This window comes from Mytilus californianus, unplaced genomic scaffold (assembly GCF_021869535.1).
Source record: "Mytilus californianus isolate M0D057914Y unplaced genomic scaffold, xbMytCali1.0.p SCAF_6, whole genome shotgun sequence".
Taxonomy (NCBI): Eukaryota; Metazoa; Mollusca; class Bivalvia; order Mytilida; family Mytilidae; genus Mytilus; species Mytilus californianus.
The window spans coordinates 69,296,396-69,368,484 of NW_026262712.1; the positions used below are offsets into that span (position 1 = coordinate 69,296,396).

Below are 72,089 nucleotides of genomic sequence, written 5' to 3' on the forward strand. Positions count from 1 at the left end.
GTGATTTCAAACGAGGATCAATGACACATGTGAAAATTTCAGTTCCACCATTTTATTCCGTTTATCAGCAGCAATTTACCACCTACCCCACCGTATGCCAAATACATGTCTTCATATATACACACAGCAGAGTTCAGTTGTGTGTTTTAAACGCAAACAATACTGCTATAGAGTTACGAGAAAGAACAATCGATCGATATAGACACAACACAAATGTATGGTCACCATCAATGAATTCGTTGATCGAAACAGTGTGTGGCTGCGTGTCGACTTTCGAGTGACATGCTTTTCGTCGTCTTATCTATAAATTTTCCAAATGTGTCTGATAACCTATGTTATAATTCAGTTTTGGTCTAAATAGCAAGTATCACGACGGATAATGCATGCAACGCACGAGAAATTCAGCATGTCGATGCGACTGGTCATTTTTATGTTTTAATTCGTATATTTACTTGATTTGTATATTAAGGATATATTTGCGAGAATATCTCATACCAGCAAAATATTTCTCTATTTATTTACCTAACTTTGAGACTATAGACTTATAGTCTAGGAATATTTATAGTCAACTACGTCAAATGAAGAACACATGTAATCCGCCCAGTGCTTTTCCCATTAACAATAACATTAAAAATAAATTGAATTATACAATAATCAATAAGAACAATCATCTCAAAATTTCATTCAGATGAAAAGGAAGATACCATCATGAAACGTTAATCCTGTGTGACCACGTATGACATACACTTGATCAGACTCTCCTTCACCGTAGTTTCATTTGAACATTGTTCATGCAATTGTTTTCCATATCTAGAAAGATTAAACAAATAGCGAACGAGACAAACAGTAAATGAAACCGGTTCAATCTATTGGTTTCGTGTTGTGACACATACTATATTTAAACCTTTTCATTATTATTTAAACATGAATGCACTGACATTTACATTGTAGGCTACTTGATCAAACTTGGATTACACTCTAAAACAAATCTCGAAAAAACCCTTACATATGAAATTAAAATTATTCTCAAAATGTCATCTTCAATGCAAGAATATGGGTAAAGTGTCTTTGAGGATATATAGATTCCATGTATGCATTATCTTTGACATTTTATTTGTATGTGTATGAAAATAATAAAATAACAAACAAACAAAAAACGATCACAAAGGAACATTCAGAACAGATATTCCCTGATAAAATGGCAAAATCAACAAAAGCCCAAACACATTAAAAAAATGGAAAACAACTGTCATATTCTGACTTGACAATGGCTTTATTCTATATTTTGTAATGCTAGCATTAGAAGGTTACATCAAACTTTTATAACACAAAAAATATATTTTCTTATAGTATCTTTTTATCACTAGTACTAACCAACCTTATATAACCTTGTATATTAAGTTTATGTATCTATTTCATGTCATGAAATATAGCAAGTCTGTTTGTTAATATTTTTTATTATATCGATACTACGAAAATAACGAGGTTCAATTTGTTAGTTGGCATGATGTAAACACGACGAATCATAAAATTCAACATTCTATATAAATATCATAGAACAATGGTGTTGATAGAAAATGACACCATTCCAGGCCTTTTTGTTTTCCACATAATTGATATTACCAATAATTAACCAATAATTATAAAGTTTCGGTTTGAATCAATACCAATAGTTTATGTCATATATAGTTTCCGGTTGAGGTTCATGTAGTAAGAAATCAGGACTGGTTAACAGCGAAAGATCTTAAAAGCAGAGAACACTGTACACCTTATAATCAGCATGACTTTATTATATGATGATATGAATATTTAAAATCCAGGCCAAACATAAGGCGTAGGAACTTTAATTCAGTCACGAACCCGCGGGTGTGTCGTATTTCATTCTAATTAAACCGGTCAAATCACTCCAGTACGATTTCCAGGTTGACACTATACCTACTGTGGTAATTATTGGCCAAACATTTTTACTGCATTTTGAACTTTGATTATGATTTTAATGTAAGTCCTGAGTTGAGGTGTTGCAAAATTAGAAACCAAGAGTTTTGACGTCACGATAAAGGTCTTTTCGAAAAACAATAAAAGTATTTCGATCATATTGTGTATAGTTTGTGGACCATCAAATATAGAGCGCATTTAAGAACAAAAAACAATTATTTACCGGAATGTGTGTCTATCTGACGAACACTCTATAAAATCATGTTTGCAGTACTTGGTTACGATCAATATTATATTTTCAAATAATAAATATATTGTGATAATATGCATATTTTGTTCTCTTTTGTAAACAAAAATGGCATTTTAATACCTTTAGATTATACAATCTCTATAAATATAAACGATATTACACTTTAAATATGCTCATACTTAACGATTAAAGTTTTGAGTAAAACTCACTTAGTTTGGCAATATTTCATATGTGTATCACATATTGTTTTAACATTTCTTCAAAATGAAAATAATTTCAATTACATGTACTACAATTTGATTGTATGTGTTTTGTTTGTATATTTATGAGCAAATTGCAACCTAGAGGATTAAAAAGACAACTGCATTTTTTTGTTTATTTCAGATTGAAAATGCACTGAAGATGGCAACCATAGCAGTAAGCTTTTATTTTATTGTGTGTGTGTGTGTGTGTGTGTGTGTGTGTAACTTAAATTTTGACTAGATGGCATATGCATCATGCATGTTAAAGCTGGGGTTAATAAACGGCCAGTTAAGAAGTCAAATCAATCTGTGATTAATTTTCGCTTTAGATAAGCAGATTCAGTAGTAATAAAATTATGTTAGAAACTTTTCTGGTGATATGGACTGGGGGCACGCGCCCACTATGCCCCCGGTAAATCCGCCATTGCATAGACAAACACCAAATATCTTTACCTGTTTTAGAAATTTTAACTTTGTGTTTTAAAGTCATAGATTTTGGGAATAAAATAAAATAGTAAGTCTCATATAAACTTTCAAGGTTTTGCAGTAAAAAATCGTATTCGTTGCCCAGTTTCTTGTCCCGTTTATTTGTTGGTTATACGATTTAAAAAAAAAAAAATTTGACTTCTTATTCATTTTCGAATTTCTGACCATTATAGCGAAACAAGTAAAGTATTTACAAGTTCGTGAAACTTTTTAGTATGATAGTCCCAGATGAAGGCATATACATGCATAGCTATTTTCTTTTAAAAGAAAAAAATTATGTAATTCATTTTGTTTTTGTTTGATGTAAAGCTTTATTTAGATCCTAGGTTCATATGATAATATGGTGTCAAACAGTTGTAGGACAATATAAAGTGGCAGACTTACTTGTTATGGTCGCGATGTTAAGACTCTATAAATGTGTAGTATGTCAAGTCAGAGGAGGGACGACACTCTGCACGCAGATTTCACTCGGTCGCAGCATGGAAGTATTATACTTCCATGCTGCGACCGAGAGAAATCTATTATACTTCCATCCTGCGACCGAGAGAAATCTGCGTGCAGAGTGTCGTCCCTCAATATATTACTTCCATGGTCGCTGTAATATGTGTCATTTGTAACTAGCCTGTCATGCTTTGAACATAGATGTGAACATCACCTGAACACTCAAAATTTGTTGTTTGAAATTATAAACATTAGCAGTAATACACTGTTGTAATTATTATACAATATTCCTACATGATAAACAAATTTGGTAATTGTCATTTTTTGCGGGTAATATAATAATTTGTCCCTGTATTTAACTGCTAAATCCGGTGGACTTACCTGTATTTCATACGACATGTAGTGTACATAAATCAAATCGAATACTCGTTTTTTTTTATTCTTTGATTTGAAATTCAGTTTTTATTCGGGACAAAATTTTATTTGATACGAAATTATCAATATTGGAATTTATGCATTTATCAGTACAAAAAACTCACAAAAAACGTTTTATCGGCTTTCTATGCAGCAACGAATATAGACTTAATCTTTTATGGTAATATTCTTTACAAAGCACAAAAATGTCAGTATTCACCTCAAAAGCTAACAAAACCTTTCAACAGACTTATTAAGAAGGGATATAGTTACGATACTGTTGTCAGGTCATTAAAGATTGCATATTTTGGCTTTAATATTGATTCACTTATAGGGTCTTTGCATCGGAATTAAACATATTTATTCTAAAACCAGTTGTTGGCATGACACGGGTTATGTTCTTCTCATATATTTTATGATGGTATAATACTAAACCCCTAACAGGAGGGATTGTGCCTGATATTCATATGATGAAGACATAATCTTTCAATCAGTTTAATTGAGGTCTGGAGCTGGCATGTCAGTAACTGCTAGTGGTCTGTTGTTATTTATGTATTATTGTCATTTTGTTTATTTTCTTTTGTTTCCTATTCGGTCATCGGACTCGGACTTCTCTTAAACACTGAGTTTTACTGTGCGTACTGTTGTTTTTTCTACATTGGCTAGAGGTATAGAGAGAGGGTTGAGATCTCAAAAAACATGTTTAACCCCGCCGCATTTTTGCGCCTGTCCCAAGTCAGGAGCCTCTGGCCTTTGTTAGTCTTGTTTCATTTTTAATTTTAGTTTCTTGTGTATAATTTGGAGTTTAGTATGACGTCCATTATCACTAAACTAGTATACATATTTGTTTAGGGGCCAGCTGAAGGACGCCTCCGGGTGCGGGGGTTTCTCGCTGCGTTGAAGGTGGATCTTAATCATTATTTAAAATTGCCAAACGCGGGAGCTTAAATCGTACCACGTGATCTGAAAAGTTTGCACGCCTGACCTAGGATGTCTTCCTTCCTCTAATACCAACTATACAAATACAAGAAATACCAGATCTGCGACTTTTCGTATTTATATTTTCTCTTATTACTCTCATTTTATTTTTATGCATAATTGCAATATTGAGAATGGTTTATTCCCCAACAAGCTAACTAAACAAATGAATCAACCCTCTAGCTGATCAGGCGTTAATATAACTACTATCAGTCTATACGGAGTGAAGTATCTTTATTTCTTCAAATAGGTTTTTTTGGGATCATTGTACGTCCAGTGGCATATATTACATGCATGTCGGAACAGGAAAATTGACAATAGGTACTGTTAGAACCATGTTCACATTATTATACATTATAGCCAACAATTGTGATGATGACGAATTTCTTAAACTGTTCGAGAACAATCTAATTGAAATATAAATGTGTGATTTTACTATGTCCATATCTTTGACGAACCAACGCAAATTAGATATCGACCTGTATTGAAATCAGATTGGTTCTGGATGTTTCTCTCTTATATTCAATATACATGTATGTATTTTAAATTGCGACTATCTATATAAATTTGTTATCATTTCGATAGATAGTGATATTGTTCGCTGAAAACGAGTCACAGCAGTCATGATTAGATTAACTATGCTGGAAACGTCGCGAATGGCAATTTAAAAATGAAACAAATAGGAATAATTTTAGGGTCACCATTCCGTATTATATAAGCGGCCTCGGTGGCCAAGTAATCCAAGTAGTCGGATTATTGTGTCACTAGCCTGTAGAATTCTGCACTTAGCAGAAGCCCTCGACTCCAATCTTAATTGATTAGGATTGTCAGTTTTCCTACCGAAGGTCTGCGGATTTTTTCCGAGCATTCCGGCTTCCTCCCCCAATAACATAACCGTCACAATAGTGCTGAAAGTGGCGTTAAACACCATCAATCAATCAGTATTATCTTACCAATGTATTGAGATTTTTTTGTAACAAACGAAAAGTTTTCTGTTTTTATTAAACACCGCTGGGCTTCCACTTGAAATTTCCACGGGAATTTATGGTCTTTACTTTAGTCTTGTGTTGTCATCCGTATCAATAAAATCGCAAATTTGAAGTGAGATTCAAAAACGTCTTGGATAAGTGAGATATGTATCTATGCCAGAACAGTAGTATCAAATATACAATTTTAATATTGCACACAATTTTGTATACGTATTTTTAAAATAACGAAAAGGCTTCTTAAGCATATGCGTGCCTAAGTTGTATGATATTGTTGGAATATATTTCTATTTTGAAAATCGTATGCATGTGATCTGTGTTAAATCTGGTGATGAATCAGTGGTCAACGATGGTGACAGTGATTTTCCGTGTGAATTGGATTTGCAAATTTGAATTAATATATTTGTTAATTCCTGTTCTCTAAGATGCCGTATTTTGTAAGTACACCACCTTTATTCTTAGTACATGCAATTAGCATCTGTCAGATGACATGTTACCATTACGTTGTTTTAATGTGTCCGAATCACTTGCAAAGGATGAAAAGATGAATTACGGACTAGATCTGATTTGGCAATCTTCTTTTTGAGACCTTTATGTTTAAAGCGATTTCATGTATGGACTACTAGCCAAAATAATTGCATGCATTTTTCTTTATTATATGTCTTTTTTTCGACACGAAAAGCTTATTTCAATATAACATGGATTTGTATTTGTAGCTTAAAAAGTCCTTTAAAATACATTAAATTTGAGAATTTTTATAATACACAAAATGTACATACTACACAGATACCGACATTTGTTCATATCAATTTTTTTCAAATACGGAATTTAACCGCACATCTCTGCCGCACATCATAAAAAAATCTAAATAATGTAAATGTTAGTTATCCTTGCAAGTAGTTCGGACACGGTTGAATTTACACGTCTACATTCTCCTTATTTGAACGATTTGTATTACATAAATTTTATTAAAGAACCTGTATTGATTTACATAGTCTTGTAATATCATGTCGTTTATAGACAATTTATTTAGTGCATAATGACTTTTAATGAATAATTTCTCTTTCTCAAATCTGTCACGGCAATGCTGTTTACCTTACGAAGGACTTGTATAGTAAGATATTACTATACAAATCCTTTACCGTGGCTTTACAGAGTTTTGTCGATACGTTCAGCTTTTCACATGTGTAGCTGAAATACAATAAATTCACACATATATCACATTGGTACCCTGCTTTAACTAGGTTGTATTCGCGGTACACGTGCGTTAACATTACCTGGTGGGGTTGAGTAAGTGTCCCCAAACTTCGATAGCCTGAGAGGAGAGGACTGGATCGTAACTCTTGCCTAACGAAGATGAAAAAGAAAGAAAGAAAGAAAGAAAGAAAGAAAGAAAGAAAGAAAGAAAATAAAATAAAGAAAGAAATAATTACAGTAAATAAATAAATAAATAAATTTATTTCAACAAATTGCTGTTGAAGGCATATAAAAAAAACTTCCGAACTGTACATGTGTTTGTAAAATTTTGTATCGAAGGACATAACTTTGGATATAACTATGAATAGAAAGAAATAATGGATTTCCAAAAGACGAGATATAAAAATATACTGCTTACTCCGGAATTTTGGGTTTTTACTTATTACAGCTATTCTCCAATCTTTTAAATGACTACTCAAAATTGCGGTTTTGCAATATCTTCATGTTTAGGGTTAACTCTGTCATTTGTAGTCAGCTTTTTGTTTGATGTTTGTTTATTATCTATATTAACCACACTTGCATTAAAATGCATTAGATATTTAAAAAAAAATATTATAGATTCTTTATCTACATATTCTTTAAGAACTTAAATAATTCTCATTAATCTTTTTTTTATCGCATTGTTTGTATTATATTATAAAAATTATTGATGTTGTAATGTTTATGCCCTTTTGTGCCCATCATTGGAAATAAAATCTTCTTCTTCTGTAGTGTTCAGAAAGAAGCCATTATAATATTGTTCGAACCTTGAACTACACACACTAAGCTATGATACTATGATAGATGTAATTGTAAAGTAGTCATGTAATTGCCAATCTTCTTTCATACGTTATGGATCATTAGGTTTATTAGCTGTTGACCCGATTGATTATTGCACGTGTCATTGATCTCACTCTTTAAAAACAGAACATACTAAATTACGACAATTTATATCTTTAAATACAGGTTTCAGCAAATAATAGTACACTTTTATTCGCCAATATACAATTAATAAATAATTAAAATAAACTAACATTAATTTGAAAAATAAAACCAACGACATTTATAGACGAATAATTTGTTAAGTCCTCAACAAAACAACGACAGAAATAAATAATCAACAGATGATTTTCTTGATTAATTTATTCGGAAGTTACGCTTTTAATTCTAGCAATTATTTCTCAATTTAAAATGTATCATCAATCAGAAGAGGCGTAACTCGTAGTATCATACTAGCAAACTGGACGGATCTAAACACAGTCAGACAAATTTGAAAGGAAATTTTTAGGTTTGGTCTGATTTCGTCTGAAACCGTCTTAACAGACTGAAACGGACGCAAGCATAATCTGTCTTGTTTATCTTGACATGACTGAACGGACTCAACACGGTATATCGTGACAGCGTCTGAAAGTCTAAAAAAATCTTGACGTTTTTCTCTAGCGGTAAATCCAGTCGATTAAGACTTGATCAGACCAAAATGACCGTTTCAGACTGAAATCTTGCAACTAGTGCAAGTATGGGCTGTAATGCGATAGAAAATAAGATTATTTGGTCATTTCATCATTTGATAGGGTTAAAGGTAAAATTACTGGCACGAAAAGAACACGAAATCGTGAAACATGTACATGTAACACTGTATTCCAATACAGTGTTAATCAATAAGATCAGAAGCTTATAAAGGTGGGGGGAAATGGGGGGGGGGGGGGGGGAAGGGGGCTTATGTAGCGTCATATATGATAAATGCATATACTATTTATTAGTATTTCTCCAAATGTTGGCTTGCTATGAGACCCCTTTTTCAAAATAACTGACCCGCAAATGAAAAATTTCAAAAATCCTACATGCGGATGTGATACATCTGACTTGTTTTAAAAGTGTTACAAAAAATGTTGCATTATAAAATTCATCCCACGTAATGTTCCTTGATTGTAGCATAAATAATTAAACTTTACATTATTTCTTTAAAAAGTTAAACAGTGCGTCAAAAATGATTTTTAGTATTTCAGTCTAATGAACGGTAGAAAGGATTGTTTCTGCCTTAAACCTATAAGGAATATGGACAAATATTAGAAGGTAAAACCAAAATTGGCTACAACACACGATAAATTTAATATTACTTAAATGTTCAAATGAATTATAGTCTGCATTTTAATCAAGCAAAATAGTGACCTTACATAGGTTATTATTTTATTCCTTAAAGCAAATTTAATTGAAACTTGGTATCGTCCGGGTTGGATCGTCAAAAGACTAACCTATCGTGCTGAAAGAAAAACTCCATATAGATTTAAAACTAAAATTATAATGTTAAAGCAATCGTGAAGAATTTATTTTTTCGAAGTTTTTGTTTACTATATTTTTGTTGAGTACCTTTACGTGTTGATAACACCTGCATTAATGGGGAAAAAACGAATGACAAAACGTCGAATAAAGAAATGAAAAAACTTGTTTCGTGTGATCCCAAATATAATTGCCGTGCGTTCATCATCCCTTCGAGTTATTGAAAAGTATACAATATACTGTACATCATAGTTTGAATGCAACATTTGTGCAAGAAAAGGATAAACACCATTCATGCCATGAGCATTGTTTGTACAAATGAAAAAAAGTATTTGAAATGTGAATTGAAATAACTGAGCTGAATCATAATTATTTGGGTGAACTATGTATAAGAATTAATCGAAAAGATAGCCTTTTTGTGCTGAAGCGGCGTAACATAAATCCCATTCATTCAATAAGACAAGCATTAAACTCTTGATTTTGGACCCAAAAAAAAAGCCCGCAAAAATTCAACATTCCCATGCTAGCAAATGAAAAAAAATTTGACTGGACTGAAAACGCATGACTTTAAGTTGGGCGAGCAGCATGCTTTGGTTCATTGACATTGCATTAAAAATGGCTAGCACATTCTCGTAAATGAATGTCTTTTCAACATGCTGACGTTTACAGCCATTGGTTGTATCAAAATGTGGATATGTGATGAATATAATTTCTTAATTCTTTTTCAGAATTCAAACTTTTTGAAATATTCGAGATATTTTCCCAATCATCTTGAGTATGCTAGCCAAATACCTAGAGATTTCCCGGTAAGTTGTAGTCATAAATATATACATGTATCATATAAAAGTTGAAACTGTAAAAAGAGTTCTGGAACATTATTCAATTTGTCACAAAGTACTATACCCCCACAACTGCATATTTCTTCAAACGTACCCAGACAAGATGATAAATCAAAAAAAAATTTCCATTATATTCATCCACGTCGTCGTCGATTCATTGTAATCTCTGAATTTTTATTATTATCATTATCATTTTATTATCATCATCCTCTTCTCTCTCCTCATTCTCTTCTTCTTCTTGTCATTATTATTATTATTATTGTTATTATTATTATTATTATTATTATTATTATTTCCTGAAAACTATGGAACTATGGATGATGAGTTTGGTTTATTTTTAAGGATAAAAGAAGGCAAAAGAAGCCAAAGATAATAAAAGTTGATTCAAAACTGGTATGTATCTACTGTGTTATATGAAAACCTCTCTTTCTCGTCTCTTGTTAATACGGTAGTTTTATTTCTTTTGCGGATATTATATTTTGCGGATTGAGGAAAACAACGTCTGCGTATTCGTAATCGACAGTTAGATATTTATATTTGTTTTTAATTATTCTATACATTTATAATGTTCTTAGATATAGGAAGATGTGGTATGAGTGCCAATGAGACAACTCTCCATCCAAGTAACAATTTATAAAAGTAAACCATTATAGGTCAAGGTACGGCCTTCAACACGGAGCATTGGCTCACACCCAACAGCAAGCTATAAAGGGCCCCAAAAATTACTAGTGTACAACCATTCAAACGGGAAAACCAACGGTCTAATCTATATAAAAACGAGAAACGAGAAACACGTATGAACTACATAAACAGACGACAACTACTGTACATCAGATTCCTTGCATACATTTGTACTTATAAGTAAAAATAAAATAGCACTTACATGACTTGATACAACGATACCTAACTGCATACAAGAATGTGAGAATCAGAAACACTGTAAAATTACGTTAACATTGTTAAACATTGTTATAAAAGCCCGATATTTGTTTGAAAACTGAAAATAATACTGTACATTTGAAATGAGTTCGTGTTCAGCATCTACAGCAATATTTGCAGTTGGTTATTATATTTTGATATAGTAACATATCGTGGGAACATCGGGTACAAATATATGAATCGTAGACAAAACAAGACACAAGTGAAAACGTTAGGATATACAAATAACCAGTTGCAAGCCGCAGTGATTTATAGCATCAAAAGACGTCTCTGTTGTGGATTTTGAATATGAGGTGTGATTGGTTCTTTATGATACTAGATAAGACTGGTCAATCAATATAGTGTAGCTGGAAAAGACTGGCACGACCAGTTAAAAGTTCCAGACTTATAATATATAACAAGAGAGAGATTGGATAATGGAAGAACAGTCATAAATGTGAATTCTTTTTCATAACTCTGCGATCATATATTTGTATGTCATGTTTTCAAATGAAATACATTGTAATCAGAGAAATATAAAATAAAAAGGGGAGTTTGTGAATCTTGTATGTTGGTGCAGGATTTTCTCACTGTGTTGAAGACCCATTAGTGGCCTTGGGCTGTTTTCTGCTCTTTAGTCGAATTGTTGTCTCTTTGAAACGTTCCTAATTTCGATTCTCAATTTTAAATATAAATGTAAACGTCATCTCCCTTAAAATGAAGAATAAAATTTTAACAGAAAACCGTAATGTCTTTATTGAAAAAATAAAGTTATCAAACAGTAAAATCACCATTTAATCTAATTGAACAGCTATACTATGTTACAATCAAGACATCAATTAATGCACACATCGATCCTTAACAACTAAAACATGTTTTAACTCGCCCATACATTTGTTTTGTTTTAAATGTTAGAGAATTATATTGTGTTTATATGAATGATAGATTATTTGATGTTTTTATCTATTTAGAATAAGGTACTCTGTTTAGAGAATCTAGAGCATATAGATATCCCTCCAAAAGGCATTTCTAAAGAACCTGTAAGTAATGTCTAATGTGAATAATAACTCATATTTTAGCATCGGGATGTAGTTTTCGAAAACATACATCAAACAGTATTACGGGAACATTTCTTTAATTTAGGATCGGATACTGAATAATATCAATGCATAACACAGTCGATTAGGTTTGTATTGAAATGGCAATCAAATATAAAACAATTAATTGAGTATTTGTTAATTTCAACTGGAATAAAGAACCAAAACAAAAATATGGGCATTTAGATTGATAGGGACTAATTTGACAATTTGAATGTTCAAAAAGTAAAAGAACAAACCAAAATAAAAGACCTATGACTGACAATAAGGATTTCACAGCGATAGGTCTGATAACAGTTAATAAATAATTATGCACAATTTAATTTGACTAGTTAAGCGTGCAACAATATACGATATTCCCGGGCTTGTATTTCCGATCATGATTTCGTTGATAGAGGGTTACTGCTCACAAGGAAGCTATTAAACAAAGAGTTTAAAATGGTGAAGTTAAAATCATCCCTTAGTAAATTTTACGGACGCCATCATGAGTTGGTTGACTGTTATGGAATATCCGTTTCATATTTGATAGCGGATATGTTCATTATGTCGTTCCTACAATCCCGTTCCCTTTTCACGAATGTGCAGGGTTGGCAAAAACCCGGGTTTTATGAGTATTGCCCAGCCAAGTGGGAAATACCGGGAAAATCCAGGTTTTACTGGGTTTTTTTCGGGTAATAATGGGCAATTCTGGGTAATAAGAAATACTGGCCTGAATCTTTAAGATAATTGATTAGTGATCAATTACAAATGCAGTATACAATAGATATTATTATAAGACATAATAATTTTAATTTATAAGTTCATTTGTTTGAAACTTATCATAAAGTGTACAAATTTTCGAAAGTGTTGGTCCAGCAGCTAAAGAAATACAAGCTTTTCTCATTGACTAAGGCTGTATAGTGGTTTATAGATGCTTGCATCCACCTCATTTGGAATTTGATGGATAGTTGTCTCATTGGCAATGATACTACATCACCTTATTTTTCAATGAACACACATACAAATTTGAAAAGTTTTCACAATAAGCGTGATAAGGTTTATAGATAATCTTCCTACAACTTTATCAAATGTCTTAATTGATAGATCTGACTACTAACATGAAGTCAAATAATTTAATTTATTATTTTTTTTAATATATATTATATTTAGAGAATTTATTAATTATATATGTAAGGAAAATCACTATTCAACCATTTTTGTGCATTGCTAGAAAGTGTTTACACAATTTCAGCTTACTTACATGTACATCACTAATTAATAAGTAAATATTCAGATTATAACACAGATTTGTTTATACATGTATTACAATATTCAACCTTTTCATCTCTTATAAGTGTGGATGACATGTCCCCTTAGGGTGTTTATTCAGCAATTTGAATTTAAAGCAATTAAATTTTCAATTAACTAAAACACTTCACAAAAATGCATTTTTTAAAAAACTTTTGATTCATTCAAACAAAGCTTGGAAATAAACAACGTATCCAAAAGATGAACATAATTGTATTCGTATATAGAATTCTTATAGAAAAGGAAGACATTAAATTTTTCATTCCCAAAAAATGACTCAATGTTTATCGTATCAATTGTATATAGTTAGCAATAATACTATGAAACTACAATATATATTTACTATTGTGTGTAGAAATAAGCTTTAAAAATCATATTGCCCAATATTAACCATTTATGGGAGTATTGCCCATCCCGGGAAAAACCCGGGAATTCCCACACTTTCATTGTTTTAGTTGGAACAAATCAAATGAAACGGCGACATAGGGGCGAACCTTTATTTTCAGTTTAGATTTATTTCAATGTTTTTTTTTTGTCTTTCATTTTGAAAACTGTAATAGTAACAGCGAATCTTTAATTGCAACAATGACTCACTTTTCAAGATAAAATTGTCCGAATAACAATTATTTCCCTTAAATGGAAATGCTTATCAATTGTTTTGTTGTCTCTTAAACTATAAAAAGTAAAAAAAATAAAAACAAAAATACCGAACTCCGAGGAAAATTAAAAATGGAAAGTCAATAGATAGAAATTCCAAACCGCAAATGTGATCAGCAGCACGTATGGAGTACATACACTTTTATTTAATTTGCAGACTAACAGAAAACGGAAAATGGTATGAAATTGTATGCTATTACAAGAACAAAATATGAAGGTGACACTATTTTATCGATGTTCAAATCTCGTACATAGATTAAGAAGATATAAATCAAGCTCAAACAGTTAGAGAATCGCTTGAACTCCAAAAGGGACGAGACTGGTTGACTTAACAAGGTAATCGTCTCCTGCTGAGCATGCATCGCTCATCTCTCTTTCTCACTCAAAATATGTCACAATCAGGAATAAAACACAATTAAGAAAAATGGCAGATGAGACGACTATACTGATATCTTATAATCTAAGATCGCGAAATCATATTGATGCATTAGTAAGTTGAGACACCGCTACACCATATCTGTCAACCAGTTCATGATGGTACTCTTAAAAATTGTAACGTGTTGTTTTCTGTCGTTTTTCTTCGTTAATCTGTTGCAGCAATTTCTGTGTAAGGATCACACTCCCGTTTTTTTAAACCGCATATTGTGAACACGCAGGAACATAACGTAATAATAAAGATATATAAACAGCATACGAACACAGATTGATATTTAATTTGTCTTGGACTACTACAAGCAATTGAGCATGAACTTCTTGTTATTGGAGTGTTTTTAGTAGTTCCAATTTATCCTAAATTCATTTATGACTAAGGCAATTATCACAAAACTTTTCAACTCTAAATAAAAAAAAGTTTCATATCTATTTATATCTTTTTTCTTTTTTTATACTGATGTTATATCTGAATAACGTCTTATTTCTTACCTTTTACGGAATTATAAATGCCTGAAATGACAAAAAAAAATCAATTTTGTGAGATTTTAGCAAATTACAAATATCAATTTACAGCAATTTATGAAAAGAACTTTCGTAAATATGCATCAGAAGTAAAGGCAAGTACTTTCTTTCAGATACAAAGAGACTTGTAAAATTTGAACAGTTTTTGTCAAAATTCAAAATTGTCACTGACAGCGATGCATAGCTTAGTAAAACATTTCAATAGATGAACCTATTGAAAATTGATACAAAATACTTAAATCATATCATTCGAAACTGTAATTTTCAAAACTCAGGAGGTTACGGTATTTTCGACCCTATGATTGAACATTATGCAGAGGACACTTTTATTACATCTCTATTTCATTTTGATTAAACAAATATGAGAACGAGCTTTGATAAACTAAGATTGTATCCCCTAACAAATCCGGTCATCCTGTTGAATAGAAATTTCTTAAAATTGTAATGTATGAATATGGAATTTCTGTACTAACGAACACATTTCTATTTAACCAGTATATGAAACTTAACAATCGTTCTCTCATTGCTCGGGTATACATTGATGAAAATAAGAAAACAAATATAGTACCTGTATTGTGTTAATTTGATATTTATATAATAACTGTTACCTTTTGAGTTATTATTTTTGTCTTGAAAAAACAACTTTGCACATTCAAGACAAATGTTCCGTTCGTTTGTATAATATTGTGTTGCTTTAATAATATGTACATAGTGATGATATTATGTATGGGACTTGAATCAAGAGGGATTCTATACTTTCAAAGCGATAGACATCAATAATAATGTAATGTTACATTAAAATTTTCGTCCAAAATTCCTGCATGTTTTATAGCATCCAATAGCTACAACATCTGCCAGTCAAACAGACGATGCCATACAAACATATGATAAAATCGTGCATGAAATTGCAACTCAGACTGAGGATGAAGAAGTTCCAGATAGCCCAAAGGTAACCGTAACTATAATACACATAGCTGTCGAATGAGATAGATTATTAAAATTAAAATGAATTATAAATTTTACGGACGCCATCACGAGTTGGTTGACCGTTATGGAATATCCGTTTCACAGATGATATCGGATATGTTCCTTATGTCGTAACTAAAATCCCGTTCCCTTTTCACGAATGTGACCTACCGTATTAGACTATTTATCCCTATTTGTGACATTGTACCTATTGTTTTTGTTTGTTTTGTTCACACATCGTTGTCAATATAATGGAATTTGATGCGACTGTCATACAAGTGAGAGGTTTAGCTAGCTTTAAAAGCAGGTTCAATATACTATTTTCTACATAAGAAAATGCCTGTACCAAGTCAGGAATATGACAGTTGTTATCCATTCGTTTGATTTATTTGAACTTTTGATTTTGCCATTTGATTGGGGACTTTCCTTTTTGAATTATCCTCGGAGTTCCGTATTTTCGTGATTTTTTTTTTTTTTTTTTTTATTTATATATCATTTCAAAAATACAAAAACGTAAATTCATCGCCAAGAAAGTAAAAATGAAAGCGATAAATGAGTGAAGAGACAAAGAGAAGATTTATTGAACACTTTACATACGGTTTCAAAATCTTAACATCCCCGTTTTTCATTATGTCTGTTAATCACTTTTGTGCTCAGAATCTGTACAATCTTGAGATTTTGAAGTAAATAGGTTAAGTATAAAGTAGCCACAGGTTTTACGTCTTTGCTGTACATGTACAATCAAATGGATTTCTACGTGTAGGTAAACTGCTGTTTCCTCCTTTTTATCGTAGTATTGCAATAACAATTTGACCTTTGCAGCGCTCGGATGTTCATCAATGGTCTTATTTTGGTAAAATAAAGTAAAAATAATCAACAGACACCATATAGTATATGAAACAGTGTTCTACAGGCCACAAACATAAAAGAAGAAAAAGTAGATTCTTTAAGGAAAACGATAAGTAAGACTCTGTTATCTATTTCTGGTATGAATAGACAATTCTCGTATCACACTGCACGGAGTGTGAAAGGAAAATATGATACGAAAGTCTGCGTTAATTTGATTGGCTTATCCAGTATCACAAGACAATATTACGGCATTTCAATTGGCTATTCGTTAGGTCATTGATGACTTTCAAAAGTTAAGACGATGTACATTTCGTCCATGGCAACATACATATGTGATTTCTTCAATAATATACAAAACACTTACACATTTCACCTGACAATCTTCTTTTTGTAATTTTATTACGTTCTGAAGCATACAAAACGTCTTATAATGTCTGATATTAAAGTTTGACATCAAAAAAGTATATATGACGTCACACAGGAATGTGCAAAAGACTAGATCAATATTTCGCGAAATTTTTAATTTTCTCATTGAGAGTGTTGACCATAAGATAAATAGATTTAACAACTTGTGAAAATTGGATATTTCTTGATATCAACTCTCGTTATTTAATTTAAATAGTAATAATAAACCCACCGAAGGCTCGTTTATTATTATATTGAAATTAAATAACTCGAGTTGTTATAAAGTGATATCCCATTCTCACTATTAAACCTATAAATATCATTACTATCATTGTCGTCATGATATTGTTTTTAGTAAAAAAAGACATATTTAGTGTTAACAAACGTTAAGACATCAACCAAATATCAATAACCATAAAAAACATAAAAACCATATCTTTGTATAGGTCTTAGAAATCAATAAAATACAGATTATTTGAATCGTTTCTAAAGTCTATCGAAGCTTAAACTTGTTCTTTCATTTTTTAGAAAGTTATGGAGGAACCTCAACAGATATCTACATTTGAGGTAAATATTTGTTTTTCATATTTATTTGCAATATCTTTTCATTGTATATTTCATTATTGTGATGCATACATTTCAGGTATACTAATTTATGAATATTTGCTTCAAAATGTTATAAAAACGTGTGCCTGTCTATTCATTCAGAATTGGTTTCTGAATAATGTTATTTACACATTGCTAAGTAATAAACACAAATTTACCTTCTTACTGATATAGTGATGTGCAGAGGTCATACCAATGTCTATATGTTTTAATCAAAAATTGTTTTAATAAGCTTTTATATGCAAGTAATTTATATTCATATATCAAATTAGATGCTAATTAAATAAACAAAGACATGTGGATTGGTTAACTTTGACACAAATATCCATCGAAGACCCAATGACAGTTGCAATCTACTGTTACCCCTGTCATCTCACAGGAAAACCAACTCATAACTGTAAATAAACATACAACGAAAACATTGATTGTTGTGTGTATACACGTTTCCTTGGATCTGTTCCTTTGTGTTTTTTTTTCAAAATAAAATGTTTCCACTTTGAAAAAGCATCAAAAAGGGATAAAAAAGACATCAATTTGAAATCTATATAGCTGAGATATACAGAAAAAAATACCGAAAAGGAAAAGAGACAGTATACAAAAGATCAAATTTATGATATTCGAGCAATCGAAAAATTGTTCAGATGCGACGAGTACCAATTTTACACAGAAGCAGCTGATTTTTCCTGTGCACGGGGTTTTTTCCCGGTTTTAATGATGTGTTATTTCTCAGACTGTTGTATCGTCTTCTACACTTATTTGTGTTTTAATTATTTTTATAACTTGATGATTTTAGCTTATGAAACCACAACAATCCTCGACAGGAGATGGACGAGATGGACAGGTATTGAATCATTATTTAATGACAGAAAAATCTTCATGTGCTTGATCACTTTAATTTTGGAAATTGATCTTGAAATAAAGATGCAATAGTTGTTATGCTGTTGATGATTTTGTAAGTTTGTATTTAACTTATGCATTTGAATATCCCTTTTAGTATTGTTCGCCTCTCTTAAGTAGTTATTATGCATATTATTGTAATTATGAATGGTACTGATATATTATATTCTCGTAACGATAATAGGTTTTCTCTCAAATATTTTACGGGGATATTATGTGAAGTAATATCTGGAGTTTTAATAACCGAAAGACATAACATATGTTTCCTAAAATAAAATTGAGTATGGAAGTATGCAACAGGTTCTAGAACTATTGGGTTATGGTCACTGATTAGAATGTTATGATGACTATTCATGTATATACGTACATGTGTATGTATATATGGTCTTGTATTGTTATTACTATTTTCATTATATTATTAGAATAGTATAAAAATATTGTTATACCATAGTATGTTTGTTCATTTCACATGCTTGATAATGATTATTAATATTGCGTGCTTGATAATGTACTACTACAGAAAGAGGTATGTGTTTGCCTTTTAATCCGCAAAGAAAAAAAAAGAGTAGTACAGAAAATGATTAAAAAAGAAAGAATTAATAAGAGAAAACCAACGGCATGATTTATGCTACAACAATATTGATAAACTTAACACAATATGTTTTTTAAATATATATTTCAAAGATAGGAGAGTACATACTAGACCAAAAATCTATATAAGTCAGAAAATAAAACGCTTTCCTAGTATGCATGTCTTAATAACCATGATAAATTGGATCCCAATTATGAAAAATGGATTTAAATTCTTTTATTTATGAATGTTAAATCTATATACACTTGGTGTATTACATTAGCCATCAACAATCCCGCCACCAGGACAAATTTGGGATGATTTGACGAATTGTGGAGAGCCAAGAATAGTTGTGTCTGTGATAGGTGCTTATAATGAATGTACGCCAACGTATGAATGGGCTGATCACTTGTTAATAAAGAATGCCATCACGCATGTCGCAAGATATGCAGGAAGTAAGATTGTTTATGCAGTTCAAATATGAATAATATACCGTTTGTATACGTTTAATGATTAAAACTGTTTTACAGAGTAAAAAGAAATATCAAATCGAAAAAAAATAGCAACAACAGAATTTTTGTATATGTCATAACATCAAAACTATAATATATCCAGGGGATCTTCTTAAAACATTTAAGAGGGTACAGAACACCTAAGAAAAGATAACTCTAACTCACAGTCTGTTTCATTATAGCGTTTTAAAATCACATGCAACATTCAAGAACTTAAAAGATCCTGATCAGAATGTTTACATTGTTGCTAAGAGCAGATGTACACCCATTGGTATGCATGTAATCGTTTAATCCATTTATAGTTACACATTTTCCATAAATGAATCTTCAAAGAGACAAAATAGGAAAATTTCAATGTGAAATAAATTTACAAAAGAAAACCAGGAGGTCAGATTTTTTTTCAAAGTGGCAAATGTACATAATGAAGGGAAACAGACCATAACTTTTTTTGTTTTTTTTAACCTAGGCCTTACATATAATACAATAAAGTAGAAAGTATAAAAAGTAAGAAGCCTGACAATAAAATTATAACCAAAGGTATAAACCAAGGACAATTATGCCTCTATTCGTCCAAAATTGATTAAAATCAAACCAAAATTGACTCCAGTGGAGTCCACGATACTTTTTTTTGAAAACCGTTGTTTTTAATGAAATACACTAAGTAGTGTATAATTGTAGGTAATACGAATAATTTATATATGACATATGTATTTGTGGGTTGAAAAACGCTGGCATATTTTTTTTTATGCAATTGAAATTTTTAAGGCATGATTTATATTCATATAAAAAGTCAGAAGATACCAGGGGGATAATCAACCACTAGTGCATCATTTACGAGTCGAGGAACAAAGACAACAAAAAAGACCCATCAGATTCAGTCCACAATACATTACACATTAACTAACAATTTAACACTCTTACATTTATCGCAATAAGAAAAAAACTGTATTATTCAACTCCCTGTTTTCAACCGTTATCCTGGCAGGTGAAGGAAATAAACTGGTGTCTTCTATTCCATCCGCAATTTTTGGGGAAAGTAAAGTCTAAATTTAGGACCATGGTTGAAACTGAAACTACACATGATTGTATGATAAAAATAGAACATGTTATTTTTGCTTTGTGAAATTCTAATTTCGAAGGGATAGCGACATTTTTTTTCTTTAGTTGTGCTTTTGTGTATCTTTCCGAATTAGTGAATGCAAATTTGAAGTAAAGTTTTCTTCTCAAGCCTAAATTCAAGATTATAACTGAGAAGAGTATAACGGGGACAAAAAAATAATGTGACACTTGTATCTGCAGTTTGATATTTGGTGGAATGAGAGGTGAAATTAATTAAGACTCTTACATTTTGGTAGCATTTTTAAGACTGATTTCCTTTAAACTAAAAACCAGTTGTATATAATTTTCCTAACCGCTTCAGAAATACTATCAAATTCTATGATTATACATAATAACATAAACGGTACCAATTTTCTGCACCAGATGCGCATTTCGACAATCAATGTCTCTTCAGTGATGCTCGAGGCCAAAATATTTGAAAATCCAAAGCTTATTAAAAATATGAAGAGCTATAAACAAAAAAGGACCAAAAAGTATAGCCAAAGCCGGGCAAGGAATCAGAGCTTTGCATGAGGGAGATACATTCCTTAATTTTAAATAATTTCCAAAATTTTGTAACAGCAAATTTTGATAACATATAATCCGTATTTTCATGCCCGTACCAAAGTACTGGCTACTGGGCTGGTGATACCCTCGGGGACTATCAGTCCACCAGCAGAGGCATCAACCCAGTGGAAGTAATAACATAAACGGTACCAATTTTTCTGCACCAGATGCGCATTTCGACAATCAATGTCTCTTCAGTGATGCTCGAGGCCAAAATATTCGAAAATCCAAAGCTTATTAAAAATATGAAGAGCTATAAACAAAAAAGGACCAAAAAGTATAGCCAAAGCCGGACAAGGAATCAGAGCTTTGCATGAGGGAGATACATTCCTTAATTTTAAATAAATTCCAAAATTTTGTAACAGCAAATTTTAATAACATAAAATCCGTATTTTCATGCCAGTACCAAAGTACTGGCTACTGGGCTGGTGATACCCTCGGGGACTATCAGTCCACCAGCAGAGGCATCGACCCAGTTGTAGTAATAACATAAACGGTACCAATTTTTCTGCACCAGATGCGCATTTCGACAATCAATGTCTCTTCAGTGATTCTCAAGGCCAAAATATTTGAAAATCCAAAGCTTATTAAAAATATGAAGAGCTATAAACAAAAAAGGATCTTGCACGGTCATCTCTATTTTATCACCTAGTTCAGATTTTCAGGAGCCGTGGTTCTTTGCACCAATGAATTCGTCGTTCATTTCTGAATCGTATATCTTTTTTTTTAAATCTGTAGACCAACAAAATTGAAAATCTTGATCATGTAAATTATCTGCCGATTTTTAATATTTTCCCTATGTATCCTATGAGTTTTGGCATCTCATGCTGTTAATTTCAACAGCTCGTATCTCAAAAACGAAAATCGGTTACTCCCTTTTTTATTCTATTATTCCGTGTATTTTTACAAGCAGAATCCGTATGTGAAATTAAAAAACATTCTGTGGAGTACTTCAGTACGTACACTTCGCCTCAATAGAAACTATACCTTTTTTGAATTTTTTATGTAACTACATGTCCTTTATGTATTCCGTGTGCATGGAAGTGGTTGATATGTCATAATGTGTGTCTATATTAACTAAATCTAACATAAACAGCAGTAGTTGTCCTTTTCTAGATTTGGACTTTTAAATCTCTAAAGGAAAACTCCATACTAAAATTTATGACAAAAGAGACGACTTTTCATTCCCTATTGTTAATTTTCCTTTTTTAGACGGCGATGTTCCTTTGGCTCCATCATACGGTGTTTATATATCCCAACTCGTTCGTTATACCCGTGTGTGTAGTGATGTCATAGATTTTAACGAACGTAATCAATGCATCACTGGTAAATTATTAAGTCAGGGATTTCGTTACCATAAGTTACGTAAAACGTTTACTAAATTCTTTCATAGATACAAAGACTTGATTAGTAAATTTGGCTGTACCTGTAGAAAACTGATTCTAAACGGTATTTCACGTCCTAAATTTTACGGTAATATTGTACTTAAAGCGCGGAAATCACTATATGATCCGTGTAAACTCATCGAACCTTTAATCAAACTTATAAGTAAAGGTTTTCTTACCAATGTTGTAATTAGATCTTTGAATAAAGTTTACATTGGCACTAGTATCGATTTTGTCATCAGCAAATTAAAATATCACTAAATTTGTATTCTTTTCAAACGGGATGTATAAAGACACACCCACGTTCATTTTGATCTATAAAGAGGTTAACTCCTAACTATCCTACTGCCTGTCGATACATTTATTTTTGGCATTGCACAAGTTATGTCTTCTTTGACTGTCCATGACGTTAAAATACTAAATCCCTGGGATGTGTTTTAGTTGATTTTAGTCTCTGATGCATGAATTTTTATTATTAATTGTTTTTGGCTTTTAACTAGCTGTCAGTAACTGCGAGTACTCTCAAATCGTACTTTCTTGTTTATTTGACCTGTTGATACTAATTGTAATGCTTTTTTGTTATTTAATGTTATTCAGAGTTATATCTGGTCTATACACCAGCTTCGATAAGTGTTTGGTATTACTATAAATTTTCACTTCTTCGTACTATGAACATCAAAATTATTTATTTTGTAAAAATATGTCCTTTCTCTATTTGAACTGTACACATACAACAAAATTATTTTCATTTACCAGTGTTTAAAGTAATTGAAAATGGCTGATAATTTTGTTCAAGAATAATGTTTTTCTTAAATTGTTTAACATTTCACAGCGGTATAACATGTTATTTTAATTATTCTTCCCATAGTTTATTTATTTTGTATTTACATTGTATCATAGATCAAATTTATTTTTTCACTGGTGTTAATATGTCTTTTGATTGAATTAAGCCATTTCAATTGATATTTTATAGTGTGCCCTTCTATGTTGTGATGTTACACTATTGTTTCAGATAAGGGTGAAGGTTTGGTGCCATTAAAATGTTTAAACCCGCTGTAATTGTTTGCACCTGTCCTAAGTCAGGAATCTGATGTTCAGTAGTTGTCGTTTGTTGATGTAGTTCATAAGTGTTTCTCGTTTCTCGTTTTTTATATAGATTAGACCGTTGGTTTTACACTAGTAACTTTTGGAGCCCTTTATAGCTTGCTGTTCGGTTTGAGTCAAGGCTCCGTGTTGAAGACCGTACTTTGACCTATAATGGTTTACTTTTATAAATTTTGACTTGGATGGAGAGTTGTCTCATTGGCACTCATACCACATCTTCTTATATCTATATTGTTGTATGGTCGATTAGAGCTTGTGTAATATGTATTTGTTAACTAAATATTGACTCTAAATAAAACTTTGAATTCAATTCAATTGAATTAGCGAGCTCAAAATCTCAGACCTAGGTCAAAAGATAAGTCATGGCCTGCTCAAGTGTTTCTTGCATAGAATACAGTTACCGTCCTCGAGATCAAAGTTCAAGGTCACACGAAGGTCAAAATTGTAAGGGAGGACACCACCTCATGATGATACATCCACATACCAAAGATGTAAGGTGATCAAAAGACGAAGAAGTTATTGCCTGGTTGTGTTGCGAAAGAATACATTATTTGACCTTGAGGTCAAATTTTGAAGGTCACATGAAGGTCATCATGATACAAGACACTTACACTCATGATGATTCATCAGCATGCCAAATATTTAAGGCCTAGATCAAAAGAAAAAAAAGTTATGGCCATTATGTACTATCAGAATGGATTTTGCTCTTATTTATTGAGCCAATTTGAGGGTGGGAGCGTATTATAAACTTTAATACGAAAAAATTTGGTGGTTAATTTTTTATAATTTTTACAAGAACAACAGTCTGATATAGCACTACAAATGTTTAGTTTTTTGAAAAATTATACGACACATTTAATAAAAAAAATTCTTCTTCAAATACTAAACCCATCACATTCACTTTATGAGCTGACTCTGATACCCCTTTTTTGTTCGGACAAAAATTTGAATCCAGATTAAAAAACTTACAAGTAAAGGGTATCTGCGAACTTAAATTCGCCTCAGTTATCACTATAAACTATGCTATTGTCAATTTAGAATTATTTTTTTTTAATATTAACATATATACACCTATACCCATATTTCTGAAACTTCCAAAATTGGCCGATATTAGCATGTACAAGATGCTATATTCGAGTTTCCAAATCTTTCAAGCCTATGGTTCAAATCGATTGATATTTTAAGAAGATGTTTAGCTAGGCCTAGTTAATAAATGAGAGAAAAATTAAATGACAGGGTTTTTTTGGGGTATAGTGTTTGGTACCCCCTTAAATAGGTTATTAATATTGTTATCGTTCATAAAACCTTTATAAACCATTCTTTATTAAAAAAAAATAAGAAGATGTGGTATAATTGCCAATAAGACATCTATCCACCAAAGTTTGAATGAAGCGGATGTAATCAATTATATACAACAGTACAGCCTTCAAACACGAGAAAAACACATACCATGTAGTCGGCTATAAAAGGCCTCGTTATGAAAAAAAGGAAGAATTCAACTGGTAAAACTAACTGTTTCATTCATAAAAAACAATTTACAAAAATCTGAATTTACAAACAAGAATCAATAACAACCACTGAACTGCATTTGAGACATGCACATACAGATCGTGATGGGGTTAAACGTGTTTGTAAGCGCTCAACCTTCTTTTACCTGGGACAGTGGTGTAACGGCAAAACATAAGAACAAACTATACACATCAGTTAAAACGGGCGTAACTCATTAGATCGACAAAAAGCAGAAAAACGTATAACACAACCCAGACCTGCTTGACAGGGTAATTTTGCATCACTAGTAACCAAAAAGACACACAGTACAGATCTGAGAGTTCTCGCAGTTTCTGGCAGCTGGTTAAAACCTAATGACATCTTATTAAACAAATCATGTTGAAAAGACTAAAATATCAGTCAGCACACACATAACATCCATTGGGTTTAGTGTAAAGACATTAACAGTCAGAAAAAACAAGACCTCTTGCAATGCCATTATATAGGTGTCGACAGATTGTAGATCGTGAAAGTTCATGTGTGAATATTATTAATATTTAGTACAGTTTTAATTTACTGATTACAAAATTAACATTTTATACCAACAAAACAATATTCAAAGATCTAATTACAGTGTGCAATTGGTAATCTTTTAGAATAAGTGTAATTAAACATGTAAAAGAATAGATAAGTGTACCCGGATCGTCTCTAAATTTCGTGGCTTGGTGAACAACATCACCGTAAAATCTAGGATGTGCTATTCCGTTTGAAATAAGTACAGCCGAACTTGCAAACCAAATCTTTGTATCTATTTAAGAATTTAGTAACGGTTCAAAGTAATAAGTGATAACGAATGATTGTTTGATGGATGCTTAAAGTCCAGTGGCAAATATTTAATGTATGTTTAGGACGAGAACAAAATAACAATAAATACAATAGGTGGGTCATAATATAGAAGCCTTCGTGACTGAAGGTGGGAGAAATTTGGACTATCACTGGAAAAACAGAAATTTTGCCTGGTAACAGACCACCCACGGACCCTTAACAGATTTGTTACAAGAATTTTGATGTGAGGATAGCGTTGAACTCTCTCTACACAAGATATCGGATTGAACGTCCCGATTCTGGCCAGACTGTAGTTGTACATCCTGCAAAACCAAACGGACGTCTGCTTTGGCAAGGGTTTTACAGCCAGTCGGAAGAAGACCTGTAGTGACTATATTTCTATTCCCCAGGTACCCTTGTGGTAACGAAATCCCTGACTTAATTATTTACCAATCATACATATATTACGCTCATTAATCAAAAATGTCATTACAGACACGGCTAACCTTTTTACAAGACTGCATGCATTATTAACCGAAATATGAAAGCATATGTACCAGCTGTATTTCTGGAACTACGTGTACGCTCAAAACCAACATTATCCTTTAAAATATTACCAATTAACACGAGCACGGGACCAATCGAAATAGAGACATGTATGTATTGTCAAATGTTAGGGGAGTGCCACTCTTTCTTTTGTTCAGTTCCACTTTGACAGATGCTTATGTGACATTTGGCAAGTGTTTTACATTTTTGCAAAATAAACATATAAAATCTGTTTTAATTTCAGTTCAAATTCTCTTTTCGCCTATCCACTTTGAAGTTATTCTATTTGAAAATATTTATACTCAAATAAACATATTCTTATTTTCCTGTATCACTTTTTACAACGCGCTATAGCAAATGTCTTGTAAGGACTCACAATGCATTTATATTTATGTTTGACAACTTTGTTTCTCTCTTGAATAGGATGTGGTTTTTTATTTCATGAGAAAAACACAGATTTTGTAAAAAGTGTTGTTAGCAGGAGTTGTTTTATGGAAGGTTTACCACAAAAATATGGATACACCTCAATGCATCTTTCTGTAAGATATGTTATGTATATTTTTGCATTTTGCATATGTGCATTTCATACACGAAGTTCATCAGTCATGTTTCATGCCAGAATGTAGGAAAACAAAACACAAGCAATCATGTTACAAGTTATCGAACCATACTGAATCATCAACATTCAAGTTTGCATGTCGGAGTTTAGAACTTAGTCTTTGTAAAATGTACCAAAGGTTTCATCGAGAAAAAACCAACGGAATTATAAGCGTACACAGTTATGAAAAATAGCCTAACATTGACTGATACACAAAATCTGAAACATCTTAACGCTCTTCACAGACAATCGTAAACGCACAGCACACCGAGATTGACAATGTCGTGACAGTGGTGTTTTCAAAAACTATAAACTTTAAAGACCTATATTATATTAACAGTTACTAAAGATGTTATAAATACAACTAAGGCAATTTATCAACCAAACTTTTATCATTTTTTGTATTTTGAATTCTCTACAACTTCTTATTTGATTTGGTTTTAATGTTTGGCTCCAACGATATTTGATGAACCCCTTGGTCGATAAAACTCCTGATTTCAACCCCGTTGGTTTCACCAGCCAAGTAATCAACACTTTTGTGTTCACAGGACACCTACAGATATGTTCACGTTTTATAATGTTATTGTATTTACAATATTGAATTACTTCAAGCGCTTAGGTTTTTCTTCTTGAATGTATAGATTGCCTAAGCTGTATTCGGTAAAATTTCTCGAATTATCGGTTTGGTAGAGCTCTATACTCATTCATTTGATTTAGGCCTTTTCGCTGTTCAAATTTGGGCGCCACTTATAAGTTTTAAGAAGACAAAACACGCGTCTGGCGATCAAAATTATAAGCCTAGTTTAAGCTTGTTTTGACTGTACAGCAAAAATTAAACAAAACATTTAAAAAAAAACAAATAAAACAGAAGACAAATTTAAATACATGTTAAACTTAAAACTATTATGGTTATAATCTACAGTAAAGTAAATCCTTTTTTTTGTCAGGACAGCCTAAAAGAACACAAAACAGTAAGTAGTTTATAGTATATTTTGACAGGAAGTTTTGATTTCATCGATATCGGAAAGCGCAATTTTGATAATATAGAAAAAGACAGAATCATTTCATTTTGCCAAGTAAGAAAACTACGACAATTTTTCAACTTACTTTATCATAAACGACCTGTTGTTCAAAAGGTTTTCCATTGGAGGCTAGTATATGAACAAATGATCGTTTATAATAAATATAGTGAAAATATTAGCATTAAGTAATTTAAGGCAAAATCCGCAAAGGTGCTGTGAACCGTTATATATTGCCTTATATGAATGACATGGTTGTGCAACCTTTTAATTACATACAGTGACCAATATAAATACATGATATTTTTACCAGATAAAAATGATAAGAAGATCAGCTAGGTATGCATTTAAAAATAAATGTTACATTTATATAATGATTTAGATATAAAAGCTTATCACTCACATCTAAAGATACCATTTACACGAGTAAGGTAAGTTTAAGATGAAGGCAGTTCAGCACAATTGTTTTCGAATGTACACATTGCCAATATGTACACAAGGACACAGCAGTAAATGTGCTTGCATTATATTAGATTCAAAACGAGTGATACCATATACGTCAACTGGAATAACAGCTCTTGCATATTCAGTGCATGTTATACATAGACATGCAATTTAATACACTGCATGGCCCAACATCTGTGTCTCAAACATGAGATTTAAAACTTTATGGTTTTTGTAACTGTTTATTTTGTCCATTGAAAACGACGAATATCTATAAGAAAATGCAATTATCAATTTATGGTTGATGGTCTTTAATTTGTGTTAATATGTTTGCATGATCTTATTAACAGAATCTTACATTTCCAAAATACTTATCTTCTCCAGAACGACGAAGAGCATACAGGTTATACAAGTGAACACTTTAAAGATGTAAGTTTATTTTTTACGGTTTAATCAAAACTTCTAATGAACATAAATGTCAAACATTTTGATATGACAAAAGGACAAACACGTTCACAAAACACTAAATGGAAAACTAAAAACCGAAGAATACGAACCCTTATCAAAGTTTTTGGTGGTCTCCGATGCTCCGGAAAGGTACGCTTACTATAAGCAACCGTTGTGTTACTCAAAGTAAGAAAATATAATAAACATGATAAATTTGAGAGAACCAAGATATGATAGGGAACAATTAGTGTGGTCTAGTAGACATAAAGTTTTTAATTTAGCCAAAACGGTTTGTAAAACAATCGATAACCTGTATCATGAATCTTGTTCAAATGTATGTTGAAATATTTGTCAAAAAGCCCTATAACCTGAAATTTGTCGTTACAATCTATCCAATAGTTTAATATCAAGTTTTTTACAATATTCTCCAATGAACATTTCTATCAATACAGTACAGAATGTTAAGAGATTCTTTCTTTGCACCTTCGTGTTTCCAAAGTTTTTTTACTAGATTGTAGCTTCTTACGATCTGTTTATACGAGTGTATTCTGAATTAAAAAAGATAATTAATACAGGTAAAAACACATATTTTATATAATGTATGTTAGAAAAGCAAACACTAAAGTTGCTTAAAACAGTTATATTCTATGTATTATTATGTAACAAACATATTGATAATATAACTTCCAGCTTCTGGAACTTGAAAAGTATATCAACTCAGAAGGTCAGGTATCGTTTAAAGAAGGCGAAACAGAATCAAAAATGCAGTCAAGTAAGATAATGATTATGAAACAGCCATTCTGATCTTGAAGAAAATGTATTTTACTTTTACATTGGATGTATATGATGCTAATATAGTGCTATTAACAAATTTAGAACTACATAATTTTATGAAGGAACGAGTTCGAGAAAAAAAACCACAATGTCCAAAAAAGGGGTCTTGCCTAAAAATCACTGAGAACAAACTTAAATAAAGTAATATGAGCATGAACAGTCACAAAACAGACTAATCGTATAGTTGTGAAGACTAAAGTACAAATCTGAAACCCATATCGTTAGAATGAATCTAAGAAGACCGAGATTGACTACCCTCCATTAAAATTAATCCGCGTTATAGATATAATTCTAAGATATTAAATACTCGTAATTATTTATGGAGAAGCTTCCCCTAACGATTTTTGTTGTTTGCGTCAGGGATGTTTATGTTTATGTTTATCGAACTTTCAAACTTGGTAGATTTCGGGGATTTATTTCATAAGGAAAATCAAAAGTAATATTATTGTAATAAACCATTAATAAGTTAAAGTCCACAGTGTCAAGGTAATACAGATTTTCTCAATAATGTACTTAGACTTGAAAGATATCATAACTGTTGAACACGAGTTATACTGACAAACTGACAAAATAGATTAACATTATAGTAAATATTTCAAATAGAAAGGATAATAGATTTTAAAGTCGATCTATGAACAATTTATGGTAAACCAAAAAAACTATGGTTCTTTTTTAGACTCGTAGAGACTGGGAGATATTCAATATATATCATTACAGTTTGATTATATGATATTCGATTAATTTGTATGTTTTGAAGTTTTAATATGTATGTATGCATCTTCTTTCCTGACTTAGATATTCGAGTTCCGGTTGCTTTATTGGTGCTGAATGGTGATTTAGACACACTTGATCATGTTATGAGAGCAATATACAGTGATATATCCGTAGTGGTTGTCAAAGGAACTGGCGGAGCTGCTGACCTGATTGCTTTATGCCTGGAAGAGTAATTTGTTAACGTTCAACTGTCTTATTACATTATCAAATCCGACAGACAATATTTATGAAAAAGGAAAGACCGCAAGTATTTCAATGACACTGACAAGGACGTGTTTATATTATATATACAAATCAAAAATCTTAAAACACATTTCGAAATGAGGCTTTCACACTATAAAGAACAGATTAGAAATTGCATGACGTGTTATCCAACTCTATTGTTTATCATTTTAATGAAGAAATTAGAACTCGTTTTATATAAAACAATCTTCACATTATACATTCATTTTAGTTATGACGTCTGAAACTCTAAGCAAGTATTATTATTATTTCAAAACAAATGATCAAATTTAAATTTATGTACTATGTTTGCATTAAATGTCAAAATTCAATGCTTGTACCATTGATGATATTTGTAGCTTTTCAAAACTAAAGAAGGAATTACCAATATTGATAACAAGACGTTTCACGAAAGGGCATTTTAACAAAATACTGGAAGTCTTCAAAATGATCATTGCAAAGGATTGGATGGTACATAAGTCTATTTAATGACATAATGACATACAGAAAATTGATGCATGTGTAATATAAAATAGTGATGATATATGATATTAATTGGCTTCAAACGTACATTCTATCTGTACTTCAGCATAATATCATGAAAATAATAACATGATGTGTTTAATTAAATGTGTTTATTATTCCATAAATTAAATATGTCAATACAAGCATACTCCAAATTATTCGTGCAGTTTTTTTTTTTGTTATGTATAGATGTTTGCAACATCATCATCGAATATTCGAGTTTAATCAATGTGTTATCTCAAACCATGCACAATTTACAATTAATAACCTGATATTATAAGTTTATTTTTCATTTTGATGTATACGAAAAAAGATCGTTTGTAATTTTAATTTGGTTTAACAACGTTGACTGAAAGACAAATCGCAAAGCTAAAATCTGAGAATGATTAACGCTTTAACAACCCCATAACTAGTAAGCAAAATAACAAAAGATACTCAATCTCTTAAGCCAAAGAAAAACGAATAACACAATAAAACAAAAATATGAAAAACGACGAAAGGACAAACAGCAGTCTACAAAACAACACCGAAAACAGAAGAGAGAACAACAAAAACGCCAAAACAGGCTGTGATCTTCGTTGAACCGCATGGGCAAGCTCTTAAACAAAAGCATCACATGTGTAAAATATGTATGCTTAAACCGTATAACAAGTTAAATCAAGCTGAAAGATTTTTGTTTTCTCGATGCAATGTTTCAACGTTTTCATGAGTATAGCCATAGATTTTGTAAATATAAATATATGAAAATCGAAATTCATATACTTGAGAAAAATCTTGAATCGTGTAACAAAGTAGGCTCGCATGAAAAAAATTTAGTTACTTTTCAATATTTCCCTAAAAGTATTTTGACGTAAATTAACTGAAGGTTTTGCTGTTATGCATCAAACTCAATCCGTTCCTTTACGCTAGGCACCTACAGAATTTGCCTGATTGTTGATATCCCTTGATTTTCTTTTGACTTGGCTATAATTATATATAGTTAAAAAACGTTTTTGCTTTCAACTTAATACATGTTCTTTGTCGAATTAGTACGTAACAGTCTATAAAAACTGTTGTTTTGTAGAGTGTTGTTTATCATTTTGTCGTTTTCGTATATTGAGATGGCGGTGTAACTAAACTATTTCCTTTTGTCCATAAGATATGGTGCTGAATTTAATATGTCATGCGAGAAACACGAAATAAAAATTTGAAACAACAAGAAAAACTTGGGATTGTTGATTTTGTATTTTAAACTTTTTTCAAAATTGTTTACTTTTCAGAACAAGTTGATCATTTTTAAAGGTTTCTTAAGATTTTGGAAAGTTGACACCACATAACTTGATCAAGTATTAACTTTAATCGACATATCTGTCATGTATCTGTGACGAGATCTTTTTGTTACAGTATTTTTTTCTTGTCTCGACCGACGCAAATTATATCCATTATGGGTAACGTCAGTTAAAACGCTCGTCACAAACTGAAAACTGACGCTGGGTTGTTAATCAATGTAACATAATCTTGTACAAATAGCTTGTTTTTGTATACAACTTTTACATCGTACTTATAAACATCACAAACAAGATGTAAAAATGACTATTGTATAAAATAATGGCTTACCTTCCCCTGTTTCTCTTGAAAATATTAACAACGTATTAACGCTTTGTCTATATTGACTTTTTGCAGATTTCAGTATTTGACATCAAAGTTGACGAACATGATAGTCTATGGGAAAGAATAACAGACGGAATAATAAGAGCATGGTCTTTTGAAGAAAAACTTGGTATACTATTTCCAATAGAGAACTTAACGGCTATTAATCAAATCTCAGACGTAGTTTACACTTTAAAGTCCAATAAGTGGCATGCTGGTTTGTCGTTAAAATGATATCGATTTACAAAATCGGAGAATAAAAAAGAAATCCCATCATTATTTGTTATGTTTATACAACAATTTTAAAGGAAATACAAAAAGTAAAATTTATAATCCTTTTATACATGATATATGTAATGCATAGTCTAACATATGTGTATACATCAGCCTTTAGAGTTGTTACCTGATATCACCCCCGGTTAATGGTGGGATTCCTGTTGCTCAGTCTTTAGTTGTGTTTTATATAATGTTGCTGTCTTTTCGTCTTTATCTTTTTTTGCCACTCAAAACCAGTTTTTTTTCGACTGATGAGTTTGAATTTCCCTTTAGTATCTTTCTCCTCACTTGTACAACGTTTATTACACTTACACACTGACATCGTTTCTTGTACAAGTTGTATTTTGATCGTACTACTAGCAGCTATTGATAGACTGTAGCCTACTACAAGTAGCAAGTGATTCTGTTATGGCATGATATAATTAGACATTATTTGACAATACATTTTAAGAAAATGAACATTAGATAGCAAAAGACAAACGAAACCATTAAATAGGGGAAAAAAAGAGACAACAATATTGCCGAAATCAAAACAGCGAAAAAAACCAGAACGGTCATAGAAGCATTATTATCAAAACTAACGATAGAAAAACATAAACTAGAAGAAAAGAAACGGAGAAAATAAGTTGCTCCAGATTTGTAAATATTTTCTGTTCAATTATTGACTCATACCGTATTACCACTGTCACAAAGTTGAAGAGTTTTAGTTTAACGTTTGCAATTACATGAAGCAAAGATGTATTCGGCTTCATTAATTTTATTTACACGAGCAATGAGCATTTAAATCGTTGTCATAGCTCATTGCAATTCATGTTCAACTTATATAAAAATGTTAACCTTTAATATTGTTTCATTATTTAGAGCACCATTTATTTGCAGCAATAATTATGTCATGATAACATATTAATTGTTTTTGCTCATTCATCAACTATTTACTCATGATTATTTAAAAAAAAAAGGTTTTGGTTCTTTTCTTAAAAATTCTTTCCATTTCAATTTCTTTTAATTTTGTCTTGAGGCATACATAATAAACTCGGATAATGTATCTTTACAATAACAGAAGTACCCTATACAGATTGCACATATTTGTGCTAATTGATGAATTTTACTTACATGTAAATCTTTAAAGATGAGGAAATTATGATGACAGAATATCTTTCTTTGAACTGTGGAGAGTATATCTCAAATTATGTTGCGAACATTGATGGTCTTACCAGGAGAGAACTGTTTGCTGGCTACAGTTTGAATGAGGCAGATGGACAGGAAAACATAATGGACGAAAACCGCCAAGTAAGTTGTTCTAAATTTGCCAAATGAGCCGATCCTGTCGAATATGCATGATATTGCAATGCATGCTATTGCAATGCATGCTATTGCAATGCATGAACTATTGACATGAACTAATTATTTTCAAAAATGTACAAAAAAGGTAAAATAACAAAAATACTGAACTCCGAGGAAAATTCAAAACGGAAAGTCCCTAATCAAATGGCAAAATCAAAAGCTCTAAAACATCAAACGAATGGATAACAACTGTCAAATTCCTGACTTGGCACGGGCATTTTCTTATGTAGAAAATGGTGGATAAAACCTGGTTATATAGCTAGCTAAACCTTACACTTGTATGACAATTGCATAAAATTCCATCATATTAACAACGAATGTGTGATAAACAACGCCAGGACCTAGAATCTATACTTCAAGACCATCGTGTATTATTTTTGAAGTTGATACGGAATATTTATCAACAAGGTCTTGGTATCTACTGATGATCTTTTTAAGATAAAGGACGAGACGTTTTTTGGCATACCATTGGTTCATCAACTTTCGGCTCAAACACTGATGACGTTTTACAAAGTCTGAGTAGCAGATGCACGCTCTTGAATACCGAAAAAGTGGAAAATTTATATCCCATATGTTGGTGAAGTTTTTATTTTGCTTCTAAAATGGGGATTATTTCAAAATTAATATCGTCTTGTTTATCATAGATTTTGGAACTGAGATGACCTTTTATGTGAAATTCGAGGTATAAGTCTAAAGCTGAGGCAGAGGCAGCCTTGTCTGTTGTTTCTTAAATTTCTTGTTCTGGAGGATAAATTAATTGAACCCAGTCAGAAAAGTTTGAATTGTTAATGGAAAGAACGTCAACGCTGTTTCGATCCTTTGTTGAAGGTCATTGAATCATCAACAGATCGTTAAATCCAACTACATGACTTGACTCTTAGTTTATATCAAGTAAAGAATTTTGAATAATTTACAACATTTGAAGTTTATTGGCAAATATTTCTGTCTATATTTGACTCTCTCTCTCTCAATGTCTTTCTCTCTCTCAATGTCTTTTTCTCTCCCAATGATCGAACGATATAATGAATCTTGAGACGGCTTTGACCTACTTCATAATATTTGATATATAGTTTCCACTCACGTGCAGGCAAAGCGCGTATAAAAGGTATCTCTATCAGTAGTAATTCAGTTCGTTAAGTGCTGCAACAATATTATCAAGATACATGCAAGTACTCTACACACCTTTTTAATGAAATTTGAAGTATAAAAAAAAATCAAGCATTAACATGTAGAATCACATTTGTCATAAAAACATTAACTTTTTGCACGAATGTCCCTTATGTCAATTTAACCTATTCTCCATAACTATGTGTTACAAGATGATCAACAACATTATATGAAATGTGATTATCTCTTTGGAATGGACACGTTTTCATTTTTTCCAGGTCGTGTTTATAAGAAAGCAGACACAAATGTATAGGTTACCCAAAAAAAGTGTATAATAATCTAGATTAATTTTGTCAGATATGCCCGATGCTTTAAGATTTCTTAGTCAAATACATAATCTATGTTAAAATAATCGAAAACTCAATTTCTACTTTTGAACACATTGTTTATCAAGGTTGATAGCAAATTCCATGTAAATCTATCAAGTAGATTCATGACACGCGTTAATGCATAAATTACCTTAACAAAAGATTTAAATGAAATATCCAAACATTTAACTTAACATTATTTCAAAAGAAGATTGCGCAATATTTGCTTGCCACATTTCCAATATATTGGAAGCTTGCAATATAGTATAAAGGATGTTCGCTACTCTGTTTCAAAATAAAAAGCTTTTTAAAACACTGTTACAACTTTATGGTATATAAATAAAGGAACTTAAAAAAGTAGAAAAAATGAAGGGTCCGTGTGCTTGTATTTGAGATATAAACCATTGAAAATTTGGCGGGAAATAATTTTCTCTAGACTTTTCATACATTAAGCATTGGCATCCTTTTTCTTTCAAAAACTATGAAAAAATAACAACGATTTTATAGAATTTTCTAATGTGGTTTTTTAAACTATATGTAATAAAGTAGGGTTTAGCCGGGAACATTTTTTAATGGCACTTCATAGATAAAACCAGAGAATTCCAAATTTCTGGCAAAAGTTCAAAAACAAGAAAAGCTAACATCCTTAACTTCCAATTCTTGTTTAAACATGTCTAATACTAACATATTTTGATTTGCATACTATCAAACGCTTTTCTTTTTTTTTTTTACTGTTTTAGGATGCATTTGTCACTTCGTTTCATGTTGGAAAGATAGATATCATGGAACAGATACTTAACAGTAACGAAAATTTCTCAATGTCAAATACTACCTTCCAGGGATTATGGAAGCAGGTATGATTTTCTTGTGTTTTTTGATAATTTTGTTTTATATTTAAAAAATACCACATGCAAGGCTGTTGAATCTCAATAAGAACTAGATAACAATATTTGAAGGCAGCAACGCTCGACTCTTTTCTTTAACACTATTTTAGAGTGATTATATTTGATAATAAATAGATTATTATGAAATAATGTTAACATGTGGGTCTTATCTGATATAGAAGTACGACTTTTGTTTAAAAAGACGAACAATTTATCAATTTAAATGCTTCCAACAGCGCTTCAAAACATTAAAAATATATGATGCATAAATATTTGAAAACTTGTCGTGCTAAATGACAAAACGAAACATTAACATAACAACAAAATAGAAATAAAATCAACCTCGACAAAAAGGGGTAACCACTAGTCGACATGCCTTAGTTTGTACCTGATCAGAAATTTATCAACATAGAATTTGAGAAAGGTATGTAATAAAATTTAATCATGTCAGTGCCAAAACACATAAAAATGTCTTTAAAAGTGGTTATTCAACATGTTCAAGAAACAATTCATGGAAGCCTTACATTAGTTTTCATTTAACTATGAGTTGGGTATTTCTACTTGATTATTTTTACGGTATTTTTTTCAGCCGTGAAAGCCCTATACACGATATTGTTTTCGACTGTTCTGTGTAACCTTATATGATAATATTGATTAATATACTTCACGTTAAAATGCCAGATTTTGATTGGCTAATACGAGGGAAACAATATACTCTATCCCATGGCTGAGCGGGAGACAATTTGTTTTAATATCACCCTCTCGTGTAGACCAATTAAAAATCGATAGTTTAAAGGACAATAAATTGAATCTACATCAAGTAATTAAAGACAACGCTTAAGTTCTACGTTTTGGCTCAGAGCTTTTTTTCATTGACTGTCAAAATGAAAAGAATTTAACATCTTTCTCAACTTCTGTTCATTTTTCTAATACCCGTAACGTTGTTTTGCTTAGTTTCTTTTGTTACCTATTCTGACATCGGACTCGGACTTCTTTTGAACTGAGTTTCACTGTGCTTATTGTTATGTGTTTCTTTATTCTACATTGGCTAGAGGTATAGGTGGAGGGTTGAGATCTCACAAAACATGTTTAACCCCGCCGCATTTTTGCGCCTGTCCCAAGTCAGGAGCCTCTGGCCTTTGTTAGTCTCGTATGTTTTTTAATTTTAGTTCATTTATATGTTTTGGAGTTTAGTGTGATGTCCATTGTCACTGAACTAGTACACAATTTTATTTAGGGGCCAGCTGAGGACCACCTCCGGGTGCAGGATTTTCTCGCTGCGTTGAAGACCCATTAGTGGCTTTCGGCTGTTGTCTGCTCTTTGGTCGGGTTGTTGTCTCTTTGACATATTCCCCATTTCCATTCTCAATTTTATTATGTACGTGACGTCATAGTAAAATACTTTAAATTAAAAATTCAACTGTAAAAGTCAATAATGATATGACATTCAGTATAATAAATTAAATAACACGTAGCTGAGAGGGTGATAGAGCAGAAAGATTGGTACCCATCGAAAAAGCATTGTCAACCTTGACTTCGCCTTGGTAGACAATGTTTTCTCGGGGTAACAATCTGCTCTATCACCCTCTCAGCTATGTGTTATTAATATATAATACTATATTGTTCAAAAATTAATAAAAACATACATTTTTCACCCAAATATGTCATTTCTTATCTAATTCTATTATATTATGAGGCGTACAAGAAGCATGGAAAAAAGTAATATCACAATAATACTGAACTCCGGGGAAAATTCAAAGCGGAAAGTCACTAATCAAATGGCAAAATGAAAATCTCAAACACATCAAACGAATGGACAACAACTGTCATATTCCTAACTTGGTACAGGCATTTTTTAAAGAAGAAAATGGTGGCTTAAACCTGGTTTTATAGCTAGCTAAACCACTCACTTGTATGACAGTCGCATAAAATTCCATTATATTGACAACAATATGTGATCAAAACAAAAAGACATAATAGGTAAAATCGTCCGGTACATAATACGTCACCTTGTTAAGTTGCGAAAGACAATAGCATCATTTGGCGGAATTTTCGTTTTCTGAAATTTTACATCGAAATAATTAACTGGAATAGACTGATATGCTTATTTTGCATTAGAATGGAGATAACCGTATTGTCTTTGAGAACAACCTACTTAAAATGTCATAATTTACCTAGTTGTATAAATAAGTTTGGCATAACCGTAAGGCGGAACAGCCAATTTTGAGTTTTAATACGTTTGCGTTTAAAGTAGACGCACTGTGATTATACTGGTTGGCGATATATAGGTCTTCCAATTGCAATTTATAATACAATTTGATCACTTAATCTATTATTTTCTTTATCAATTAGATACGTACTTTGAGTTCATGTAAGCAAATCTGTATACGATTTTGTTAAGTGTTGCTTTTCATCTGTCGTATGTTACATAGAAATTATTTAATGAAAAGTATTGATAATTGAATGCTGTGGTTGCATGTAATGAATTCATGATTTTCCAGTTAAAAAATGTTTTAACTTTCATATATTTTTATTTCAGGAGATCAGAAAAGAAGATGACAAGATACTGCAGGTGAAGTCTTATTTCGATTTGACTTAAGATTTTTATAATCATTCTTTCCTACATGTCCTAGGGAAAGGACTTTAATCATACTTGTTCATGATGTATACGTTAAAGGCTTTTTCTAAATGAAGGCATTTTGTAAAATGCCTAGAAAGTTTATGCATTTTATAAAATGCCTGCAAGTTTCAGACATTTTATATACTGACTGAGTTTTTCCAGTCATTTTACAAAATGACTGGAAAAATTGAAAGGCATTTTACAAAATTCCTGAATATATTTTAAAGAAAAAATGTCTACAGAAACTGAGTCATTGCAAATATTGAACAACAGAGCAGTTTGACCTATGACAATTAATGAATCTTAACGCTAGCATTTTACGAACTTTAATTATAATCATGATAATAAATAAAGTCTATATTAAATTGTTAAAAATTCACGCAAGCACTGACCTCGATAATTGTACAACTGGGCACGGCCTTGTACGGTGAAACCACAGGCTTGTCTCTGAAACTCATGTTATAAATGGAAATCAGTTTGGTTGTGCAGGATATATAAATTGCATTTTTGTTTATGAATGGGGACATCTAATCTGATACCTTGTGTAAGGAGAGTGCCAAGCTCTGCACTTTAATCCCGTTTGATCTTTCCGTGAAAGGCAAATATGTCAGACCTACATGGAATTTTATGAAAGTTGGACAGAAACTTGTTTATGACAGTATCTAGAGCAAAATATTAAAGAGACCTTTTCAATTTCAGTACTTTACTGATGATTGGACTTCAATTACTTTGTCAAACCTCCATAGAATTTTATCAAACTTTGGTTGAAGCTTTTTTTATGATTGAGACATAATGTCAGATGCAAACTTTTCAAACTTTTATTTTCATTTTCAGGTTTTTTTCTAGTAGATGGATTAAGCTTTTAGACAGTTAACTTTCAGATTCGGTCTTAAGTTAAAGCTTTTCAAATTTTCATGGAATTTTATGAAATTTGGACAGAAGTTTGTGTATGTCCAACACCCAGTATCAAGAGCATAATTTTGAAACTGAAGTATTTTACTTATAAAGGAGCTTCAATTACTTTTGTCAAATCACCATTGAATTTAATAAAACTTTGGCAGAGGAGTATTAATAAATAAGAGATAATGTCTAAAGCAAACATTGGAATTTTTGTTTTTCCTTTTCAGTATTTTTCTGATAGATTAACTTTTTTTTCATTTGAATTTACAGACAGTCTTGGATTAATTTTTTTTTAATATAATAAAGTATACTTTCATAGATTTTTATGAAACATTTACAGAAGATAATCTTCAAAATAAAATAAAATAAAGCATCTCAAGAATAGTTTTATTTTTTGTTAATTTGTATTTTACTGATAATGGACTTACTTATTTACAGTTGTCATTACACTTTTACACTGACAACAGTAGTCGTAGGCAAGACGCAGGGTTCCGTATAACTTTTACAAATGTTTTTACTAGTTCCCTGACACTAAACAGGCAATTTGTTGAATTTAGTCTCAACTTTTCAGTCCTTTTACAAAATGACTAGGTTTTTGTTGTCATTTTATATAATGCCTGGCAAGATAGGCATTTCATAAGTTGCCTGAAATTTCAGTCATTTTACAAAATGCCTAAATTTAGAAAATGCCTGTAAAATATATAAACAATGTATATGATATAAAAATACTACCTTACAATTTAACTCAGGAGTAAACATCACGTGTAGAAATTTAAAACAAAAACCATCTATTTACGTGGGAATTTTGTATCAATTTGGAAATATGTATTCCATATCCAGGCGCTGCTAAAATGTCACTTCACACAGGGGAAATATAATAACATATACATGTATACAGAAGATGTTTATATCACATTGATACTAATTGTTCAAATAATTTGATACACAATTCATAATGTATGAAGGAAGATAATGTCTATTTTTTACCTAAACCATTAGCGTTATTCTGCGCTTTCAAGGCATTCAGTTGCAGTAGTCGAATATATTGTGTTGCTGAAAAGGCTTCAGGGTTATGTGAAATGTAAAAAATGAACATCAACATTATGCCAACTAGATATATATATATATGTGTCAAAATTGCATCCCTATAATATAAACGATTAGTTGTGTGGTCCAATAATACAGATATAGCGAATAACTATATTGTGCTGATCGTATCTCTCTTACTAGAGCGTGTGTCCGGGTGATATAGAAGATCCAAATGCACCTATATACATAGCAGATGAGCTCCTCAAAGGTAAGTGAGAGTTGAGTATGTATGTTGTGTCCTAGTTATCATTTTGTACAAACTATAAAGTGTATAATACAAACATTCAAATTACAGTTTTTTATTTCAAGTTTGTACAAATTATAATTTGTATAAACAGTGCCTGTACACAGTATAATTGTACAAAATAAGGCTTGATTTAACTTTTGTACGCCCCACTTATGTTTTTCGGTCTGTGTGTCCGTCCGTTCGTCCGTTCGTTCGTCTGTCCCGCTTCAGGTTACAGTTTTTTGTCAAAGTAGGTTTTGATGAAGATGAAGTCCGATCAACTTGAAACTTAGTAAACATGTTCCCTATGATATGACCTTCTTACTTTAATGCCAAATAAGAGTTTGGACCTCAATTTCACGGTTCACTGAACATAGAAAATGATAGTGCGTGTTGTGTATCCGTGTACTATGGACCCATTCTTGTTTTTAATATGCTTAGCGGATAGATAAAACGAGAACAAAATATGACCTATAAACAATTTAACACATATATATGAGTTAAAACTTTAAATCAACAAAGAATTTTAAGAATTAAAATGTTTAAGAAAAACAACCTAGCCCGTTCATGTAAAATCAATGCAACTGTTAAAGTCAGATTGATTCATTTGCCTTGAGGTTAAGATTAAACTCCTGTTCACTGGTCTTTCGAATGGTCATTTGCAAAGGTAAAAGTTATAGTGTCAAATAAAATAGCCAGTACTGTGGATCAACTGGATGGATAAATTATATCAAGAAGTTCAGCAATTTGCTGAGAGTAACACATCAAAGCACAAATATTTTATGCTAAGGACATATTGCATGAGTTGATTTATTAAATTAACAATGCAAATGAGGCATTGAAGCAGAGTTACTAAGCCATACATTTGCTTGAGAAGTATGATTTTGTTCAAGTTACTGATATTGAAAAGCTCATAAAAAGGAGGAAATTAGCTGCGAAAAAAAAATCATAAACTAGTGCATAGGGTTATCTCTTTGACAAATGTAAAGGCGGTTGTAACAATTCCAGGTTTAAATGCAAAATAAAACATAATGTATTGTGTAATTCGAGGTGTCATGGTTCGCTTACCTGCTCCAACAAATAAGAGCATTGTATATTATTGTATAGTATTGTAAAAAAGAGTTATCAGTGTGTTTGATTCATATTTAAATTGAAATGATTTTTTTCATCATTTGATTTGAAAAATTATTCAATGTCAAATATTGTACAAGGTATAAGTTAAATTGAGCTTTATTGGGTACAAATTATAATGCGTACATGCAGATTTTATACAATTTATAATTTGTACAAACTGAAATACAAATTATAATTTGTAGTTTTTTATTGTTCACATTATAACTTGTACAAAGTGATAACTTGTACACAACATATGTTTTCTTATTGCCAAGCATTATTGTCACTCGGATAAAGCCTCCTATTTTAGGAATATATCTTTAACTTTGTAATCGATTTGGCTTTCAAACTGTTTTGATACGAGAGTGTTAACTGAACTCAACTAACGGCGTAGGAAGTTAATGTTTTTTAATATGATAACATTAATGCGGTATGTAATATTCGAAAAAAGAAGAAGACGGGATTGTGGTTAAGTAAGTAGGTACATCTCTTGCTTCATCTGTGAAACAGATATATTAGACCGGTCAACAGCTCTTGATGGGGTTTGTAAAACATTTGAAAGGATGATATCAATTTCATTACTTGGAACTTTTGGGCTTCGACCTATAATGTTTCCTTAAGTCGTATAAAATAAGGAAATTTAGTATGCCTTCCGATGATACACATATCCACCAAAGTTTACATCAAAATAATATTCTTCGAAAATGCCAGTACCAAGACAGGAATATGGCATTTGTTTTTCAGTTATTCCTTTGATTGATAGCAGTGGGAAAAAACTATTCAGTTGATTTGATTTGATTTGATTTTTTGGTGTTTTAACGCCATTTTTAAGCACCGCTTTTGGGCTATTTCGTGGCGGCCAGTTTTTATTGGTGGAGGAAGCCGGAGTGCCCGGAGAAAACCACCGACCTTCGATAGGAAAACTGACAATCCTAGTCAATTAAGATTGGAGTCGAGTGCACCCGCACAAGCAGGGTTCGAACTCACAACCTCAGTGTTGACTGGCTAGTGATTACAGTAGTAACTACTTAGACCACTCGGCAACCGAGGCCTCTAAATATTCAGTTTATATGGACTGCCCCACTTAAGTCTGCCTTTGAGTTTGGTATTTTTGTTGTACTTTTTTAATATTTTATTTGTGAGCAGAAACCGAAAGTATGGTAGGAAAGGCAAACTCTGGACTTAAGTTTCAACTGGGCGATACATCTAACCCATATACAGGCGTTGTGGCCCATGGAATGATGCTAATTAGAAATGGAGTCCAAAATTAGAAACCTGAAATTATCTCTTTTTTCGTGAAGTTTTTTTCTCAGTCAACCCTCATTATCAATTTATAGATGTAAGTCAATTTTCAAAATTCTGGACTAATTGTTTTGTTCAATTTGATGTATTTCCAATACTTTGTAAATAACTATCTTTTGACAATAGAATAAATGACCGATCCATCAAACTATGAAAACATTTTCTTGTTTATTTTCAGGCCTTTGTTGTTCCAAAATTGGGATGATTACATGCTGCAAACACTGCAGTACGAAAACCAAGAGGAACAACTATGACAGCGTTTCGGAAACGGTGCCTACAAATGAGACATTGCGAATCGCTGTATTGTTAAATCAAACGAAAAATGCAGCTGTATTATGGTACCAGTTTGAAAATCCAATGAGTACGATTATGATTATAAACAACCACTTAACTGATATTTAATCAACTGGGCTGATATGCATAAAACCACTTAAGTTAAGATATCCAATCGTAGTACTAATTTATCGTAGGACATGAAGAAAGGTCCGTCCTTCCGTACCAAATCTTAACTTAAGCAGTTTTTTGCATATCAGTCCTGTAGATATGATATTCAATAATAGGTGTAAACAAATTTAATTATATTCAAATGCACCCATACATGTATGTGTAAATTTGATTTATTACGTGACGCTTGTAATAGGGTGATCCACAGCTGACAAATAATTTTGCTCAAATCGATTCAAGAAAATATTATTTTGCCGAACTTCCACTCATATCACATTTAGAACATGAAGATAAAATGCGGAAAAACTCCTTAGTACCAATACATTATCCTTTGACTTTTGACGAGAACAAATGTCCATGCAAAGACAAACTAAGTTTGCAACACATCTTGCGTTAATGACTTCCTCACTTCAAATTATTAGTAGTTACTCTTCCTATTTACGAATGTGTTTTATATTCTAGAGCCTGCTGCACCTACACTTATGCATGAAAACATATATCAGGGTTCATATCTACCATTTCGAAATATTAGTAATGTAAAAAAAAATGAACCGTAGATAGACAAATAAAAATGGCAATATGTAATGTGCCATTACGATGACAAATAATAGGAATTTCGTGTAATTTATTCTTCAAGACTGGTCATCATAACTACATGTACCTCTTTGTTTCATATATGGCAGATGTTTAAAATATTCCCAATTTTGCAAAATTATGAAATGGGAAAGAAAATGAGGCAATGCACATGAATGGTTTGTTAAAAAAAGCAATATGGCTATCCTCGTCAAATTTAACACGACTGAAAGCATACATTTTTACAATAAACCATCTCAATTATTGTTATTTAAAGGATATTTAACATAGGTATGAATGAAAACTATCATTGCTTTGAGACAGCAAAATAAAACATATTTCGCTATATAAATAGTCAGAAATACGACTAAAGGATTTTCTTTATCTCAATTAAATACCATGTTCAACCACTCGATCTTGGTCTTATGGATTGGTTGAGCGTAAAAAAAAAACTATTCAAAACAAAATAGTACATAAAATCAATTTTAATTCATCAAAAACATCTGATATTATAGATGAATTCTTATAACATATTGAAGAAACTGATGTCTAGAAAGGCATCATTGGTTTGAAGGGTTATATGCCTTATTTTTGTGGTACGTTTTCAAAAGATAGAATAAATTGTATTTTCAAATAAAAATATTCAACTCAAGGTATGTCTCATGGACTCAATCTTATTCATACTTTCTTTCGGATGTACTCAATTTATATAACTTTTTTTTATTTTTTTTGTCGAGTACTTGTTTTAGGCATGCATTTTACTATATTCATTTTCTGAATAATTAAACACATCCATTACGTAAACATTATGTCAGTTTATCTAGGATGATTGATTTTCTCGGTAACATATATTGTAAGGCTCTCCTTTTGAAAAAAGGTATTGCTAATTATCATGGAAAACATAGTTTCGATTATTGATGATTCATTTCAGTGACTGCCCTAATTTCAATCATGTATCTTACCTCTTTGGCAAACATTGCGGAGGAAAAATTTGAGGAAAACCGCCAGGATGAATACCAGTCTCATGCAAAGTAAGTGTATTGCTGAAATGTTAAACTGTGTATGTTTTCGCAAAGGAAACAAATTTGCGAACAAAGATAAAACATGAAAACAACACTTTATAAATGCCATACGTCCGAAGCGCCTTTCTAGATTTTTAACTATTCTGAGAAGCCTGCACTGTTGTATATATAGCAAAAAAGCTCGACAAAAAATTAATAGTTTTTGACATTATACGTAAATTGTTAACAATATCATATCAAAAGAAATATAGAGAACTGATTACAAATCAATATGAATATACAAGTCTCTGATACTTACCTTGTACAAATTAACTCAGATATTCGAGACCTATTCCTGTTGATTTGTGCATTTTGATTTTTAAATTATGCACGTGTTCTACAAATGAATAGCAAATGAGTAAAACTAAATGGCAGTTCTACAAAATGTAAGGTGTGTTTACATTATCATATTCATTTTTTACATATGAAGATAAGTGGTGATTGGTGATTCGCCAACTACCCACCATAAACTAAATAACGGTTTAAGCAGCTTTAAGTCACCGTATTACCTCTAATAAGCAAGACAATTACCGTATAGTATTATATAAAAGGCCATATATGATGAAATGTAAAAGAATAACGAAATTTTTCTTTAGACATCGGCCGACAACTACATTTAAATAACAGACTCTCAAATATTAAAAACCTGATAATTTTGCCTGTGATTCTTACAGGTTATTTTTATCACGGGCCGTTCGTCTGTTGGAAAAAATGTTTGCTGACGATGAACAAATGGCTATAGAGGCTCTTGATAACGTCTGTGATGTGTGGGGTCATATTGAAAGTCCTCTGCACTTCGGACACCAATTCAATATAGAGGAATTCATATCTCACTCTTCCAATCAGAAAGATGCAAGCAAGAGATTGTTTTCGTATAACGTCGCTGCAGTTGAAGACGTTCATTCAGATATAAAACATGAAACAATTACTGCAAAAGCTCCTTCAAGGAAACACAAATTGACAACTACAACCAGCGTTTATCCGATTACTATAAGTGGGTGGTTTTCATTTATAAAGGTGTGTTAACATACTTAACAAAAACTCCATCTGTCACCTCAGGTGTGATTTTTACATGAAAATCTTATGGCATTTGTACTAGTAAAATTGCGCAATGTGTGTAATAACACATTAACTCCTGTCATTATACATTTTTGAAACATTTTTGTATTATTACTTAGAAACATACAAACCAAACATATGAATAGACGGAGGAGAATGAGGAGAAAATTAAGATTTAAAGCAACCTATGAACACAAATAACCAACATATGCATGCATGTTAACACAGACATATTCTTTTCATTAAGTGATAACTAATGTCTAATATCTACAATGACTTATACAGTTAATTCACAGACAAAATAATTGTGTTCATGATTTAGAGTTTTTACATGTAAAAAAAAAAAAAAAAAAAAAACGCTACCGTAACATTTAAATGTAGGCAACAGTATTTTACCGATGTTCAAATATCATGATTCGATTAGTGACATATAGATATCAATACAACAATCAAAATAGTGGGAATCGCATGAACTTTAAAAGGAAGAGCTTTGAATTGCCTTTCTATGAATCACCAACAATGCAAATACACAATCAAAATAAACTGTTTAACATTATTTTCACAGGCGTACTTTTCTCAACAACAATAAAACGTGTTATTGTAATTTTACATAACTAAAATCATTGTTTTATCAAATAGTTTAGCAAAACTAAAAAAAAAATTTGGTCAAGACAAATTGACTTTAAGTTGAGATTAAGAATTTTGTGGGTAATGAAAGTGATAACGATTGACTACGACAGGTTGTCTTTTGCAGGGTTTTGTTCGAAACCATTTCTGCAAAACGTATTGCTTTGATCGAACTTTTTTACTTTTTTTTATATTTTACCATCCTTTTTTGCACAAAAAAAAAATATTTTACTGATTCATTTTCTTCCGGATATAGTATATGTTCGGTAACACACTGCTGTCGATACAAAGCGAACATAAAACGTCATATTATATATAATTCAAACATTTTTTGTATTAATCTTAGCCACTTCCTATCCATCAAAACAATGGGTCTCATAAAAATCTAAGGTTTGCAAGGCCGTCAGAAAATTGCTTTCTTTTTCTATTTTGTCTGAGTGTACTATAAGAAAATTCTAGTTGTTACATGTAACTAAGTATTACTTTAGAGCAGCATTTATCCATTTAACGGGTTTCGTGTTTGTTTTTTTTTATTTCAGAACCACTGGAGTAAAAACTCTAAGATAGCAATTTTTACAGCACCAGTTACAAAAATAGTTATTCACATAGTGAGTTTAGAACTTATCAAAAATATTCTTCAACTTTCATGACACATCGGAAAATATACGCATGGGGATAAAATTGACAATTTACTGAGTTAGGTATTTGGTATGCCATGTAAATATAAAAGCGCCAGCACCACACACTTAACAAAGTGCCATATGGATATACATACAAACTTCAACACAATACTTGATCTTTTTTTATAATTAGATGATTACTGTGGATTTACTGTGGATTTGTTTATTGTCGTGTATTCTATTTTCAAGGATTGAAAAAAAATGTACCTTTTAGGATATTTGATTTCAAATTATGCCAAAGCATGACCCTTCAGAAAATTCCTTTAAATAATAATGAATCCGTTCTAATGCAGAAACAGGTATATAAAAGAAAGAAAAAAAACACAACGATATAGAAAGAAAAACACTAAAGGTCGAGTTACAGTAAATGGGCTATGTTACAGATTTTGGTAAAATTTTCCATACATCTTTGGCTCGTTGGACTATAACTGAAAACCGGGAAAATAATGCTTTTATCTTTTTTAATTTCTGAAATATTACTGATTGAATTCTTTCAAAATAGGTGAATATTTGTGAAGAAAGCACAAACAATAAGTAAAAACGTTCTTAAATTTGTCTTAAAATCATAAAATCTAAAATTTCTACTCCATAGATTTTTCTTAAAAAACTATATGTTGTTGATACATGAATTTCTGTTTATGTAAAAGTGAGTATTTAATGCCAGTACTAATCCTGAGGTCGGAGTACCAACGTGGTCTGACAATGTATCAGTAGTCATAATTGTATCAACATAGTACATGTAGTAATGATAACGTAAAGTGTGCATTTGGATTTATAATATCTTTTCAATGATGCCCGATGTCATACATTTGAAACCCAAAAGATAATATAAGCATTAAATGGCTCAGAAAAACAAGGGTTGGGAATCGTAGCTCGTCATCATTTTTCTATGTTGATATATGTCCCGAGGTTCTTTGTTGAGGGGCTTGTGGATACCGTTGGAACAACAGTCATTATGCACCGGTTTCATTCGTGATAAAAATGACATAAAATGATAACAAATTTACCTAACCAGTTTTGCATATCATAATGTATATTCAATGATATCATGGTGAATACCCTGATACCGATATGCAAACACTTATCATTGTGATCTCAATACCCGGAGTTATTCAAAGAATGTTCCTTTGTGAAACTTTTTCTATATAAGACATAGTTGAATTGTTTCTGCTGGTAAATATTTAAGATTTATGACACTTTTCACAATATAGAAATACAATGTTTTTTCAAAAGTTTTTCTTAAAGTAATTGCTGGTACCTGGAGCATTCACTTTAAAAATGTTTTTTTTTTTTATATACGGGTTTCTAGTCAATTTGTGATTTTGAGGACCACAATTAAGCTGACAACATTTGTATGCTTAACAAATAATAAAATCATTTTTCAGTTATTTTTCATCGCGGCTTTAATCATGTTCAGCTATTTCCTCACTCGAGACCTGCAACCTGGTTCAATAAATCTTCTAGAAGGTTTGATCTTCATATACATGTTGGGTGATTTATTAGAGGAAATATGGAGCATGGTAAGCGTAAATATTTTCTTCAATTTAAAATTTTGAAAATCAGTATGCAGATCTTTTACAATGGGTACTTATTTGTTTAGGTATGATATACAGTTTGTCCATTTGCCTGTTGTTCTTTGTTAAACCAATGGATATGAAAATGAAAGTACCTTTTAAAGAAAGTTCATTTCCTTTACGCAATATTACAGAATGTTATCAGTCACATCATAACACAATGTTCAATTCAATTACATGTCTCTAAATGGGTAAACACAATCTAATGACAGTAATATATTGTGGTATGTTACTTATCTTGCTTCCTTTACAGATTCGTCCGCAGAAAGATTGCCACTGGTCACCACAGAGAATATTTCTCCACATATTTAATATTTGGAACACTTTGGACTTTTTGTGCTTCATATTGTACATACTTGGATTTTGCTTGCATATTTTGGACTCAGACTTGATAGCACATACTAGGCGAATCTACAGCTTAGCCTTGTTTATCATGTTCCTTCGACTCTTAAACTTTCTATTATTGTCTAAACGGTTTGGTATAATCATAATAATGGTGAAAGAAATGGTGAGTACGTCATATATATACAAAAAATAAATCAATGTGCCTTTATCAAGCCTACCTAGTTTGATGAAATGTTTCTGTTGCTAGTAGTGATCGAATTGAAATTATTAAATTCTGACACGGCGAGTATCAAATTCTGATGGTATTACACTTTGAACAAAAGCGACAAAACAGCATAACATCCATTAAAGTTCCTATCTGTACCGTCGTATCAATGTTCCATGATTGCAGTTAATGGTTTTGCGTTAAGTTATATATCTATGATATGTTTTGTACGTAAATATGTGGTTAACGGCTTGTAATTAAGACTATATATACCATCATTGTGATTCATTGAACTTCAAACTTTTATCATTTACTGTTTAATATCGAGCCGCGTCTTTCTTTAACAAAATATAGAGTTTTGTAAAGTATACTATTTGTATATATGAAGAATATTACTAAAATTACAATTACATAAGTTATCTTTGTGTAATCAGGGGTGCACACTGGTGTAAAATTCCCAACACCCCTGATTGCAACAAGATAACAAATGTATTTCTTCAGAAGCATTCCTTCAGATATTGTAACCGGGGAATACAATTAAAATGTTTTCTACTACACACTTTTAACACCTATTTCTGCTACAAATATTAGTCATATATAACCTTTCTTTATTTTTTTCTTTTTACTTTTGGGAATTTTGAGAAAACATTATATCTTATTAAAATGTGTTCACATTTTTCCTTTTTACTCAATAGACTGATCTGGTCAGTAGTATTTGTTCGTCAGGAAGCATTGTACTTTTTACAGTAAAGCAAATGTTGAAGATCTGTTATAACGAAATTAGAGACATATAAAATATGTGAATGCAAATGTCTCTGTTGAAATTGCAGAGATGGCTAACACATGCTTCTGAAAATTTTACATCATGTATTATATTATCTATTTATGTATGTATCTGTCCTGAGTGTTCTTGCGTTTATTTGTACGGTAACCCTGTCACCTAATGTTGTCATTTTAACGATATTTTGAACATTGCCATATAAGCGGGAGGTTTGGGTAGCCATAAAACCAGGTTCAACCAACCATTGTGTTTTCTTTAAATGTTCTGTACCAAGTCAGGAATATTGCAGTCCGGTTCTATTTTATTTTGGCGTTTGGTTTTGTAGCAGTTCAGTGTTTCTGTTGTTCAGTTGTTTTCCTCTTAAAGTTGATGTGTTTCCCTTGGTCTTGGTTTGTGACCCGGACTTGTTTCAGTTGAATTAATTTATGACTATTGAACAGGGTATACTACTGTAACAGTTGCCTTTGTTTACAATGTCTGATATATTATTGCACTATCCTACTTAAGGTTAAAAAAAGTAAAATACTGAACTCCGAGAAAAATTCAAAACGGAAAGTCCCTAATCAAATGGCAAAATTAAAAGCTCAAACACATGAAACGAATTGAACAGTCCGTAGAAAATATAATAATAAATCCTAGACAACCAAATTAATAACGACGAAAAATCTCTGTTATGCATATAGTATATTCATGAGGAGACAGTACAAAATGAGAAACAAAGCACTTAATATTGTTACATGAAATAGTTTTTGTTTTCCAATTCATTATTTCGTCTTCGAATTGAAGGATTTAATTAAGTTTTTAAAAATCGAGTGCTATGTAACAACATCCCTTTAGTTATTACTGTCGAGGGAGCGCCGCAACACCAAGTTATTATTTGCAATTAATGAAATCCTCCATCGTAATTTCCAAATATTGTTTACTGCAGGAATGAACAGAATTCACACAAAATTTGTTGCATGTGTTTGAATTTGACGTCAAAACTGCTGAAATTTGTTATTCTTTATATAACGGGCTTTAATATTTTAAGACATTTAGAAATTATTTCCTCTTTCTTTACTTTTGTGGCAATGTGTATGATATAAAGACTTGGATAATTGTTTTTGCACCAAAGCTTTATCCTATCAGATCTATAGTATGTCTCTTCATGATTTCTCCCGGCTGAATTTCTTATTCTATCATTTGTTTTCTCTAGTCACGTGATTTTTGGAGAGATACGATGTGACCAACAAGACATCTGTTCTTAAAAATAATTTTCTGAAATATTCGATTGACTATCTTTTAGATACAATATGGTCTTTGTGTGCGCTCTGGTAAGAAAGATCTGTCCAAACGAACTTGTTGTTCTATTGTTGCTATCATATGTGAAAACGTGATAAAAAAAATGGGTTCAGTTGAAAAAAAAAAAGATTTTGAAGAATTGCAAAATTTACCATACAACAGAACTGTTTAATCAAATGTTCATAATACATCATATATACACGGATTGATTTATCGATTATGGATGTAGGCACCCTTTTCGCATAAACTCAAAGCATTTTGCAATAACCCATCATCCGACATGCGATAATCATGCAAAATTCAAAGGCAAGCGTAAATCATAACAGTCTGTTTAAACATGTTACCAAACAGAAATGAATCAAGAGATCTCAACTATCTTGCAAGAAGTAATAATAACAAAAATATCGAACTCCGAGGAAAATTCAAAATGGAAATTCTCTAATCAAATGGCAAAATCAAAAGCTCAAACACATCAAACGAATGGATAACAAAGTACGTTCTTCAGGTATCGATATATCGGCGGCATGTAAACAGTAACACAATTCACAATTGTTATAATTTTGAGGTCAGTTTATTTTAATTCAAAGTAAAACATTAGCAGACATCAATATATAAGGATAAATATACCGAAGAGACAGTTTTTGTCGACATGCGCATCATGTTCAGTAAAATTGGTACAGTTTATGTTAAAACTAAAACTTGGTCGAATTATCTGCTGATAAACTGTTCCTGTCGGTACCCAGTACAGGACTCAGTACTTTTGGCACTTTGATGCAAATATGAATACTATGTACTATTTTAACTTGAAGTTAAAAATTGAATTGTTCATTTATAGCTTGAGAAATATATCTATATCTAACACATATGTGTTCCTTATCCGGTTAAGATTTTGTCTTTTTTAATTTAATCAGCTCTTTTATTTCTAAATAAGTTTGAAGGTTTAAATATGTTGGTCTCCAGTATTACTGGGTATATATTTATTGTCAAAATGCTAGATAATAAGTACAGCTCATGTTATAAATTTGATACACCCTTTTCTATAGGATCCAACCTTTCAATGGGTAGCTACTTTTTATCATAAAGTGGCTTAAAATCCGTACAGAAAAGTGTACTTCTAAGCATGTTTAGATCAAACAGAGTTTTATTTTTCAGCTTGTTGATTTGATGCAGTATTTGGTAATACTTACCATCCTTATATTTGCTGCTGGCGTTGTTTACCATGCCAATGTTTATCCAAGCCATACAGTAACAGGACCAAGTAATATGGAGTATTGGAGAACATTGACAATTCTTCAAATTCCATACTGGCAGGTTTATGGCGAACTATTTCTGGATACATTAGAAGGTTTTAATTCCATTTTAGCATATTTTTGAGTAAAACTTAGTTTAGCTATTTTAGAGTTTCCTTTCAGAAAAATGTCTTACACCATACCAGAACCTTTTATGAGTTCTTTTATACTTCAGTGTGTATAGATATTATATCTGATCTGTTACAATTACACTTGTGTAAACATTTTTTTCAATCAACATGTCTAGCAGAATTTAGTCTTAGCTGAGGGTCAATTCCACAATAAGAATCATGCCAAAAGTAGAATATGATTTAAAATTAGGAACAAACTTAAAAGAGGGAAGTCGAAAATAAACTGACAACGCCATAGCAAAAAAGGTAACAAGTCCAAAATACAAACAACAGTATACAAAATACGAAATAGAAAACTAAAGACTGCACAAGAAGTACCCTACCAAAAACCATGGGTGATCTCATGTGCTCCGGAATGATTAACAGATCCTGCTGCACAAGTGGCAGCCGTCGTATTGCATATGCAATTATAAACCTGATATTAAGGCTAATTTGCTACATAGTTTATTGATAGAATGTGAGAAATTTAGTACGTAAACCACTTTTTTAATGAAATATGTATATATACTGTGTCAAACAATAATGTCCTTAAACTTGCTTGGAGACGTCCGTATAATATCTAAGGGTATATATTCGTAAGTCATTACCAGACAAACAAATTCTTACATTTTTCTTAAACATCATTGTAACCTGTTCAAAAACAAAGTGCTAACCATAATATAATACAATCTTCTATATAAATATTTTTCTTCGGAAGATTGTCGTGCTGGACAATAATTCAAATTTAAGTTTCTATCTATTTCTATTTGTTCTCCCTTTACATTATCATGATTATTGTTTCAGTGATATATTCCGTAAACCTGTTTTTTTAAGGCAATGACGATTCAGGTTGCAAGGATGACGCTCCAAATTGTGCAGCAGGAGATTGGATAACACCAGTAATTGCTGCTTTTTATATGATGTTGACAAACTGGTTGTTATTGAATATTGTAATTGCAATGTTCAGGTATTTTATACCATTGTGTATTCAATGTAGTAATTGAATAGTATTTTTCAAAAGACCAAAAAAGTGAAAAAGTATATTTTAACAAAACGCATTTGACTAGCAGGTCGAACAACGGATGTTCTTAAACCCTGCTGACTACCATTGGCGATTGCCAAATAAACGGATCACCAGATGTAACAAAATGGATCTAAACTATTTATTTAATACCAAATAGAAAACAATAATAGGCTTGTATTATATTTGCCTGCGGGTTTATATGATCCGTTCATCCTATTTCGACTCTTCAAAATTCAAGAGTCTATCCTAAATTGAGGTAAATTACTTGGACTTCCAAATACCGTTTCGATTCTAACATCACTGAAGAGACATTGATTGTCGAAATCCGGATATGGTGTACTAATTTTTGCACCTTTTGTTTGCGGTATACCGTCTTTCCCGCAAGTTTATTGTTTTCTGTTTGGTATTAAATTAATAGTTAAGATCCATTCTGTTACATCTGGTTATCCGTTTATTTGGCAATCGCCAATGGCAGTCAGCAGGGTTTAAGAACATCCGTTGTTCGACCTGCTAGTCAAATGCGTTTCGTTAAAATATACTTTTTCACTTTTTTGGTCTTTATGAAAATGTTGTTTGTGCTGTATTTAGACCCATCTACCAAGACATTTGTTTTGCATGCACACGTATAAAAATTGCGGTTTTTATCCAACGCAATCATAGCTTGAACGTTGTTTACAATTTAGACTTGTAATTAAATAGTATATATAGATAAGAAGATGAGGTATGAGTGCCAATGAGAAAACTCTTCATCAAAGTCACAATGTATAAAAAGTTAACAATATGTCGATGTTATTGTTTGTTCATGTGGACAGTTATTCAAATAAGATTTTATGTCTTTAATAGTAGAAATTGAAATTGCAATTAATGTTTAGAAATACAGTATAAACTAATACTGTATTATCTACTAGTGGAAAGAGTGACATACATAAAATTATTTTAAATTTGATAGTCTGAAGTGGAAGAAAGGGGAGGTAAAGAGGGGATGTTGATTTTACCTCTTTCCTAGTTAGCTTATGATAAATTGAAATACCATTAATTTAAAACCTTGAATTAATAAATCAATTTAAGTGAAAAACTGAGAACCATGCTGTTGAAATGATTGGACTCTATTTGAGATAGCAATTTCATCTCTTGGTTTTACTATATATATATATTTTTTTATCCCTATATAAAACAGGATATTGTCTATATAATTCCACCAAACTGTGCGCATAATTAACTTTTGAAATAATCCTAACGATAATGAAACTTCCGTAACTGTTTAGAATTATGTTAACTGCAAAATCGGTGTTATCAGACACAATACAGGCACAATCGTGAAGTAATCTTTTAAAGATTTTATTTCTTTCGAAGTTACAAAAGAAATATTTTAATAAAAGAGAGACAGTTATTTGTTAAAGAAATATTCAAATTAAGGAGTTAATAAGCAACAGACAACGCCGTGGTATGCCATGATAATAAATATCTCTAAAATATATGAAGTTTAGCCGATTTTTCAAATCGGATTGTAAGGAATTAATTTGAATACAAGATTTCTAGTATTTTTGTTATTCATTGATGGTGCGTTGTATGTACAATTCTCTTTTTTTGTTGCAGTGCACGGTTTAAGGAAATTCGAAAAAATTCCGAACAGAAATGGCGTTACTATCGGCATTCAGTTATAATTGATTTCGAAGATAGAATACCTTCACCACTCAATTTTCCATTTAGAATTTTCAGTTTCGTATGGTATACTTCAAAATGTCCATGTTGTCCATGTTATAAGAAAACAGCAAAAGGTAATTTAATGTACATGTGAGTTAATGATAGAAGTATTTACGAATATAATGAAAGCTGCAGAAGACATCCACTGTACAATATAACAAATTGGGTGAATAGAACAAATAAAATATTACATGTTCGGTCCTCTAGTTTGGCAATAATCTACATTGTATCTAGTGAATAGCATTTGTTAATCTGAATGACTATAAACAATAAATGCATTGTTTGTCGACTTTAAAACATACAAACCGATTAACACATTATGAAAGAGAATATAATAATATACGTAATCCTCATAAATCGACGGTTAAGCTTCTGTCCAATATATATATATCTATATATCCAGGTATATGTTGCTAAGAGAACTAAGTAAACACTGGTATATGTTGAGGCGAATTGTAATTGATACAGTATAACAGTTGTGCTAGTGTGAGGCTATTTTAATTAATAATTAATTCTAAGGAAGAATGTATAATCATTTCTTGTTGATATTTCAAACATTTCTGCAATAGATTTATAAAAATGTCTTTCATATTCTGTAACTGGTCCTTATTCTAACAGCCTCAGCCAAACACATGAAAATTGATATTTTCTTAACATGATAATGATCACAATTATCACAAAATGGAAAGATTGGATGAATATTTAAAACACGATAATCACTATTGATTTTTTTAAATACGTATAAATATATCAATGCAAGATATTCTGACTGTTATAGGTGATAGGAGTGATATGTTGAAGAAGCAACGCCAATTTGCAAAGGAGATAATAGCAGAAGAAAAACATGAAGGGAGAATGTCGAAGAAGCAACGCACAAAAGATAAACTTCAAAAGACAACTTAAGAAATGTTTTCCTCCATAAATGGCATATTTCTATTGCAGTATAGTATGAAATTATGACTTCGATTTCAAAGTTAATGACACTCCATTTTTGAAATGACTGTAAAACATGTTGCATCTTAAAATTGGAACTTACACAAATTACAGTTTATAAGCATCATTCATACAAGGGTCAAATAGAACAAATCTAGATAATTGATAAAATATTAATTTTGACTGAAAATGGTATAACCTTAACTTCAGTCAAAGTTATATACTGTTCTCCAATCATGCCAATATGAAAAGAAGGATTTTTGTTTTAAATGAAACAGTTACTTTGGTCGGAAGTGATCTTATAGACCTTAACGAAGAGGTTGTAACCAGTCTTTCATGTTTTAGTATCAATAGTGACCTCCTAACTCAAAATTGAGAATGATCGTTAGCTTCCATATATATATAGATTATCTACAATCGCCCTGACCATATTTGGTTATTTTTGGTGTTTTATAAACTTGAAATAAATTGTCAAAGGAAGAAACTCAGAACTAAGTTTTCAAGGATGAATATGTTTGCTTAATTTATTCCAGCTGATGTAATGATTGAACTAACCGTTTCAGATCAAATGTTAGTATAGTTGTAGCATTACTTATTTAACAAATGATGCCTATTTACTGGAAGCATTATAGACAACCTACGGTTATGTTATATGAATAATATTTAAACACCGATCAATAAACGTATATCATATAAGGGGAAACTCACTTTTTAAAACAGATCAGAGAGCTGTCAACTGTCATAATATTTTTTTTTAAACTCCATTCACAACTACTTTTAAAATGCTACACTTAGCGGTTTATTCATGAATAAAAGATTTAATATGATTTAATCGAACAAACATTTCGCACATAAAAAAAAATGCATCTCAACGAAAAGCGACAGTACTTGATATGTTCTAAAATAACAATCAAAAAAGAGGATAGATACACCAAACAATAAATTCATGTATTAAAAGTGATATTGTTATGAAAATGAATGCTTCTCAGTAAAATTATCAACCAATTTAGGTAAATGTTTGTTCTATTTTTCTTTTTCAAGAAAAACAAATTATTAATTTGCAATTGTATTTCTGAAAATAGTGTAAGATATGAAAGTCATATGTCAAAACAATTCTTTGTGTTTATTATTATGAAGCATTTGGTAAATATAGTGTTCATTATAAAACTGACAGTTGGTTTTTATACATGTAGATAAATTATAAATACAGTAAAACAATCAGGTTGTTTCTTGACACGACAATCGAGACCATAATATCTCCAGTTCATCAGGATGATTTTTTTTTTCATAAAATATGATACAAAAAGTGAAAAAGTTTTAATTTACACCTGTGACGTAAACCTATTGTTCAAAATCTCAATTATTTTTCAGGAATGGAGAGTTTTTCTATTGTTCATTTGGATTCATCCTGACGTTTTGTCATTTGGATATTTCCATTGGCACTTCTTAAAAAGGGTTCACCCATGGAAATAATTCTAAGGGACATAACGCGATATTGAATAAAAGAAAACTTACGAAAAACGAAAAAACGACTGATACTGGATTTTCTAAAAATGTGGATCGTAGTAATACAATGAACACCAAATATCTCATTATTAACAAACAGCTATATTGTAGAGTTGTAATTCCATCGTATGAAATACAGTATCATATTCGCTAAAATTCAACAAAATAACCCACAATGTGTTTTCCGATAAAATCTTGGATAATTGTTTTTCACCAATAGTATCCAAGCGGGTAAAAACGAATATTTTCCAATTTTCCATTGAGTGCAATTCCTTTTCTGTGCATCTCTAAAATATCAAATGCGATTACTCAGTTGGAATATTTTGTTATATTGAACATATTAACATTATTCAATAATGACAATTAGAGAAACATATATTTCACATACAAATTTGATTTCTAATTTTACCGTTTAATATATCATTTCCTTGACATTTGAAATGTTTGTATTTTGATTTTGTACAACACAAATCTTTTTTTTTTTTTTGCATTTTGTTATATAAATTAAAAAACAAATACTGGGATAGTTTCTACAATAATATTGTGGTTTGATAGAATGAATAGTTCAAGAAATTAAAATGGTCAAAATAGAGTGTTCGGTTTATTATTTGATTGTTCATTGTTGTAATTTGAATAGAGTACAAATGATTAGAATTTGAGGGGGTATGGACAACATTTTAATAAGGCTTGTATTACATGTAATTTTTTGGTGGGTTTTTATGTTATTTTTAAACAGAAACTCGTAACATAATCGAATTCATTAACTATTGTTATATGTCCAGTGGCAAATATAACAGTTATATCGGCAGTGCAAATTACAGCGTTAATCTTTAAATAATTACATTACATGCATGGTTCACGAGAATCCGTTATATTCATTAGCTAACAACATTTACGCGTTATTCAAAAATCAACCTTTATATAACACGTGCTTCCACAAACAAGTGTACATGTAATTTAACGAAAAACTTGATAAAAATGTGTGTCATTATCTTTTTAGCATACAAATGTTATTATAAGAAATGAATGCTTTTTTGTAATTTGGATGTACAAGTCTTGATCGTACACAGATGTTTAGAATAAAGCACTTCCGCTCTTCATATTAGATGTGCTTCGGTCAACACTTTTTCACCCTTAATATCCCAAAAAAATACAAAAAGAAGCATTCATTTCTTTAAAAAAATGATTAAATGAAATGAAAAAGTAGTTTTCCACTTGGGTTAAATACATACAAAACGAAATTTTTTTTTAATCATTCGGATTTTTGTTACTTTTTGCCTTCTTTCTGATGAAATGGAAGATTAAAAAATGCTTTTAGACTGCTTGATGTTTACATGTATTTTATCATCAAGTTCATGTTTAACTTCTGTTTTGACTTCAATAAGTTTTCTTTCATTTTATTGTCTATCATTTCAGAAATTGTCCATTACAGCTTCTTTGAAACCCTTTTAGTTTCCAATTGCTAATAATCTTATCCAATATTGCAATCATATTAGAAAAGTTTGATGATAGCTGTAAAATCAATGCCTCAGCTCTATTTGTATCTTCAAACATGGGTGCACTTGATACGCTAGAATCACATTACTTTATGAGAAAACACATAAGGCTCAACACTAGTCTATGGGATTCATGAATAAAACACGTTGTGTACATATAATGGGCACATTTCAATATATTATTATGAATTTTTGGTGTGTCAAATAGTACAGTAAAATATAAGTTTTTTTCCCTTGAAATCGTTCATTTTGTTTTTGAAAACATCGAATTTTGTTGATTTTCCATCAAAACTTATCGTGAAAGATCGAGCAACGCATTATCATAATCGTGAAAGACAAGGCGTGACCACTGAGACGGACGCAGAGCGTTTTCGCTTGTTTACCTGTAACACTTAAGGACATTTTCGCTTTAAACTTTGATACACCTTAACAAAATTGACAATACATTCGCGCTTTTTACCTATAATAGTTTATTTGTATCTTTAGAAAATTTACCAAAGTCATGGAAAGATGTTCACATATATTCTTTGAAAGTTCTTCCGAACAAACGACAATATCAGAAAAAAATTATTCGGGTGAACCAGACATATCATAAAAATAAAGTATGCGTTTCTAAGTAAACGATAAAAAAAAAAGAAACTTTAATGGATGGAACATTTAAATTTTTACCGAAATTCTTCAATTAGCTTTCTTATTTGTGGATTATAATTTGAAACTATATTCCTCTTGTGGTTATTCTGTTGCCTGAATATTCCGTGGACTTGTGGCGTCATAGTATATTTAAGCTTGTTTCAATTGTGAAGACCAAAATTTTATTTTGAAACCACCTGCTGTACCTGTCCACATTTAGAAAGACTCTTTGTTGTTATAAGGAATTTACTCAAATCCACCCTCTTTGAGTGTTGTCGTTTTTATCTGACACAAGCATGATAGGGAAAGGTTGATGCTTTTAGCTGTATATAAATAAATGAAAGTTTTGTGTTTTTTTTTTTAAATAAATGTTTTTTTATGTTGATAAAGCGCAAATGTCCTATTGAAAAAACACGCAAGTGTCCTTTTTTAAAAATGCGCAAATGTCCTAAGAGTTAAGCGCAAATGTCCTGTAAGAAAGCGCAAAAGGCCCGCACCGGACCAGACTTAATAATCAGACAATAATATTTCTTTTACCAATTGATATACTTGCATTTAGTTGAAGCATGTAATTATTTTAATAAGAATGAACATTAATGCTTTCACTTTTTTTTTCTCACTTTTTTTTTATTCAACACTTTTCCTTAATAGTTATTAAAATAACTAAAACCGTGTCTAAATAAGTAGATATCCAAAATAAAAGAATCTTCACGAAGGTAAATATTTGAAAAGTAAAAGTATATAACGTGAGGGTTTTCAAATTGCACCTACTTTTACAGTTTTTTTCACCTACGTTTATTTATGATCCAGACAAAAGTTTCCATTTTGTGTTTAATTTGTAGATGTATCCTTATTTACTATATAGTGCCATCAATTTAATTTTGAGTCCATATTGAGTAATAGAAAAATGTGTTTGAACCGACTTCCAAACTATCCATGATTCTGTAATGAGGAGTACCCAAATTGCATCCATGCTTAAATTCCCATCCTTAAAAATCGAATATCAGGTGTTTTGTTTTATTTTTTCAAATACTAAGAACAATTTTACATTAGTCCATGCTTACTGTTCATTTTTAAGAAATGGATGAACGCAACATATTTCATTTGCTCATTTTCAAAAGATAACTTTTTGTGGACGTCGCATAGCGACGTTTACGTAGATTTTACTTTTTCCAGTGAATACTTCATCTGTTGATTTATACTGTGACCGTTTTGTAAATATTTACATATATTTACCTGTTTGAAAGAAGTGCATAATGTCAAATGATAAAAAAGACAAATTGTTTAGTCCCTAAGAAAACTTGTAAGATTTTCGCTGCTACTTTTGCTAAATAGGTTCAATTTTGGTACTCGGTGCAGCTTGGGTACTGTGCGTTATGTATCTATAATGCTTAATGCATCCGCCCTGGAAATATATGCATGTGTACACAGTTATTTTCTATTGTGTCAGGGTTGTTACCTTCGGGTATATGGAGTGTCATTCGTGCGTACATCTAGTGACAATATTGGCTTATTTATTGTTTATTTCGTGGATGCGCTGACATAAACATAAAGATACCCAGATAACGTTGTTTTACTTGATTGTTTGATCAGTCTGTTCACAATAGCTATACGTCATTTTACCAATTCAGTTGGGAAATTACCAATCAACGTACCGCGCGATCGATTGTGCATGATGCCCAGCTTGAACTGTAATTAAAACTATTACATTTGGTTTCAGACCAATCATAACATAAAGTAAACGCACGTTAACGCCGCGTGTACATATTTCATTTGTCAACTCCAATCTTCTCTCTTATTAATAAATTGCAAATGATAAATAGACAAAGTATCGCTTAACAAATATTTTCAGAAATTATTTGGATAAGTAAATACTGGACAATATCAAAAAAATGTGTATATGTTAAGAAGAATTAATATTCATTACAGTAGATTTAGCTGCGCAATGTTTCAAGACTTGAAATAAAACAGACAGCATCAAATGATTTATAATATTTTGTTTTCAGACAATACACTAATTTCAAAATATTTGCCGTAGTTCATGGTTTACTGAATTTAGTCATATAAAGATCGACATTTATATACACGATGTAAAATGTCAATTTAATTAATTCATCCTAAGGTATAAAAAGAGAATTCATCCCACCATTACAATGGTACAAGCTTTAATATATAAAAAGAAATAGTTGCTACTTTTATTTTTATTGTTATACATACAAGTGTGGACACAGATCAGTGTGGATAGTATGTTTGACAGTGTTTTTGGACAAAAAGAGTTCTCGGCTTTTTCCCCATATGGTTCTATGTTGAACTGTTGTGCACAGTGACAGCCAACCTGTAGCAAACACTGAAAATAGCAGTGTCTTTTATTCAATATTGAGTTTTAATGTTTAAGACTGTCATGAAGGAGACACTAATTCAAATCAGTGCCGATCGTTCATAGGTTTTGTTTACCTAGACATTGCTTTCAATATCAAATCTACATATTGGCCAACGTACAATGAGTGATTGGTTTATATAATATGTACATTCCTGTAAATAAATTTTGTGCATGTGCTACGTTCCATTGGAAGATTTCCTTTCAACATTTAAAATTTTGAAATAACCGTTATGTGAATACATTAACATTTAAAAAAAATTACCCGTTAAGGGAACACAGCTAGCTGAGTGTGCTCCAACGCTGAAGAGATTTACGCAAAGAAGCAGAAGATTGCAAGGATTGCCAAATGATTCCGATAAAATATGTTCCACAAGTTTGATTTTGGATAGCAGCAAAAACTCAAAATTAGAAGAAGACCACATTAGGTGCATTTCTTCTAAATGTGATTTTAGTATGTAATATGTAATATATGCATGTAATATTTGTATGGTTCTATTTAAGTTCTTTTGAGGTGGTTATTTCAAACTAAGGTTTGTCCACATGAAACTGAAAATATGATCAGGATCTTCCCAGTATCATTAGTAAAATATTTTGTTTAAAGGTGAAAACTGTTTCTAAAAAGATATATTATGGTTGTAAGTAACAACAATATACCAGATATGGCAGATACCAATACGGATGCTCATAACTCCTACAAACTGATTAAAATTTTTTTGGATATGAACAGGACTAACAGACAAAAGGATTAAAAAATAAGTTATACTTACTAGTCTAACATTACCGGTATGTATAAGTGAATGATCATTTACACTCAGGACTCATCAGCAGGCAGCACAGATGTTAAAAAAAAGTGTTACAAAACCACCTAGCATTACTATTTGTTAGTAGCACGAGTAGCATTGTTTGGTAAATTTGTGGGTTTTTTTTATTTGGCTTCTGGACAAAAAATATTTGGTTGAAGTGTAAATAAAATGTTTTAATCTCCCCTTAAATACGTACATTGAATGGATGGTACAACTCCTTGTGCTGACAGGTTTAATCATCTTATATCACAGCAGATCATGCGCAGATGTGAGTTGTCTGTCAAATCTTTATTTCACAAAGAATGCATTTGCATAACAATGAACTGAGCTCTAAGCAAAGTACTTTAATAATACATTTAGACAAAAAGCTCAATCAAGTTATATACTTTGTAATAGAGGACTGTCATGATCATTCATCCTTCATAACCACCTCTTTGATCTAACAAACATGCCAAACTACATGGATCAGAAGTCCTGAAAAAGACATGTATTTTTTTTATATATTATATGTACGTATCCCAGTTAAAACATACAAAGTTGTGGTAAAACATTCAGTTTCTAGCAAGTAGTTCATGCACTAATTAATAACATATCTTAGTGTCCCTCTTTTTTAAATAATAACATACTTCCACCTAATCATTGTAAACAGGTGAACAAACATTAAAACTGTAAAATGTTATCAGACTTATCTAGCAGTGTCTATTTACCATCACAACTGAATCAATATATATATATATATACATATATAAGACTCGTATTGACGTCCAGTTTCTAACCAACCGCCATTCCTGAAGTCGACATCCAAATCTGACGTCATAATAATATAAGATTTCAAATGTACATGTATCGCTATGACCAATTATATATCCCTGAAATAGACATCTTTTTTACGATTCTCAAATTAATGTCCCAATAGTATTGACTTCTCTAATTGATGTCTTTTTTACAGACTATCCACTACAATGAAATCAAAGTTTTATAAAATGTCAGATTGAACCTAATACTAAAAATGATTGTGAAAGATATGATGTTTTAAATCTTGCAAATACTTGTAATAATATATTTCAACAATTGGCTGTACTTTTAGTTTTTTTTTATTTTGTCTATTGTTTGATATTGTGTATAGACCTCTAGACGTCTTTCAATTATCTTTGGCATTGGGTTGTTTTCTTATTGTTGTACATATATATTAATAATAATTCATTTTAAATGAATATGAAAGGAATATGACAAAGTCGATCGAGAGGATGAACTTCGTTCACCAAAATATTAATATACATGTACATATACATGTAATTTTTATGATGATGTTGATGGTGGTCTTAATGTAATTTTCTTAGGTTTGACCTTTTAATTTTAAGCTGTAACATGCCGAATATTTAATGTCAATAGACCATGACAACCATGACTAAGGGGATTGACCAACTAATCCCCATGGATGAGATGTTGTAATTCTGATACATGTACAACAACACACCAAATATTATTGACTTACCAGCACTGGTTCCCAACAAACTGAACTAATCAGATTCAGCATATAACAGAACTCCAGATAAGAATTCACACATTTGGGTTTTTACTCAAATTTACCCCTCAAGCAAATATCAAATTGGGTTTTTCACCACCAAGCTCTTTAATGTATTGGTTTTTTTTACCATCAAGATATTGAATTTAGGCATGTTATATTGAAGTTATATCAAACCAAGATGTTAATCCATGATTTAAATATGTTTCTTTCATTATATGTGTGACGGCTGTTTTATTTGGTTTATACCTTGATGAGCAAGTGTTCGTTTAATTTGAGTCTGGTTTGTTTTAACTAATCAGCCAGTTTTGTATTTTCCCTCAAAATTATAAAACTGGTATCACTAGTGGGGCAGTAACTATTTACCTTTCTAGAGCACATTCGATCACCCTTCGGTTTATTTGGGGTAGGTGTGGCCAAGTTTTTAGATTTTTATGTAGAACTTGTGAAGATTGAATCCTGTAAGACAGTTTGCCAGTCCTATCAACTGTTCGCAAGACCTATCTAAAAAAAATTGGGAATGTGTCCATGGGACACAGATGATGCCCCACTTGCAGATCATATAAAGTTCTAAAGGGACATTACTGAAGAACAGTAAAAGTGACGCTACCAACATTTGTACTTGATATGAGTTTTGTGGTAATAAGTATTGTGAATAAGTCTCATAATATTTGGTCCAGGCTAACTTAAATTACAGAACCGAAACGAAAAATTCATCAAAACGGTAAAAGTGACACCACCAAAATTCGAACTTGATCTGTATTTTGTGGTAATAAGCATTGTGTATAAGTTTTAAACACGGAAACCTACTTAAGGACGTACAGACGGTCAAAGGTAGAACTTAATGCCCCCACCGCTACGGCGGGGGCATGAAAATAGTTGGATTAAGATACACCTTAAAACCTTGACTGGAACGACCAGTTTAAGGATATGACCAGGGATTTTTTGTTGACTGAGATCATACTCAATTTAAATGATCCTGCAACATCAGATAAATACATGACAATGTTGTTCTACACTTGATACTTGAATGATTTTTGTTTAATTGTATTTACCTATAAGTATCTGGTCATTGGTTGTCCCTTTATATAACTTTTCGTTTCCAATGCTATTCAACTATATATTTGATTTGACGTTTGCTTCACTGTTCCAACCAATTTTATTGTTGCACCGTTGATTAGTCATATGGAGACGAAACCCGTGTTTGTCATACTAACAATATTCTCGTTAAGGCGCGTATAGTCGCCCTGGACGCATGGTTTTCTGTCTGGACGAGCTATGTATGAACCCGTGCATCCAAGGAACGCTTCCTAATAACACTAGCTGGGTCTACTTATCATAACTATCCCCTGCTATCAAAATGAAGCTGAAAACATGCTTCTATTCAATATTTTTATCGGAAATTTACTATTGTTTTAATTCATTCATTGTCATAAATCCCGAGCAATACCAAAATAATTATGATTACTTACGCTAAGTTGATAAACACAGAGAAGATCGAAATCTATTTACATCAGCACGTTTACCTTTTTGAGCAACAGACAATTTCAACAGGGACCCAGATCAACTATTTGATGTAACGCTCTATTCTTAGAACGAAAGGTGATTTCCAGTTATAAATATTACAAAAATATCAAAAGAATGAGATATTCAAATGCTCCTTCAACTGCATTATAGTACACGTACATACCATGTATCATTGACATCCTTGAGTGTTTCCTGTCAAACTAACCTACATGTTAACAAACAGTAATATGGTCTTATTTCATACGGGGAGGAAGCCGGAGAGAACGACCAACCATCGGTTGGAAGACTGACAATCATAGTCAATAAAAATTATATTTGAGTCAAAAATTGTAATTATTATCTTTAACAAATTGTTAAGGTCATTGACCATGCCAAAAACAACATACGTTTTTTTGTACCTTAGTTAAGCTTTGGAGACTTTGTTGCAGCAAGACAAAACAAATAGACAATTTTCGAGTTAGTTGCATTTCCCTTAAAAAACCTTGGTTAAAGTGAACATCAGTCGTGCGTTTAGGGGCGTTGTCAATCCCGTTCCTAAGTTGAGCGATTGGTTGAAAAACAAATTTTATATTGCACCAATCAGTTTTGCGAATTAAATGTTTATAATTAATAATCAGCATTTCTGTCATTAAAGAAATGTTATTAAGTACCTTTTGGATTAAACATTATTTCTAGTTAATTTTGACGATCACAAAGACACTTGATGAACTTTAGTAGAACAGGGATACATGCGGTCCCCTCTATCTAGTAAATAATGTCATAAAGGCGGGTATAATTGACGAGATTTTCATGCAAGGGCATAATTCTAAAGTAGTCTATTGGGAATGGTTTCCCCACCTACAATTCAGCTGTCAGTGTTAATGTGTAATGGTGACTGCCACAAAAATAAGTCCCTTTATTAGTGATTAGTTTACAAATCACTATTTACTAACGGTCAACTAAAATACACACGAGACGAAGCTACTTATTATCGAGCTCATGCCCTGTAAATTGTTTATTTAAGACTTTTTATAATTTGGATAAATGTTTTACATTGTTATAAATCAAATAGGAGAATTTGAGTCAAATCGGTGAACATAAATTTGACAGCTAGTGCCCCTTTAATATTGAAGATTACATCAGGATTTATATATTACCTTTACAGTATCTTCACTTAGGAATTACATTTTAGCGGAGGAAATGTATTTATAATTATGTTTGTGAATCTTATGGATCACCTCATTATTTCAACCAATCAGCGGAATTCTAACATTGGGAATTTCTCTTTTCAAAACAGTTCTTTTGCAAACCAAATAGGAATTATAACAAAACGGAATGCTGTAAGTAGATATAAAACAGGGAATGATAAACTCTTTTTATAAAAGATGGATTGGATCTGGGTTCTGTGTATTCACATTATTTGTACAACTCTCCCTGATCTTGGGAATTTTGTGGAATTTCGTGACATTAATGGTTCGCAAAAAATAATATTTTTATATATAGTGTAGTAATGATTAACCGTAGACTTAAAGAGCTCTCAATTTGTGTAACAATGTCCGTCATTATGTACCAAATGAACAGGATTTTGATTATGTAGCATAATAGTTTTACAAAAGTTAAAATACTGACACCTTAAATTGATGCAACAACAAATTTTGCAATTTTCAAACTTTAATTTCTTCACTTTTATGTCTAGCATTTCCATTCTTAGGTATACAAGCACTCAATTATCAGACAAGTACAAGAATATAAATAAAACAAAGAATTATTTTCTCTTTTATTGTTATTGACATAAATATTAGTCACCATAGACTCATAGAACTCTCAATATGTGTAAAACTATTCATTCTTAGGGACCAAAAAAAAAACAGAATGTTAAAGCTGTTGTATGATATTCTAACACAATGGAAAAAGTTAAATCACAAAAATACTGAACTCCAAGGAAAATTCGAAACGGAAAGTTCCTAACCAAATGGCAAAATCAAAAGCACAAACACATCAAACGAATGGACAACAACTGTCATATTCCTGACTTGGTACAGGCATTGTCTTATGTAGAAAATGGTGGATTGAACCTGTTTTATAGCGCTAAACCTCTCACTTGTATGACAGTCGCATCAAATTCCATTATATTGACAAGATGCGTGAATAAAACAAACAGACATAATAGGTAAAAATGTCAAAATAGGGGTACAGCGGTCAACACCGTGTCACAATCTTAATCACAACAAAAACAAACAAATATTTAACAAAGAAGCACAAACAAGCATATATCACATTTAATAACCTCATTCATTGCTTACTTATTTTTGTATTTTATTTATGTATGCCAAATTAACCCATAAAGGATCGAGGGATTTTAAGCACTTGGACCAAATCGTAATTTAACATTAACTCTAGCGTAGAATCGCGTGTTTGACGTCAGAATGTAAACGTCACACAGGGAGAGATATAAAATAATTGTGTCGTTCAAAGTATGCAAAAATTATAATAGAACAATAACACAATGACGGCAGAGACACGTCATATGTATCAAAGAAACATAGAAAGTCACACGACCAAAGCACATAAGTAAAAATGAAAAATAATACAAACAACACAATGACGGGATGCATAAGTACAGAGCCACGTCAAATGTATATCACCAAAACAGACCAAACAGTAAAAGTAATATTAATAAAGACAAATAAAAGAATATTTTAACACGTTATTAAGATGATAAACAGCGTCAGTACGCAGAATCTATACTTCAAGACCATCATGTATTATTTGTGAAGTAGATACGGAATATTTATCAACAAGGTCTTGGTACCTTCCGATGAACTTTTTTGAAAAAGGACGAGACGTTCTTTGACATACCCCTGGTTCATCAACTTTCTGCTCAGACACTGGTGACGTTTACGAAGTCTGAGTAGAAGCTGCAAGCTCTTGCATACCGAATAAGTTGGGAAATGTATATCCCATGTGCAGGTGAAGTTGGTATATTGCTACTAAGGTGGGGGAAATTGATAATTTTAAAATTAAAATTGTCTCATTTGTCATAGATTCTGATACTGAGATGACTGTGTATGTCAAATTCAAGGTATAAGTCTAAAAACGAGGCGGAGGCAGCAGTGCTTTTTTTTCTTTAATTTCTAGTTCTGGGGATATATTAATGGAACCCAATCAGAAAAGTTCGGATTGTTAATGGAAAGAACATCATCAATATATCTGAAAGTGAAATTAAACAATCTGGCTTCTGTGATCTACTTGTTTTTGACAAGTGTCTGAAGGAACTCCGATTCATATGAAAATAAGAAGAGGTCGGCAAGGAGAGGCGCACAGTTCGTTCCCATAGGAATGCCGACAATTTGTTGAAAAAGTCTACCTCCAAATTCCAAATAAGAAACTCCAGCATACACTTGTTCCTCTGTGTAGCATGTTTTACCCTTTTGTTCGCTATTTGAAAATATTTGCGCCTTTATGTTTACGCGACAAGAAATTTTGCAATTTAATAATTAAAGTTCTTCACTTTTATGACTAACAATCCATTCTTAAGTATAAAAAGTACTCCAATATCAGGCAAGTACAAGAATATTAATTAAAAAAAAAGAAAAATGGTCATTTTTTTATTGTTATCGACATAAATATTAGTAATCGTAGAATTATAGAGCTCTCAATTTGTGTAAAACAATTCTTTCTTAGGGACAAACAGAACATAATTTTAATGCTGTTGTATAATATTCAAACAAAATGGCAAATATTAGCACCTTTTTTTCTGCGAAAAGACATTTTGCAATTATAAATTTAAACTTCTTCACTTTTATGTCCAACAATCCATCCTGAGGTATAAAAAGTACTCAATAATCAGGCAGGTACAGGAATATTAATACAAAAAATGAAATGTTGTCACTTATAATTGTTACCGACATAGAAATTAGTAAGCATAGACTTGTTCAGCTCTCCATTTGTGTAAAACTATTCATCTTTAAGGAAAAAAGAACAGGTTTTTAATGCCGTTGTATAATATTCTAACA

General features: G+C 31.4%; 1 protein-coding gene and 3 long non-coding RNA genes across 4 annotated transcripts; all 4 read left to right on the forward strand.

Moving 5' to 3' along the window:
- The first annotated feature begins 2,560 nt into the window (after positions 1-2,560).
- On the forward strand, positions 2,561-12,042 carry LOC127706484 (uncharacterized). The gene is made up of 4 exons (XR_007984480.1): positions 2,561-2,602; positions 9,974-10,051; positions 10,427-10,477; positions 11,974-12,042. It is a non-coding gene; the product is annotated as an uncharacterized LOC127706484 (long non-coding RNA).
- A 3,785-nt stretch (positions 12,043-15,827) lies between these two features.
- Positions 15,828-19,783, forward strand: LOC127706482 (uncharacterized). Its single transcript, XR_007984478.1, has 4 exons — positions 15,828-15,946; positions 17,746-17,784; positions 18,617-18,664; positions 19,575-19,783. It is a non-coding gene; the product is annotated as an uncharacterized LOC127706482 (long non-coding RNA).
- Positions 19,784-30,962: 11,179 nt separating this feature from the next.
- Positions 30,963-34,856, forward strand: LOC127706486 (uncharacterized). Its single transcript, XR_007984482.1, has 3 exons — positions 30,963-31,625; positions 33,342-33,438; positions 34,714-34,856. It is a non-coding gene; the product is annotated as an uncharacterized LOC127706486 (long non-coding RNA).
- A 2,293-nt stretch (positions 34,857-37,149) lies between these two features.
- Positions 37,150-60,160, forward strand: LOC127706481 (transient receptor potential cation channel subfamily M member 1-like). Its single transcript, XM_052211140.1, has 13 exons — positions 37,150-37,257; positions 39,827-39,859; positions 42,038-42,104; positions 44,716-44,898; positions 46,486-46,585; positions 47,290-47,632; positions 48,841-48,909; positions 50,367-50,501; positions 50,809-51,063; positions 54,320-54,512; positions 55,401-55,533; positions 57,187-57,368; positions 58,073-60,160. Exons 1-13 carry the CDS (start codon positions 37,186-37,188, stop codon positions 58,195-58,197), a joined length of 1,890 nt encoding a protein of 629 aa, XP_052067100.1. The 5' UTR covers positions 37,150-37,185; the 3' UTR covers positions 58,198-60,160.
- The last annotated feature ends 11,929 nt before the right edge of the window (positions 60,161-72,089 follow it).

Excerpts from the sequence above, each read along its gene's own strand:
- LOC127706481 (XM_052211140.1), top strand. The coding sequence starts at position 37,186 with ATGGAACAGATACTTAACAGTAACGAAAATTTCTCAATGTCAAATACT. Across the intron at positions 46,586-47,289 it reads GAATACCAGTCTCATGCAAA|GTTATTTTTATCACGGGCCG; the intron begins GTAAGTGTATTG and ends TGATTCTTACAG. Across the intron at positions 51,064-54,319 it reads TAATAATGGTGAAAGAAATG|CTTGTTGATTTGATGCAGTA; the intron begins GTGAGTACGTCA and ends TTTATTTTTCAG.